Source organism: Malus sylvestris, chromosome 8 (genome assembly GCF_916048215.2).
Source record: "Malus sylvestris chromosome 8, drMalSylv7.2, whole genome shotgun sequence".
NCBI lineage: Eukaryota > Viridiplantae > Streptophyta > Magnoliopsida > Rosales > Rosaceae > Malus > Malus sylvestris.
The window spans coordinates 24,734,626-24,806,714 of NC_062267.1; the positions used below are offsets into that span (position 1 = coordinate 24,734,626).

A 72,089-nucleotide genomic window follows, 5' to 3' on the forward strand; every position below is an offset into this window, starting at 1 on the left:
AAAAATGTTACAATTAGTATATTTATATTTATGACTAAATTTTTTATCATATATTTTTAGTTTTAGTTTGTACCCATTTTTAATTTGCAATCCTTTTTTAATTTGTACCAATTTTCTTTTCAGTCTTAATTTATACCCATATATTAATTTCTTTTTGTGCCCAAATTTTTAAAGTTTTATTTGTATTTGTACCCATATTTTTTAAAATTTATTTGTACCCATTTTTTATTTTCCCAAATGTACCCATACTAATTATATGTACCCATTCATGTAATTTTTTCAAAATTTTAATCTTAAAATGTACTCATTTTTAAATAAACCAATTTGTTATATGTAAAATGTACCAATTTTTTTTATCTAAAATCTATTCAATTTTTTTCTAATCCATTTTTAAACTTATATTGTGACAGCCCGTCCCGAAAGATACTCCTTGATTATGTGAAATGTCTAGAATACCCTTGGATGTTAAGTACATTGTGTGATGTTGTGGTTTGAGTTTGGGTTTTAGACTAATTTAATTAGTTCCTAAGTTTTTGGAACTTAAAATTTATGGTTGTTGTTTGTTGTGATTGGCTGCAAACTGGACCACACACACACACCAACCCATTCCCTTACCCGTTGACCTTTCTCTCTCTTCCCTCTCTTGGTTTTCATCCATTATCCGTACGATTCTATGGTCAACTTCAAACCAGCCTTTGCAGGTGCGGATCAAGGCTGTGAAGGTGGCCTTTATGTTCCTTGTGAACTTAGGAACACATCCATACCAATTGTAGTACGCGAAACCCTCGAAAACCCGAGAACCCAAGAACCCCGATTTGGAGTACTGTTCATGCACTTGTAATCGTGAAGTTTTCAAGGAGTTTTAAGGATATAGGGAGCCTTAAAACATCTTCACGAAGCTCGGGAGTAATTTTGAAGTGATTTGGACGTCGGGAAGCCTAAGTTTAGCGAGTTGCAGGTTTGGCCGGAATATCGAAGGTTTCTCAGGCGACTTTCCATTGGTTTTAGGTCCCCAAAGTGGTATGAATATGTTCTTCTCATCTTAAGCTTCAATTTGGTTTAAATTTCGTGAATTTTGGATGAGAAATCAAGAAGATATGAAGTTTTAAAATTTTTCCAGTTTCCGACAATCGCAGCGGTGACCGGCGCCGGACTCCTGCGAACCAAGGAAGAAGGAGGAGAATATTCCGTCAAAGTTGACGAAATATTCTAACGCCTTCAGGTAATTCTAACGGCATATTCTAATTTTTGATGGGACATTCCCTAACGCCGTTAGGGAATCTGTTTGGTGTGCCAAGCACGTGGGTGCTCGGAAATTTTTTCTAAAAATATGGGATTGTTCCTCAGGTTGAATATGTCATGGTGGTATATTCAAATACCCCATTTGAGCATTGTATGAGAAGTTATTTCCTAGTTCTGTATATGTGCTTTAAATAACATTTATTCAGTTATTTCGCATATAGGTGAGACCTATCCTGAGGACGAGCGCCATCAATCGAGGCTCAGGGGCTACAACCCTTCGACATATCAATGAGTGGACTTTTGGTTTTTCCGTATACACCTATATACTTGAGATTTTTTCCAGAAAATGAATTTGAATGATTTATGTTTTGAAATGCCATGCAAAGTATCTGCCTATTCTATTATGCATTAATAGTTGCATACATTCATGTTTGGTGTTACAGACGCACAGGTAAGTGCCAGGTAAGTTCATAAAGTAAAGATATGAGATTGCTTTAGTTATGCGAGATATGATGTGATTATGTGAGATATGTTGAGAGCTCATAAACCTGCACCTCAGTGTTAGTGCTCCTGCCCAGAGTTAGGGCACAATCCTTCACGTAATGTTCACCTCCCGCACCATATGCTCACCTTGGATCCAAGTTAGGTGCACAGGCTTGTCGTACAGACCACTATAGGTGGTTCCGACTAGTAGGTGACTTGCGATCATTTGCACAGCCTTCACGTGATCGTAGCACTAGAGCATATTTATTTTACACCTAGCACTTTAGGTGGTTCCGACTTGTGTACAGGATTTGATATGATTGAGATTGGTTATGAGCTATAGACCCAGCCGTGCAGGTCACGTAGGTGGAGCCAGCTGATATGACATCTGGCATTGATACAGTTTAACTGAATTATTTATGGCATTTCTTTGAGATACTTTGGCATGGTATATTTCTATGATTTTCATCCTGACCATGATTTTGTTATAGCATATATTATTTATGGGGAATTATACAGGTTTTACGGCGAGGGGTTAGAATTTTTAAGAAATGAAATGATTTTGAAAAGCTTTGTTTTTGCCCACTCACACTTTCTATTTTGCGCCTTTCCAGGTTTTAGGTAGAAGTGCTTTGGTGGATCACGAGGATTTCATCGGTGGTTTTGACAGAACATCATAAATGTAGGATCAACTTTGGGTGTCATTTATTTAGTACTTGTCCAGTCAGACTGCACTTAAGCTATTTATGCTCTGATGGTGTATTTCACACTTAATCTCACATTTACACCTTATCTTACTTAGTACTCTAGTTGATTTGGTTTTTATTTATTCGTATTTCTCTATATCTTTATTGTTTCCGCACTGTGCATATGGTTACGTCACTCCCACGTGACAGCCAACATGTCTCGATTTAGGTCAGGGTGTGTCAGTTTGGTATCAGAGACTAGGTCTGCAGTTCTGCATATCTTGTGAATCTTCTAATTATTTTGACGTCTTCTGTCAGAACTATGCCGCCTCGTAGAGATCCACATCTTTCTGTTGAGCCTAGTTTCCCCGATATCGATCGGTTAGGGGAAGCTTTTGCTAATGCTATTCAGTTTTCTCTTCGTCTTTCCCAAAGGACACATCTTAAGATTGTTCATAATTTGAAGTTGAATCATTTCATGGGAAATGAAGGGTATAAAGGAGCAGAGAAATGGATTAATCATCTTGAGAAGATTCTCTGTTTGATGCAGAGATAGGGAAATTTTCCAGAAGATAGGTAGGTTGAGACGACTACCTGGTTTCTAGGTAAGCAGCCTGCATCTTGGTGGAGACAGGAGTCTTATCAGTTGTCATTAGAGGAAGTTGCTGATTGGGAAGTTTTTAAGCAGTTATTTTATAAGAGATTCATTCCTCCAGAGTATATAGATAGCAAGAAACAAGAGTTTACAAATATGAAGCAGGGGAAGATGACAGCTAATGAGTACTACAGGAGGTTTACTGACTTATCTCGCTATCATCCGAAGGTTGCTGCTAATCCGGTTGAGATGCTTCGTCGCTTCAGATTAGGTACTAAAAAGAAGTGACGTTCTATGGCGACCATAGCTTCCTGTGCTACTTATCAAGAGTTTTATGAGGTTTTGCTGCGAATTGAAGATTCAGAGAATATGCCCAGCGATAATGAGGAGAGAGAAAATGATGGGAATTTGAGGAGATGATAAAGGTAAATGTCAGTCTTCTCAAGGACCTCGCAAGACTCAGAGCTTTAAGAGGAGTGGAACTAGTTCCAGTTCTTCCAGCGGAGGTTTTAGTGCCACTGGTCAGAGGAGAGGTGGTAGATTTTCAGGAGGTCCTAGATTCAAGAGGCAGAGAGATTATGGAAGAGAAAGTGCTCCTTTGTGACCAGATGTAATAATAGGCATTTTGGGGAGTGTAGGAAAGGCAGCAATTGATGTTTTACTTGTGGGCAGATGGGACATAGAGCTATGAATTGTCCCCAGAATCAGCAGAGGCCCCAGCAGCCTTCTACGCCATTACCAGCACCGATCCATCAAGTTCCAGGGTCGGGTAGTTATGGTTAGATGGGTCGAGGTGGTGCTTACCATTATCAGGGCGATGCCGCTCGTTATGCTCTATGACCATATTAGTATTCGCATGATCTTTATTACCAGAATAGGTATTCTCAGTATCCTTCCATTCCAGCTGGTGGATCTTAGTGGTATCAGGGAGAACAACCCCAGCAAGTTGAGATTGCTTCCAGTAGTGCAGGATCTTCAAGGCAATCTGGTCAGCAAAGTTAAGGGCAAGGTGTGTAGGGGTGAGGTAATCAAGCTAATATAGGTCGTGGGGGACGACAACAAGCCCATGGACGTATTAACAATATCTGTCACGCTCCGATCCCAACATACTTGAGAATCGACACGTGACAAGGAAAATAATGTTCGTTGAATACGGTATAAGTTACGAAATGAAATACTTTAACTATGCACCAAAATAATATGAAGGTGGCTAAGTTCTCCATAAGATTTTTTTACAAATATGTACATTCCAAAAGGAAGCACAACCCTCGGCAGACTAAGAACAAGATCGAAGTGCTCAAAAGAAAGTCCCAAAAGATAAAGTACAAGAGTGAATCAAAGGTAACCAAACACTTCAAGTCTCTAATAACCGCACTGCTACCCCCACATTCGGACTTCTCGGAGTCGACTCAAACCTGTTTCCTGTATGATCAGTGCCTACACAATCGGAATGGTGCATCGGGCAAACATCAACCCGGATAAGCTGTGAAGCTCGTGTGAGTGACAATAATACAAAGTATGTGATACAATAATAAAACCAGCCATTAATCACAATTTATAAACCTTGAATATAAATCATGCATGAGACATAAATACCAGACATTTGAAAATTCCGAATGAGTCACCCAGACATTCAACGGTTCGTCTGAAACAATCACAACATCTCATAACCATATTCTTATACAACACAGTAAAAAGTAGGGTTATAGCGACCTAGTTCGACCGAAGCCTACACCTTTGAAGCTATCTCAATCCAAACTCAATGAAACCCTAGGTGGATACAATCTCGGAACATCACTCAACGGAAACGCGGAGTAGAAGGGTTTCCGGACCATCTTTCAACGGAATCTGATTGATACGATTCTGGACCATCACTTAACGAAATCGCAGAGTATGAGGGATTCCGGACCATCTCTCAACGGAATCTGAGTGGATACAATTTTGGACCATCACTCAACGGAATCGCAGAGTATAAGGGATTCCAGACCATATCTCAACGGAATCCAAGTGGATACAACGGAATTGCGGAAGACTAACAACCATAATGTACAACGGCTCAAAGAAATGAGACAAGCACAAGTTACTTAATTTACAAAAACTCACCCAAGGGAAAATAAGGCACAAACACTAAATTTAGAACAGATCAACGAAGTGGGAAATGAAACAATATCGAAGCAACAAATCCCCATCACAATAGGTTAACGGCCCACCACTAGCCTTCACATTTCATCACATCATGCCAATAAAAAAACTTTGAATGAGTCACCCAGACATTCAACGGTTCTTCTGAAATAATCACAACATCTCATAACCATATTCTCATACAACATAATGAAAAGTAAGGTTAGAGCGACCTAGTTCGGCCGAAGCCTACACCTTTAAAGCTATCTCAATCCAAACTCAATGAAACCCTAGGTGGATACGATCCCAGAACATCACTCAACGGAAATGCGGAGTAGAAAGGTTTCCGGACCATCTTTCAACGGCATCTGAGTGGATACGATTCTGGACCATCACTCAACGGAATCGTAGAGTATGAAGGATTCCAGACCATCTCTCAATGGAATCCGAGTGGATGCAATTCTAGACCATCACTCAACGGAATCACAGAGTATGAGGGATTCCGAACCATCTCTTAACGAGATCCGAGTGGATACGATTTCGGACCATCACTTAACGGAATCGCAGAGTAAGAGGGATTCCGAACCATCTCTCAATAGAATTCGAGTGAATATGATTCCAAACCATTACTCAACGGAATTGTAGAGCATGAGGGATTTCAGACCATCTCTCAACGGGATCCGAGTGAATACGATTCCAGACCATCACTCAACGGAATCGCAGAAAACTAACAACCATAATGTACAACGGCTCAAAGAAATGAGACAAACACAAGTTCCTTAATTTACAAAAACTCACCCAAGGGAAAATAAGGCACAAATACTAAATTTAGAACGGATTAACAAAGCGGGAAATGAAACAATATCGAAGCAACAAATCCCCATCACAATGGGTTAATGGCCCACCACTAGCCTTCACATTTCATCACATCATGCCAATCAAACAAATCAAACCATATTTCAATATACATACGTCAAATCTCATTTCATAACTTAAATCAATGGCTAAGCATTAAAAATAACAATTCAATATAAAACATATTTGTAAAACCAAGTCATATCCAAACAGGATAACAATTACAAAAACAAGGTAATCACCAATATCACATGTATTAAAGTCACTTACCTGGAGTTCATGCTAATGCACCCTAGCACGAAAGTCAAGGCATCACGTTCTATGACCGCCTAAACAAGGTACAAGTCCACATTTAGATTTCCTTCAATAATTAATAAGGAATCAAATTGTTATTCTAAGGTAGGGTCCATGATCTTATGTCACTTATTCTATAAGATTCAATCACTAGATTTCCACTTGTAAGTCCCTAAGGTCCTTAAACAATATCTACCATAGCATACTAAAATTTGGTGTCAATTCAAGGGTAAGATTATCAATTGTTAGAATAATCAAGTGGTGGACCTTATCGATAATATACTTAACCAACAACATTTTCATAAATCGAATGTCACACATCGGGAAATTTGACCTTTTTAAAAATTTATCAAATTTTACAAGAATGAAGATCTCAACAAGTAAAGTAAGTTGTTCCTAGGGTGTGTGTTCTTCAATTCGGCTTCTTTGGTATTCCAATGCCCCAACCACCAATTGGGTCTTGTTCCTAGGTCCAAGGGAAGTTGATTAAGGGTGATGGTGAATGGTGATACTCTCCAGAACGACAATTCGTCATCGAGAAGCCCCGGGTTCTCCTGCGGATTAGGCCTTAAAACCCTTGATTTTTGGTGGAGATGGAAGATGGAAGGTGGTGGAAGATGTGGCAGGTGAGGGATGGTTGAAGATTACTTGAAAATATGGTGGAAGATGGCTGAGTTTGGGCCGGCTGAAGATGTGGTGTTGTGGTGCACAGTTAGCCGAATGGAAGGAAAAAAAAATTCCCCCTTTTTCTTTTTCCATCTAATTTTTTGTCCATTTCCACTTATAATAGCCTGTCCTTTAATCCCAAAAAGTGTTTGGGCCTTTTGCCCATAAGTGGAAATTAAAATAATTCCCACAATCTATAGTTTCACAACTTCAAACGTCCATAACTTTACCGTTATAATTCGGACTCGCAAATGGCTTTGGCCTATGCGTTCGTGGGTTCTTGATCTATTTAAAAACACTAGTTGTAACTTCGAAATGTCAACGAAAGATAAAGATTGATCATGAAACTTCCAACTCGATAACTAATCAATTACTAAACTTAAAATTAACTAATAAAGATAACGTAATCACGAAATACGAATTTAAAATACGAGATACGTAATGAATGGTGAAATTCCGGGGATGAGATTTCACAATCTCTCTACAGGATGCTCAGAATCATCCAGACTTGATCATGGGTACGTTAAACATTCTTGGTCACTTTGCTAGAGTTCTAATTGATTGTGGTGCTATGCATTCTATTATTTCTGATACATTTGATCAAGTGACGCAACCTCATCCTACGCCTCTAGGGTATGATTTAGAGTTTGCTATGCCTAGAGGGGAGAGATGTTATGTTGATTGTGTATATCCAAGATGTCCCGTGATGGTGAAGGAGGTGGTTATGCCAGATAATCTTATCCCGTTAGATATTTATGATTTTGATGTGATTTTAGGCACATATTGGTTGCATTATAATCGTGCCAATATAGATTGCTACGGGAAAACAGTTACTTTCCATCGTCTTGGATTACCTGAAGTTATTTTTGTGGGTGAACATAGTGGGGTGAGGCACGGTGTTATTTCTACTGTAAGAGCAAAAATGTTGTTATTGAAAGGTTGCCAGGGATATTTAGCTCATGTAGTGCTGAATGATGTTGCTTCTAATAGTGTGGAGGATGTTTGAATAGTCAGGCATTTTCCTGATGTATTCCCTGATAATTTACAGGGATTGCCGCCAGATCAAGATGTGGAGTTCACTATTGATTTACTTCCAGGTACGGATCCTATATCTTTAACTCCGTATAGGATGGCTCCTGCTGAATTGAGGGAATTGAAAGTTCAGTTGCAGGAATTAATTGATAAAGGTTTTATTTAGCCTAGTACTTCACCTTGGGGAGCTCCAGTTTTGTTTATGAGGAAGAAAGACGGGACTTTGAGGCTATGTATTGATTATAGGCAATTGAATCGGGCAACAATTAAAAACTGTTATCCATTGCTACGTATAGATGATTTGTTTGATCAGTTTCGAGGTGCCTGTGTGTATTCTAAGATTGATTTAAGGTCTGGGTATTACCAGTTGAAGATCAACAGTGAGGATGTCCCTAAGACTGCTTTATGGTCATTATGAGTTTCTTATGATGTCATTCGGATTAACAAAAGCACCAGTAGCTTTTATGGATTTGATGAATCGAGTATTTCAGCCATATATAGACAGGTTTGTCATTGTTTTCATTGATGACATCCTGGTATACTCTAAGTCTAAATCAGAGCATGTTCGACATCTTACTTTGGTGTTGAAGAAATTAAGGGAACATCAGTTATATGCTAAGTTTAGCAAATGTCAATTTTGGTTGAATCAAGTGGCATTTTTGGGACATGTCATTTCTGCTCAAGGTATTCAGGTGGATTCTCATAAAGTGGCAGCTGTGGAGAATTGGGAACAACCTCTAACCGTCACCGAGGTACGGAGTTTTCTTGGCCTAGCAGGTTATTATAGACGGTTTGTTAAGGATTTTTCAGTCATTGCTTTGCCATTAACGAGGTTGACTAGAAAAGAAGTTAAGTTTGAGTGGGATGATAATTGTGAGCAAAGTTTTCAGCAGTTGAAGTATTATCTCACTCATGCACCTATTTTGGCACTCCCAGATAATAATGGTAATTTTGAGGTCTACATTGATGCTTTCTTAAATGGTCTAGGTTGTGTGTTGATGCAACATGGTAAGGTGATTGCTTATGCTTGGAGACAATTGAAGCCTCATGAGAAAAATTATCCTACTCATGATTTGGAGTTAGCAATTATCATCTTTACTTTGAAGATTTGGGGACATTATCTTTATGGCGAGAAATGTAAGATCTTTACGGAGCATAAAAGTCTCCAGTATCTTTTTACTCAGAAGGATCTTAATCTTCGATAAGGAAGGTGGATTAAGTTGCTTAGTGATTATGATTGCACAAATGAGTATCTCCCTGGTCGTGCGAATGTAGTGGCTTATGCACTTAGCAGAAAGACTTCAGTTAGACTTAATGCCATTTATGCTTGTCATGTTCCTCTTATTGCGGATTTAAGGTCCACTGGAGTGAAGTTAGGAGTGGAAGATCTAGAGGAAGCCCTACTTGCTAATTTTCAAGTTAGGCCAATTTTAATTGATCGTGTACTTAAAGCCCAGATGGATAATGAGGAGACCCAGGAAATAATTCAAGCGAGGAATCAGGGGAAAAAGAAAAACTTCAGAATTCGAGAAACTGATGGCATGCTTATGCAGGAGAGTAGGATGTACGTACCGAATAATATGGAATTAAAGAAGGCAATTCTTGATGAAGCACATATTTCAGCTTATGCAATGCATCCAGGAGGTACTAAAATGTATCATACCATTCGACCATTTTATTATTGGCCAAGTATGAAAAGAAAATTTGTTGAATATGTGAGCAGGTGTGTCATTTATCAGCAAGTCAAAGCAGAAAGAAAGAAGCCTTTTGGATTGATGCAGCCACTTCCCGTTCCAAAGTGGAAATGGGAAAATATTACTACGGATTTTGTGTACAAGCTTCCTCATACACAGAATAGTTATGATGGCATTTGGGTGATAGTTGATCGGCTTACTAAGTCAGCACATTTTATTCCTGTGAGAGAGAAGTAACCTTTAAGCCGATTAGCTGAGTTTTTCATATCGAAGATTGTGAAGTACCATGGGATTCCAGTTAGTATTATCTCGAATCGTGAACCTAGATTTACTTCTAAATTCTGGACGGCATTCCAGGAAGCTCTTGGTTCGAGATTATTTTATAGTATAGCATATCATCCTCAAACAGATGGACAATTAGAAAGGACTATTCAGACGTTGGAAGATATGCTGAGATATTCAGTATTGCAGTTTGGTGACGTTTGGCATAAGTGGTTGGATTTAATGGAATTTGCCTACAACAACAACTTTCATTCAAGTATTGGTATGTCACCATTTAAGGCATTTTATGGCAAATCTTGTTGTACACCTTTGTGTTGGTCAGAGATTGGCGAGAGAGTTTTAGTGGGCCCTGAGATCGTGGATTAGACTACGCAGAATATTCAGGTGATTAAGTTTAACCTGAAAGTGGCACAGGATTGACAGAAGAGTCTAGCAGACAGACATGTCATTGACCGGGTGTATAATGTAGGTGATTGGGTATTTCTGAAGCTATCACCATGGAGAGGTGTAGTACAGTTTGGAAAGAAAGCCAAGCCGAGTCCTAGGTACATTGGACCGTATATGATCATCGAGCGAGTTGGTGAGGTTGCTTACAGGCTTGAGTTGCCTCCGGAGTTGTCCAAAGTGCACGATGTGTTCCATGTCTTTATGCTTTGTCATTATGTTTCAGATCCGTCACATGTGATACCTTCTCAACCTCTGGAAATTAATCCAGACTTGTCTTATGATGAGGAGCCAGTGACTATTTTAGATTGGAAGGATAAGGTTCTAAGGAATAAGACAGTACGTTTAGTGAAAGTTTTGTGGAGAAATTACTCGGTGGAGGAAGCCACCTGGGAGACAAAAGACCGAATGAGAGATATGTATCCAAGGTTGTTTTATGATTATTAGTGGATTATATTTATTGCGTGAATTTCGGGGATGAAATTTCTTAAGGGGGGTAGGTTGTGACAGCCCGTCCCGAAAGATATTCCTTGATTATGTGAAATGTCTAGAATACCTTTGGATGTCGAGTACATTGTGTGATGTTGTGGTTTGAGTTTGGGTTTTAGACTAATTTAATTAGTTCCTAAGTTTTTGGAACTTAAAATTTATGGTTATTGTTTGTTGTGATTGGCTGTAAACTGGACCACACACACACACCAACACATTCCCTTACCCGTTGACCTTTCTCTCTCTTCCCTCTCTCAGTTTTCATCCATTGTCCGTATAATTGTACGGTCAACTTCAAACCAGCCTTTGCAGGCGCGGATCAAGGCTGTGAAGGTGGTCTTTATGTTCTTTGTGAACTCAGGAACACATCCATACCAATTGTAGTACGTGAAACCCGAGAACCCAAGAACCTCGATTTGGAGTAATGTTCATGCACTCGTAATCGTGAAGTTTTCAAGGAGTTTTAAGGTTATAGGGAGCCTTAAAACATCTTCACGAAGCTCGAGGAGTAATTTTGAAGTGATTTGGACGTCGGGAAGCTTGGGTTTAGCTAGTTGCAGGTTTGGCCGGAATATCGAAGGTTTTTCAAGTGACTTTCCGTTGGTTTTAAGTCCCCAAAGTGGTATGAATATGTTCTTCTCATCTTAAGCTTCAATTTGGTTTAAATTTCGTGAATTTTGGATAAGAAATAAAGAAGATATGAAGTTTTAAATTTTTTCCAGTTTTCGACGATTGCAGCGGTAACCGGTGATGGACTCCGGAGAACCAAGGAAGAAGTAGGAGAATATTTCGTCAAAGTTGACGGAATATTCTAACGCCGTCAGGTAATTCTAACTGCATATTCTGATTTCTCATATAGGTGAGACCTATCCTGAGGACGAGCGCCATCAATCGAGGCTCGGGGGCTACGACCCTTCGACATATCAGTAAGTGGGCTTTTGGTTTTTCCGTATATACTTATATACTTGAGATTTTCCCAGAAAATGAATTTGAATGATTATATATTTTGAAATGCCAAGCAAAGTATCTGTCTATTTTATTATGCATTAGTAGTTGCATACATTCATGATTTGTGCTGCGGACGCACAGGTAAGTGCTAGGTAAGTTCATAAATTAAAGATATGAGATTGCTTCAGTTATGCGAGATATGATGTGATTATGTGAGATATGTTGAGAGCTCATAAACTTGCACCCCGATGTTAGTGCTCCTGCTCGGAGTTAGGGCACAATCCTTCACGTGATGTTCACTTCCCACACCATATGCTCACCTTGGATCCAAGTTAGGTGCACAGGCTTGTCGTACAGACCACTATAGGTGGTTCCGATTCGTAGGTGACCCGCAATCATTCGCACAGCCTTCACGTGATCGTAGCACTAGAGCATATTTATTTTACACTTAGTCTTGTCGTACAGACCACTTTAGGTGGTTCTGACTCATGTGTAGGATTTGATATGATTGAGATTGGTTATGAGCTATAGACCTAGCCGTGCAGGTCACATAGGTGGAGCCGGTTGATATGACATATGGCATTGATACAATTTAACTGAATTATTTATGGCATTTCTTTGAGATACTTTGGCATGGTATATTTCTATGATTTTCATCTTGGACATGATTTCGTTATAGCATATATTATTTATGGGGAATTATACAGGTTTTACGACGAGTAGTTAGAACTTTTAAGAAATGAAATGATTTTGAAAAGCTTTGTTTTTGCCCACTCACACTTTTTGTTTTGCGCCCTTCCAGGTTTTTGGTAGAAGTGATTTGGTGGATCACGAGGATTTCGTTGGTGGTTCTGACAGAACATCATAAATGTAGGATTACCTTTGGGTGTCGTCTATTTAGTACTTGTCCAGTCGAATTGCACTTAGGCTATTTTTGTTCTGATGGTGTATTTCACATTTAATCTCACCTTTGCACCTTATCTTATTTAGTACTCTAGTTGATTTGGTTTTTTATTCATTCGTATTTCTCTATATCTGTATTGCTTCCACACTATGCATATAGTTACGTCACTCCCACGTGACGGGCAGCACGCCCTGATTTAGGTCGAGGTGTGTCATATATGGGTACATTCTTTTTTATTTGATTTTAAAATGTATCAATGTCTAGTTTAATCAAAGAAATTTACTAATGTTATCAAGCCTAATTTTTTTTTTTTTTTTTTTTTTGTGATTTTGAAGAATGTACCCTTGTTTTGATACAATAATTTTTTGGTTAATTTTGATGAATGTACCCATCTGTACACACACACACACACACACACACACATACACACACAATAGTATATTTATATTTTAATATTTTTAATCCGACAAATTATGGTTTTATATTTAGAATCTCATTTATATAAACAACTAAAAAATTTAGTTTTTAATTTTAAAAATATAGTAACGTACATAGAAATAAATTATCACATTAATTTCAAGGACTTCAATCAAAAATTGAAAACCAACAAGATTTCAATCAAAGAATATTTATAGATAGGGACCGGACCGTATCCAAAGTCTCCATAATTTTTATTATAAAATAATAAAAATTAATAATTTGATTTTTAATTTTTGAGTTTCTCCCGAAAAATGCTCTTTAGACTAGAGCATGCTAACCCACCCCTCGTCTCCACCCTCCATCAAATCTCCACCTCCCCTTCACTCTCCGTTTCCTCTCCACCGCCCTCCACTATCCGACCCGCCCCAAACTGGTCAACATCCGCGCCCGAGCTCGCCAGCTCCAAACTCGCCACCTCTGGACCTACGCCCTAACCTTTAGCTGCATCGCCGAATTTGTATGTCATTGTCCTCAACAACTTCCAAGACTAGCTCGTCCCCAACATCAAGTTCTGGGTCAGCGACCTTGTCCTCGAAGGCAGCGTTGTCTAGTCATCTTCCTCGCCGGAGATGGAGTTCGTCGTCACTGATTTCAGATCATGACTTCAGCTTGACATCTTGTAGGCCGGTCTCAAGGTCTGTTAATTTTGGGCTAGCCTAGATACCAGCTTGGGCTGGGTGCCAGGCAATCCCGTGGGCTGGAGAGACTTCTCTAGGTGCCAGGCCATTTTTTTGGCTGTGTGCCTGCCTATCCCACCCCCGTTGGAAGTGCTCTAACCCTTTATTTTGTTGTTGTTGTTTTTTTTTTAATATTAACTAGCATTTACCTACACACTCACATTTTTTTAGAAAATGAGAATGAGAGATGGAGAGAGAACGTGGGCACGCCCGGGGGGGGTGGGGGGGTGGGGGGGGGGCGGGGTGGGGTGGAGGTTTTTGTTTTTGGTTTTTTTATTTTTAATATTGGAGGTACGTCACGCCCACGTGACGGCCAGCACGCCTTGATTCTAGGATCGAGGTGTGTCAGTTGCTCTGATACCAAACTGACACACCTCGATCCTAGAATCAAGGCGTGCTGGCCATCAGGTGGGCGTGACGTAACCAAAAGTGCGATGCGGAAGCAAAAGATAAAAGAAATACGAAGGAATAAAAATCAACTACTAGCAATAAAATCCAACTAGCATGCTAGAGTGAGTTTAAGTGTGAAACACACATATTCAGAGCATTAGTACTAAGTGCAGTCAAGTAGGACCATTACTAAATTACAACACTTGAAGGTGATTCCTACATTTATGTAGTCTGTCAGAATGCCGTGGGAATCCTCGTGAGCCACCAACACTGCTAACTAGAACCTGGAGGGGCGCAAAACAAGATTGAGTGGGTCAGTAAAACAAACCTTTTCGGAAATATTTCATTTAACAACACTTCTAACCCCTCATTGTAAAACCTGTATGCTTTCCCAGAAAAATAGTATATACATAATCATATATCACAGCAAAACTCAAATCACAAGTCTTTAACACTTTTCAAGAATATGCCATGCTATAATTCAAAACATGATAAGGATGCATCAATATAACAGGTGAAATAATGAATCAACCGGAGACCCTGCAACTATCCTGTACGGTTAATTATATAGCTCAATATCCAACCCAACCGGAGTCACCACTGTGACCTGTACGACACTACTCTGCACATAAATCGGAACTACCTGAAGTAGTCTGTACGACAAGACTGGTGTAAGAATTTCTCTCATCAACAGCTGTATAATAATCTAAAGTCACCTACAAGTCGGAACCACCTCTAATGGTCTGTATGACAAGCACCTACTTGGATCTAAGGTGAACGTGTGGTGTGGGGTGAATAATATAAGCACTAACACCAGGGGTGCAGGTTATGAGCTCTCAACACAATTCACATCATCAATAAACCATATGAACAACATAAAACTCACATGATACTCACTTGTGCGTCCACAGCACCATTTCACATATATGCATCAAATACTAATTCATATATTTCATATAATATGCATGCATGGCATTTTAAAACATACTTTCATTTATATTCAATTTTTGGGAAAAATCAGTAGTATATAGGTATAAACAGAAAATAACTGTCCACTCACTAGTAAGTTGAAGGGTCGTAACCCCCATGACGCCCTTGAATGCGTTCGTCCTCGTGATAGGTCTCACCTATATGCGAAACAACTATAAAAACGTTATTTAAAGCACATAACCAACAATATGTAATAACTTCTCATACGATGCTCAAATTGGGTATATGAATATACCACAGTGATCTACTCGACGTCACAGACGTCGAGGTATTTTTAGAAAAAAATTTCAATGCCGCACGTGCCCCCACGTGCTGGGATAGGCACGGGCCTACACGCCCCCACGCGCATCATCTCCTTCCTCCAATCGCCGGATTGGTTTTGCCAGCGACAGAAGAGTCGCTGGTTTCTGGGAAATTTTCAAACTCCTTGTTCTCCGTCTATTCTCAACCATTTTTTACGAAATTTATACCAAAATTAAGCCCTAAGCATGTAGAATCACAATGAACTAATTTAAGGCTAAAAAACACACGAAATCTCACCAGAGAAAATCCAAGAAAACCAGCCAACTTTGAACCCTACGATCCCGACGTCCAAAACCTTCAAACTAAGTACTCCGAGCTTCCTTGGGACCTCACTAAGCTCCCTGTAAGCTTAGAATTCCCTGACAACCAACATTTCACGTGTGCATGAACAGTGACATTAAACTGGGTTACGGTTTCGACGTGATATCGAGGGTTTCCAGTTATAAAAATAGTACCAATCGATTCGGGAGGTTGCAAGGATGAAGGAACTCACCTTTTTGACGTCGATCCGTGAAAATTTGAGGGTTTTTTATTCTTGTCTGTACGAGTTCGAGAGGGAGAGAGAGGAAGAGTGAACTGAGAAGGATGAGAGAGAGAGAGCACGGGGTAGAAGAGAGGGTACGTGTCCCGTGTGTGGTCCAACCAAATCAAACCAAAATCCAAAATCCTTTAAGTCCCTAACCACACAAAAATGCATACAATTTTAATCTACTTAATTTATTTTCCAATAATTTAGGAGAGTATGCATTAATCAATTGACATGTCACACGTACCTTAATAGCCTTTAAGGGCAATTCCGTCATTTCACATCCACGATAAATAAATTTCGGGACAGGCTGTGACACCTAAAGTGGTCTGTACGACAAGACTATGCACCTACCTTGGATCCAAGGTGAACGTAAGGTGCGGGAGGAGTACATCACGTGAAGGACTATGCCTTGGCCACTGGCAGGAGCACTAACACCGGGGTGTAGGTTTATGAGCTCTCAATTCATCTCAACATAACATGTACGATTCATGGGCAACCCGTACGACAGTGTAGGAGTTGCTTAAAACATTATATAGTCATGCCATAACTCCATTTCAACTAATACCATAAACTCACCTAAACTTACCTGAATGTCCTGTGTTCACCTTTGCACTTCAAGCGTTCACAATAATTATGTGCAGGTAATATACATATAGATAATCCATGATGCAATCTAATACTCAACCATGTTATAGCATTTTCAATTATGTACATATATATATATATATATATATATATATATATATATAATGGCATAAAAATGCATAAGCTGTAACGCCTTACTCCTGAACTATTTATTTTCGGGAAATTATCGGTGATAAGCCCAACTAGACACTAGTTTAATTAACTATCATTAAATACGTTTCCGCACTTCTAATCCTTGATTCTTCTCACATTGATTTATGACTAACATTTAACTACTAATTCATATGTTAAATCTCACATTTTCCACCAATGTCCCTCACATTACTCAATCCCCTAAACAAGGCTATTGTCTCAATTATTGTATGGCTGCATCTAACGTCTCGTTAAATTGCCTACGTACCCTAAATAGGGATCAAGCCATTCGTAGTTCACAATAATTACTTCAAAACATTCACAGTAATCGTAAGCAATAATCAATTTATAAACGTTTATGGAATTATCAATCATATATATATATATATATACACGATAGAAAGGAAAAGACTCACTCACCTAGATTTTATGCTACAACTCCCTAGCACACACATAGAGACGTCACGAACAATCGGCTCATGTGACCAATTATCAAATCACATCTCATAATTCTTATCGATAAAATACATCATTTACATAAAACACACCCCTACGATTTGATCCGGAAGATCCACATCACGGATTTCCAATCCGTTACTTCCAAAGATCCACATTATGCTTCTAGAACAACATCCTAAAATTTCATTACGATCCAACGGTCGGATCTCTGCCAATTGCCAAAAACCATGTGGCGGTCAACATTTTATTTTATGAACTTACAAATCCAATTCGAAAAGATTCGTGTATCAGATTCATGATCCGTAAATTTCTATGGTCCTTAAATATTATGTACTATAATGTATTAAAGTTTGGTGATGATCCAACGGTCGGATCGTCAATTCACATTTTACCAAGTCGCGTATCGTAAGGGATTTAGGTTCAAACGATCAACCTATGTTATACAATTACCAAAACTGAACTCAAGGCATCTAATTTAACCTAAGAGTAGCATTGACGGTCCTTTGGCCATGTGCCGCCATGGGTGGCGGTCGGCCGCCTCAATTTGTCGGAAAATCCAACTATTTCCAAAAATTACCAAAATTTACATGAATGAAGATCTCAATGAGTAGAGTAAGTTTCATACCTGTGACCAAGGCCATTTTGGCCAAGAAACACCTCAATTTTACATAAATCAGTCGGAAACCCTAAAGAGGGTGTGCTTCGATTGGACCTCCATGCTCACTCCGACGCCTCCACAAGTGTTTGGGCTTTGTTCCTGAGGTTGAGGGGAGTCTATGGGTGGTGGTAATTGGTTGGGTTAACTTCAATTTTTACGGATTGTTGTCATACACCCATACGGCCCCCATCGGTTTTTCCTTCGAAATACCACCAAATTCTTCTAATTTTTGGGATGAAAATGGAAGGGAGAGGGTTAGGGTAGTATTTCCAGGTAGTGATGCAACACAATTCACCAAGAATTGGCCGGAAACTGCACGGATTTGGCCTTGATACTCGGTCGGGTCGCACGGGTCAATGAGAAGACCCGATTTCTCCCTCCTTCTCACCTTCCCTCCTTTCCCTCCTTTCTCTTCTCTCTAGTTGGTCAGTCCCCTCTCTTCCTCTCCTCTGGTTGGGCAGCAACCCTCCTTTCTGCTCTCTCCCGTTCCCCATTCTTCTTTATTCCTCCCCTAATTCTTACCAAAATTACTCTTAAAATAATGTAATGGTACTTAAAAAATTATAAAATAATAAATGGTAATATCAATATCCCAATCCGCTCCTACTTGCGTCTACGCGGCCGTATTGTCGAGTACTACAGAAATACGCTAAAGGAATATTTCATACGTCTCACTATAAGTTGGTCAACATAAGTCAATACCCTCGCCTCTCAAGGCATTTTCGTAAATTCACACCTTTAAAATTAATAAAATTCTAGAACTAGGGACGCGTTGTCACAAAATATCCTACTAAATAAATAATTATTGCTCAATGGTCATAAAACTGCTTTCAAATGAGTTATAAAAGTTTTCCTTAATGCTCACAGAAATATTTTGCAAAAAATAAAAAATTTGTATTTTTGACCAAAAATGTGGGTTAACACTCATGGTTTTTAGTCGGTTTTGCAAATTCGTACATAAATCGTCGTTCAAATGATTTATTTTCACCATTGCCTCACCGTGAAGTTTTGAAAATTAAAGTAAGACTTTCCGTTGATAGTCTTGAGGCTGGAACCTCATTTTAACAATGTTTTGAGCCTCACTACTATGATTTTCACTTAATTTCTTAGTTTTCGGTTTAAATATTATACTAAAATATAAATTATTACTAGGTAAATCATAAAACCTCTTCCAAATGTCTTATAAAGTTTTCTTTAATGCTCACGGAAAATACTTCGCGAAAATAAAAAATTTGCATTTTTTCCAAAAAAATGTGGGTGTTAGGCGGCCATAACGCACAGAAAGCAAGGCGGGCTCCACTCACTGAAAATGCGACGATCTTTTGGTATGAAAAACGAGGCATGATCCATTGTGTAAACTGACTCTGCTCGGGGCATGGAAAGGAGACACAAAACGAGGCAGTCCTGCGCACGAAAAATGAGGATATAAATGTAAAGGCCTAATCGGATAAATGGTCCTTGTGGTGACAAGGTAATCAGAAGATAGCCCCCGTGATAAAAAAAATTAGGATTTAAACCCTCGTGGTGTAATCCATTAGTAAATTTAGTCAAAAAGTGATTTTTCCGTTAAATATCCATTAAATGCAAGGATAAAAATGTACTTTAACATGTGTACACCTTCTTCTTCGTCGTCTCTATGCTCTGTTTGTAATTTGCATTTTCGGTCTTCCATTTCAGGATGCTGTATTTTGCATTATCAACACCTTTTTCCCCAGAACAAAATATCCTGCAAACCCACAACTATCAACACAAAACCCACTTCAGAATTTCAATCAAAACCTATAATTTAAACAAAAATCAACTAAAGTACCATTTTGTAAGTGGGTCTGAAGAGCCCTTCAATAAAAGCTACCATAAACAAGTCAAAGAGCCATGGAGTCACGCCGAGGGCGGCCCAGAAATACGACAGGGCGCCCAAAACCAGAACAGTACCGGGGGCCGTGAGCGTCAAGTCATCGAATTTGGGGACTAGTACTTCTATATATGACGTCGCCGCACTTCATCACCATGCATAGCAGCCCCAATCCCACACCCAAAAACATGTCGTGGACGGCGTGGATTAACTTGCCATTGTCGGACGTGAACACCAACAACATTTTAGAGTTTGAAATTGTGATCCTTGATGAACTATGTAGCTGGGATTCGACTGAGGGTTTGATTTTGAGTTTTTTTGTTGAGAAATGGGTAGATGGGTTTTGATTGGTGAGGACGGAGCTTGGCCACTCCGATGAAGGGATCCATGTGCTGGTCCAATTGAAGAAACCCATGTGCTTGCTGATATGCAAGATGCAATATACAACATCCCGAAATGGAAGAAAGTGAAATTACAAAGAGAGGGAAGAGGAAGGTATACGGGTCATATTACATTTTTATCCTGTATTTAACGGAAAATTAACGGAAAATTAGTTTTGGACTAAATTTACTAACAGAGTATCACCACGAGGATTTAAATCCTAATTTTTTAACCACATAGCTTATCTTCCAATTACCTTATCACCACGATGACTGTTTATCCGATTAGGCCAAATATAAATGTAAAGGCATCCAAATCTACATAAAGTAACGGAGGAAGAAAAGAAAATTCAATGAAAAAAGAAAAAAAGCAGAAAATAAATAAATAAAATAGAAAAAGAAACGATCGGTACTTGGCTACCAATTGTCCACAAGAGGTAGCAACTTCTTTTAGTGTCATTTGCTAGCTTCTTACCGATCCTCCCTTTTCATTTTTTTTAATTAATGTTTCTTTTATTTCTCTTACCATAACAACAAATTATCATACTCATGATCTTCAAAATATATTTTTCCGCGCAAAATCTATTATAATTCATATTTAAACACTTGTAATTAGCAATTTAAAACCTAATTTTAAAAAATATTTGAATTTAATAGTGGTTACTCAAATAAAGTAACCTATGAAGAAAAAGCTAAAAGAAAAAAAAAAGACAAAAAGAAAAAAAATAAAATGGAATAGGAAAAGATCGGTACCACGCTACCGATCCTCGTCAAGTTGTACTTAAATCATCGTTCAATCTATTTATTTCACCTTCGCCTCTATGTGAAGTTTTGGAAATTAAGGTAACACTTTCCCTTGGGGTTCTTGAGGGTAGAACCCCATTTGACAATGTTTTGGGGCTCATTACTATATTTTTCACTTATTTGTTTAGTTTTCGGCTTAAATATTCTACTAAATAGACTTTTATTGTTCAATAAATCATAAAACTGCTTCCAAATGCATTATAAAGTTTTCTTTAATGCTCATGGAAAATATTTCATAAAAATAAAAATTTGCATTCATGACAAAAAAAACATGGCTCACAATTTTTAGTCGGTATTGTAAATTCATACATAAATCGTCACTCATACTATTTAGGGGTGTGCTATCCACACACCCCATTTTACTTCTCACACACCCCTTGATAATTTATGTCCGTTGATCTTCTTCAATTTATCCGATCTGACGGCCGAAAATTAAAAAGGTGTGTGAGAAGTAAAATAGAGTGTGTGAATATCACACCCCTACTATTTATTTTCATCTTCGCTTCATGGAAATTTTGAAACTTAATATAAGACTTTCCGTGAATATTCTTGAGGGTGGAACCCATTTTAACAATGTTTTGGGCCTCATTACTACATTTTTCATTTATTTTATTAGTTTTAGGCTTAAATATTATAGTAAATATACATTTGTTGTTCGGTAAACCGTAAATATGCTTCCAAATGCCTTGTAAAAGTTTTCCTTAATGCTCACGGAAAATATTTCTTGAAAATAAAAAAATTTCATTTTTGACAAAAAAACTTATGTTAACACTTACGTTTTTGCCACGTAATACTACGGTCTAGTGGTATTCATTTTCAAGTGAGAGGTCTTAAGTTCGATTATCGCCAAAGGTGAAGTTGAACCACATTGTTATGGCAAGCCCATTGTAAGGCTTAGCACACTCCTCCACTTAGTGTAGATACTATCGTTTGTTAAAAAATAAAAAATAAACACTCACTGTTTTTAGCCAATTTTGCAAATTTGGACATAAATCATCATTCAATCTATTTATTTGCATCTTCGCTTCACCGTGAAGTTTTGAAAATTAAGGTAAGACATTCCGTGTGTAACATCCCACATCGCCCAGGGGAGTGGATCCTGTAAGTCTTATATGTATATTCTCATCTCTACCTAGCACGAGGCCTTTTGGGAGCTCACTGGCTTCGGGTTCCATCGGAACTCTGAAGTTAAGCAAGTTCGCGCGAGAGCAAACCCATAATGGGCGACCCACTGGGAAGTTCTCGTGTGAGTTCCCAGAAACAAAATCGTGAGGGCGTGGTCAAGGCCCAAATCGGACAATATCGTGCTACGGCGGAGTTGAGCCCGGGATGTGGTGGGGGCCTAGGCCGGGATGTGACATATATATGTTTTTCTTTAGTACAATATATATTTTCACCAAGCAGTGAGAATTTTGGTTAAGCCACACAAAAGTTCGTTATAATAGATTAGTATCAAACTTGCAAAATACTAAATTTAAACCTACGACCTCTCCATATACACGTAATTACAAGCGGAGGTATATTTCATTTATATGTTTTAGAAATCACTAATTTTCTTACCAAAATGTTTGAAATAAAATATGTTAGAATATAGAGTCCCCACACCTAGTCTTGGGTCCAATATAATTTAATACCCGATAAATTAATAACTTCGATAGTTAATATTTTTGGCCGATCCCAACTTAGGAATAACAAGCTAAATTGATACTTTGGTAAATTTATAAGATAATACATTAAAAAAATAATCATACACATCCCACGTGATATATAAATTAATAATTTCATAATTTATTTACCAAAAGTCAATACCCTAAATTGACCAAAAGTCAACCGTCGGTCAAAGATCAACTGTAGGGTCCACAACCCTACGTAACTTAATTCAAAAGATCTGCATCTTAGATTTCCGATCCGTAACTTCCAAAGATCTACATTGTGCTTCTAAAACATCATACTAAAGTTTCATTACAATTCAACGGTTGAATCTCCGCCAATTGTCAATTCAAGTGGCAGTCAACGTTTTATTTCTCTCTTACAAATCCAATTCAGGAAGATCCACACGTTAGATTCCCAATATGTAAGTTTCTAATATCCTCGAATACTACATACTATAATTTATTAAAGTTTGGTGATGATCCAACTGTCAGATCGTCAATTCACATAATGTTCAAGTAGTTGTCTTTATCAAAACTATACTCAAACGATGAGATTTCATCAATCAAACTTCACCTATGGAATTGGGGTGTTAAACTTAGCTTAGAAAGGTCAGGGGGTGACTCAGCTCAAGCGCCGCCGCACACGGTGGTCGGCCATCCCGATTCGCCAAAAAATTCAACTATTTCAAAAAATTCTCAAATTTTATAAAAATGAAGATCTCAAAGAGTAGAGCAAATTTTATACCTGTGACCGTCCAATTTGGCCAGGAAAGGCTCCAATATCACTCAAACCCACCGAAACCCTAAAATGGGTGAACTTCGATTCTCCTTCTTTGGTGTTCCAACGTCTCTACCACTGGTTGGGTCTTGTTCTTGGGTCCAAGGGAAGTTAATTAAGGGTAGTTTTAGGTGGTGGAACTTGCCGGAATGGAGGAATTGTTGTCGAGCACCTCCGGTGCTCCAGTGAAATTCCTCGCGGGCTAGGACCTAAAAACCCTTAAATTTGGATGGAGATGGTAGAGGGAAGGTGGTGAAGTAGATTATAGGTGATGGATGTGCGAAATTCAACTGAAAAATGGTAGAAATTGGCCGGAATTTTGGCCGGATCATACCTGGGTTCATAATGTGCACGGGAAAAGGGGGATCCTTCCTCTTGATTGGCTGCCCTCCTATTCATCTAATTGGTCCCTGGCCCTTTTGTCTGATTGGTCCACTCCTTCCTCCCTAATTTCTAATTGGTTACAATTCCCACATGGTGGGAGTTTATTTTCCTTTAAATCTATAATTTAGTGAAACAACTTCAAATGTCCATAAATATACCGTTATAATCTGGACTCGCGAACGGCTTTCGCCTATGCGTTCGTACCAACGAGTATTACACAAATGCGCCAAAAGAATCAATCATATGTTCCTCTAGACGATGGTCAATAGAAGTCAAAATCCTTGCCTCTAGGGCATTTTCATCAATTCCCTTGATTAAAATAAATAAAAAGGAAATTTTAGGGACGGGTTGTCACAATCTACCCACCTTAAAAAATTTCGTCCCCGAATCTTGAAATCATTTGCTAAACATAATGTACTCCAAAAGATAGGAAAAGGTCTATATACGTATATAATAACATAAAGTTATTGTACTAAAATTAAAACTAAACATAGACTATTTTTCACCTACGCACTCGTTGCATTACGTACCCCGAAAATGAACATGTAGTATCTTTGGGTTGAGCCCAGAAAATAAATAACTAACTAAATAAGTAAATACAAATGCTAACATAGAATGACTTACTTGTCTATTTGCTTAACGAACCCAACGAATAAGTCATTGATATTACGGTCTGCAGCCCACAATACCAACAACTTACTGTTGTCACAATAAGCAAGTAACAAATTCCTGAGGGTGCAATATTACCATATTGCCTCTCATTGGGAAATATACATACATCGTTCATCCAAGTCTCAATCGTGCTCACGCACTACCCTCACGGGTAACATTAACAATAATCATAATTTTTCAATATCATAATCTCGATCATCCAAATACCTGTTCGCAATACTCATTTTCCAAACATGTTCAGTGCATAAAATCTCTATGCTAAGGCTTAGACAATACCATAGCCAAACCAGAAATGTAACCATAGTTACACATAACTCTAACCAAGGTAAGTGCTTGCCATGACTGGCTACAACTGTAAAATATTGAAAAGCAATATGTCCTTCAATGTCCGGATAGTTCGTTCAGACTAACCATTAGCCTGAGGGTGAAATGCGATACGTGACAAAGCTTAATACATATGACCCTCAAGAAAGCTTCCCAAGACTTGGAAATGAAACATGTGTCACGGTGATATATAGTAGCGACATACACACCATATAACCCAGCAATGCAGTTCATAACACTATAGTGAGCAAGTTCATATTGAATTTTCCCTCGAGTTTAGCAAAACTACACCAATAAAAACAATCAAGAATTTGAAAGTCAAATAAGTCCGACAAATCTAGAATACCAGGAAATTGAAATTAACGTATAACATCTCACTACAACGGTAGCTTCTGGAACATTTAATCACCAATGGTTAAGATTCGTTTAGCAGAGTATTTGTTGGGTGATTGAGAATTTAACGTTCACGACTAAATGTCAAAGTCCTAGCAACTCCTCTAGACGATTTGCTTGTTTCAAAAATAATATATAGTGTAGTAGGGTAGACACGGACCCAAAATTGACTAGAATACCTTCTAGCACAAAGAGGTGAATATGGAATCCACATCAGAATATACGCTGGTCTAAACGCCCAAGAAATCTAACAATTTCATGAATGAGGAATTTTAAGTGATCAAAAATGCAGTCCCTCTAGAACAATAAAAATGGATTGACTTATCAAGTCTATCTATAAACATTGAAGCATCATCATCATTTACACATGTACAAGAGGTCCCTAAAATTTCATTTTTATTTATTTTAATCGAGGGAATTGACGAAATTTTAGGAACGGATTGTCACATTTAAGATAAGAAACCATTGTTGTTTGTATGATGTGTGTTGTATTACTACAACTTTTGTCTATTTAAATAGAAGTTTTGCTTGATTAAATGTTCATAAAATGGAATAATATAATATATTGAAATGTGATCTACTTTTGAAAAAATTTAGTAAATTTACAAATTTTATTTTGTTAAACAAATACATAAAATTATTGGTTCATAACACAAAAAACTAAAATCGATGTACAAAATATTATATTGCGTATATTAGAAGATTTTATTTGCGTATATTAAAAGATTGTAACGGCCCCAGGAAAAAAAAATTGGAACTTGCATAAGAGGCATGCCAAACAACCATGACATCAGCTTCTCACATAACTTGGGATTCTTAAAAAGATTTTTGAAACGTTTGTGAAAAAATGAGGGGACTCGGAAATTAAACTCTGACGAGCCTAATAACGTGAACTTGTAACAAAATAAAATTGCATTAAAGTGATTGGTAGTACGAGTGCCAGCCACAATAAACCAAAACTATAGTTTCACTTTTCATCAAATACTAGCTGCAAACTTCAGTTTTATTTTAATTACCATAATTCACTAAAAAATTTCATACAACCACCAAAACAAACTACAGCATTCGTGTATGTGTTTTTGACATCTTTGCAACTAGCTAACATGTAGTTCCCTAAAAATTAAATGGCCCCTTCTATCGAAAGAAAGAACTAAATCATAGTAACAATAAGGGGAGACCGGCGTCGATCTAATTAACTAAAACCTGGGTAAACCAGGTTTCAGTTCCCAACACTATTGTCCAAATCTGCCGCTATAAACTTTGAAGGGCAGAGACCTTCCGATGCCCGCCGTTGAAGATATATATATGTATATATATAATACGAATGTCCTGAAAGATGATACAAAACAAGGCAAAGAAGGAAGGCAGTATCACCAGACATCTCTAAGGTATCTTCCATCCATCTGAAGTTGTTTCACTCTAGCTTCTGCCTTCGTTGAGTCCACCCTTTCCTGAAATTTTTTTTGCCAGTGATAACCAGTAAACAAACATGATCTAACTCGACAGCAAGCGATCAACGAGCTCTAGCACCATCTTAAATATTGTTTTTATTCTCTCTTTTGTTTTGGAAAATACCAACTTGGAAGAAATTGGATGACTAACAGTTTAATTGGTGAAAGCTTTGCTCCCTCCTAAAATTCTATAGCCGTGTGTTGTAGCTATTTTATCCGTTTAGGGGATTCATGTGTGTACATTCTGTAGCTATTTTATCCGTTTACGGTATTTATGTGTGAGTGTGAGTGTGTGCGCGCGCGTGTGTGAGAGAGAGATTGGCACCTGCTCCTGGACAACGGTATGCAAAGTCCGATGAACATCTCTAGCCATTCCTTTGGCGTCACCACATACATAAAAGTATCCCCCTTGAGATACTAAGTCCCACGTGTATGCTGCCTGAATATGGATAAATTGGTGCAACTGTTAGGTTTTCTCTCTAATTAAGAGAGACCGCTATCTATCGCTTTATTTAGAAAATAATAATAAAAATTTAAGAGAGACCACTTTGTGCTTCCCACAAATACTTACTTTCTCCATCAGTTTATGTTGAACATACTCCTTTGTCGGTCCCTCACGTGAGAATGCAACAATTAGTTCAGACAACACACCTTCTTCCACATAGTTATTTAACTCATCTTGATAAATGAAATCCTACAAAAACAAAGATCCAGTATATATTTATCCATCCACCACAAGCACAACGTATTCCAAAATATTAACAAGTCCAAAAAGGCAACGTAACAATATTTACCATTCTGCGGTTTCTGCAACCAAAGAAGAGAAGTGCAGGCCCTAATTGAGCACCCTCCCTTTTCAGGGCCATCCTTTCCTAAAAAAAGAGAAATTATACTTTAATTCTCCTTTTTTTTCAACAAATAAATTATGAAAACTCAGACTTGTAATGCAATTTTAAACCTGTAGAAATCCTCGGAAAGGTGCGAAGCCCGTACCAGGCCCCACCATGATAATAGGGACTGAAGGATCAGCGGGTAGCTTGAAATTGGATTGCCTAATAAAAATAGGAGCCCAGCTACTGTTATGGCTTTTCTCTAGAGGAACTGCATTCTGATTTTATTCAAAACAGTTCGTTGTTAGATACAAGCAAAGCCTCAGTTGTGCTGTAAGAGTATGGAAGGTTTTGGGATTTCAAAAACCAAAACAATTAGTGATAAGAAGCAGACAAAGGGCTGCATAGTCACAACTGAAACTACCTTCATCCAGAACGAACACACTCCTTTGTGAATTCTGCCAGTTGGCGTTGGACCATAAACTAAAGCACAGGTTACATGAACACGATGGGGAGCAAATCTGTTGGAAGCAACAATACTAGTCAAGTTTCTAAATATCTAATCAATTTATAGAAAAAATATCACCTTAGCAAAGATGGTGACGGGAAATCACCTAGGTGAAGATGATATGGAATAGTAACGAGGCTGTAAGCGAGGGGCTACGGCAGCAAAAAACACACCAAGTGGAGGCTTCGCTGATGGGAACTCAGCCATTACCTCAACAAGACTTCTCTGACTTCCAACAATCCATTTTGAGTACTCATCCTGAATGGTGGAAGCATGTGATGAATATAGATGAAATATAAAAACAATATGAAAACAGAACCAAACATTCTAAGACGGTTTGCATGATTGTCAACCTTCCCCTGAGGTGATGATAAAAATTTAAGTCTTTCTGCTTCACTCGGTTCAACGGCATGTGCAGCCAAAGCAAGTAGAGCAGCCTGACAGTATAAATCATTTGAAAGAAATCAATAGTAATATAAACAAGAATAAAACCAACATAAGAAAAAAAGTTAAGAGAAAGGCGATAACAGCAAAAAACATGAAGATCACCTTCCGAGGTGGGTTCAATAGATCAGCATAACGTGCCAATGCGGTGCGGACTGTGCACGGACCAGGAAATGGAGGCGGTAATGAGCTTCCAAGAGACGTCCCATCATCATTATCAGTATGTATGGAGAATAGCAAATCTAAAGGTTGGCCCAACATCCTTGCAGCTTCTTCAACTGTTTCATCACAATTATCTGCATAAACACCCACATGGTCTCCAGTTTCATATCTGAAAAACAAAGTAAACAGTTTTAACCATCAGGTTGATAATGCCAGCATTAAAAGAGAAAAAAACATCATTTCGATCTATAAAAAAAGTGAACTCAAGCAGGAACCCCTTGCTTTTGGGCTCAGACACCAATTAATTTCAGTCACCACAAATTAACTACACAAATGGCAGATTTCTTTCTTTACTGTAATGCAGGAAAAGACAAATGTAAAATCCGTTATCAACGACATACTAACATGAATAATAGCTAAATAAGGAACACAGTATGCATTGGAAAATCATTTTACAAAGAGTTACCCGCACTAAGCCTCTGCTTTTCGTTTGGCAAGTGTGGTGGATAATACTCATGAATATAATTGGTTAATGTAATGATACACCTACAACTGACGAATGTTATTATTCTTACGAATATTTGGAAAGAATACTTTACTAAACGCAAACTCACAAACTATACAAAAGATGCACAAAAATTCCATTTATATTGTGAAAAAAATATCAGCATATCTCCACAAACCATTTCTATTTTACATTTGACAGAGATGAAAGCATCAATATCCACCTATCACCAGTCTATAAAAGATTTAAAATAAAATTAAAAAGAAGTGGGTACATATATGAACTTACGTAATACCAGTTCCAGAGATATCAAACTCCAGATGGATGCAAGAGCGGTCAGACTCAGGTTTGTGAAGCTCTCTTTGAACAGCAACATTAACTCTTTAGGAAAGAAATACAGCAAAAATATTAGTGAAAGAAAATAAAACTGGATAGAAAAAAGGGGAAAATAAAAGACTCAGCCTACTAAAATGTAATAATTGCTAGAGAAACAAGGAATGCACAATCTATAAGTACCTGCAAGGATGGTGAATATCGAGAGACACATTCCCATTAGCCATATTCGACTGACTGTCCTCATAAGAGGTAATAACACTAGGGTCATGAATAACAACTCTATATTCTGGAATTACAGCTGTATATGGAGTAGCTGCAGAATTTGTATCATCTTCATCTCGGAGGAATAGATCCAACTCAGGCCACAATGATTCCCTCCTAAAGAAGAACCCAAACATTACGGTTAACGCAAGCAAAAAAATGTAGTCATACTAATACTTCCCAAAAATAAGATGCTATCTTAAAAGGAGCAATTGAGAAAAGAATGACAACAGGACTACAGCATACCAAGCAGAAAAATCGTCCTCAATGCATTGATCATCATCACCTAAGCCAACGGGAACAACACGCTTTGCACCTGCATTAACCACAAAGTTGCAAATTCAATGAAAAGTTCTCAGATTTGGCGATTGAAATAACCTACACAGAAAACAATACAACAACAACAACAACAACAAAGCCTTTTCCCACTAAGTGGGGTCGGCTATATGAATCCTAGAACGTCATTGCGCTCGGTTTTGTGTCATGTCCTCCGTTAGATCCAAGTACTCAAGTCTTTTCTTAGGGTCTCTTCCAAAGTTTTCCTAGGTCTTCCTCTACCCCTTCGGCCCTGAACCTCTGTCCCGTAGTCACAGTTTCGAACCGGAGTGTCAGTAAGTCTTCTTTGCACATGTCCAAACCACCGGAACCGATTTTCTCTCATATTTCTTTCAATTTTGGCTACTCCTACTTTACCTCGGATATTCTCATTCCCAATCTTATCCTTTCTCGTGTGCCCATACATCCCACGAAGCATCCTCATCTCCGCTACACCCATTTTGTGTACGTGTTGATGCTTCACCGCCCAACATTCTGTGCCATACAACATCGCTGGCCTTATTGCCGTCCTATAAAATAAAATTTTCCCTTGAGCTTCAGTGGCCTACGACGGTCACACAACACGCCGGATGCACTCTTACACTTCATCCATCCAGCTTGTATTCTATGGTTGAGATCTCCATCTAATTCTCTGTTCTCTTGCAAGATAGATCCTAGGTAGCGAAAACGATCACTTTTTGTGATCTTCGCTAGATTGCTCCGATCATTAGTGAGGATAAGTATATAAATGGATAGAGATAGGAGAGCAAACACAAGATGTACGTGGTTCACCCAGATTGGCTATGTCCACGGAATAGAGGAGTTCTCATTAATTGTGAAGGGTTTACACAAGTACATAGGTTCAAACTCTCCTTTAGTGAGTACAAGTGAATGATTTAGTACAAATGACATTAGGAAATATTGTGGGAGAATGATCTCGTAATCACGAAACTTCTAAGTACCGGAGTGTGGTATCGTCTTGACTTTCCTTATCTGTCTCATAGGTAGATGTAGCATCTTCTCTGGAAGTACTCTTTCTCCATCCAAGGGTGGTATCTGTAACTGGTAGAGATGCACAAGGTAATGTATCAATGTCACTTGAAGCTTACTTGTAGTTTCAGGCTTGGTCAAGCGCGATACAAACCATGTAATAAGAGTCCCCCAAGTCACCGAGCTAGGGGATCTGCTGAAAGAGGTGACAGACAAGGTAAGCAATCAGAGCTCCGACTGATTGTTCACATTCTCCCTATCTTGCAGGCAGCATGAAGGATAAAGAGAAGAAAAATGAGAAGAGATGATATGAGATACTTTTGCTTTTGAAGAAGTAGCTTTCCAAAGGCTTATTCTTGAACTGGGCTGGAGGGTTTTCTGGTTTCCTCCAGAGTATAAGGCCGACTGAAGAATTTGAGGGTCAACAAGTCCATCAAATCTAGAGTACGTTCGACCCTGCTGATATGGGATACTTTTGCTTTTGACAGAGTAGTGGATGTATCGGCACGTGTGCTGTTACGCTTGTCTCCACATGCTTCCTTGTATCCTTCTCACTTGCCCTATCTGTTCCTCAGGCAAATGCGGTATCTTCCCTGGAAGCATAAGATGTTGAAGATGAGTACTCGAGAGCAATGTCAGGTAAGTAATCAGGTAAAGGGTTCCAGGCAATCAGTTCCTGGCTGGAAGCTTGATTCCAAGTGCTGACTGATTGCTCTCTTTCTCCTTGTCTTGCAGGTAAGAACAAGGCCAAAGGAAAAGACGGGGAAAAAGCATGATATGGGATACTCTTGCTTTTAACCCTGATGATATGAGATATTCTTGCTCTAGTATAGCTTGTTTACAGAGGTATTATCGGAGGGAAAGAAAGCTGAATATTTCGAAAGGCTTCGTTGGGAGTGCCCTCTCAGATAAGAGGAAAGGTTGAGCATTTTTGCAGGTCTGCCTGTCCGTTGGGGATGGAGGTCGACATATATAGGAGTCTCCCTAACATCAAGTAATAATGCTATTCCTTTACCCTGCTTGGTCATAGCACGGTAGTGGGAGCTGCCAGCTTCACAAGTTTTAACTCTGTCCGAGCACTTTGAAAAAGTGGTCTGTGGTATCTGGAAAGCTGATGTTGCGTGTGAAGATTACAGACAAGCTTTATCCAAGGAGATCCAGCTCTTGAAGTTGGGAAAGTGGTGCCTCTTCGATTTTCGAACAAGCAATCCTGTCGGGGATCCGGCTCTCGAGATTCGGAGAACGATGCCTCTTCGATTTTTGAGAAAGCAATCCTGCTGGGGGTCTGGCTCCCGAGATTCGGAGAGCAATGTCTTCGATTTTTGAGAAAGTAATCATGTTGGGAGTCTGGCTCTCGAGATTCGGAGGGCGGTGCCTCTTCGATTTTGGAGCAAGCAATCTTGTTGGGAGTGTTTTCTCGAATGTGAGTAAAGGTTGGGCATGTTTGCTAGTCTACCTTGCCACGAAGCACAGAGGTGGACACACAGGGACTTTCCAATTATCCAGCAGTGGTACTGTTCCTTTACCCTCTCTTCGATTTTTGAGAAAGTAATCATGTTAGGAGTCTGGCTCTCGAGATTCGGAGGACGGTGCCTCTTCGATTTTGGAGCAAGCAATCTTGTTGGGAGTGTTTTCTCGAATGTGAGTAAAGGTTGGGCATGTTTGCTAGTCTACCTTGCCACGAAGCACAGAGGTTGACACACAGGGACTTTCCAATTATCCAGCAGTGGTACTGTTCCTTTACCCTCTATTCGATTTTTGAGAAAGTAATCGTGTTGGGAGTTTGGCTCTCGAGATTCGGAGGGCGGTGCCTCTTCGATTTTGGAGCAAGCAATCTTGTTGGGAGTGTTTTCTCGAATGTGAGTAAAGGTTGGGCATGTTTGCTAGTCTACCTTGCCACGAAGCACAGAGGTTGACACACCGGGACTTTCCAATTATCCAGCAGTGGTACTGTTCCTTTACCCTTGTGGGTAATAATATGGTAGCTAGACCTTCAAAATTTATGGGTCTAAACTTTGTTAGTGTTGTTTCTTTACTATTCTTTTACCCTTCTTGGTCAGAGCGATGTAGTGGGAGCTGCAAGCTTCACGTGTCTCAACTTTGTCAGAGAACTTTGGCAAAGTTATATGTGGTACCCATGAGCTACTGTTGCGTGTGGGAAGTGGGTGATTGAACAGTACGATTCATGTGCTTTCTACTTCGCCAGAAATCTTCGACAGAATGCCCATAATTTCCGCAAAGCTGAGTGTGCGTGTGACAAGTGCTGACAAGGCTGGAAAAGTAGGTGCCTCTTCGATTTCTGAGATCGGCCCTCGTGGTCTCTGAGCAGCCCAGCTTTTGAGAAAGCAAGCCTCTTCGATTTCTGAGATCGGCCTTCGTGGTCTTTGAGCAGCCCAGCTTTTGAGAAAGCAAACGCCTCTTCGATTTCTGAGATCGACCCTCGTGGTCTCTGAGCAGCCCAACTTTTGAGAAAGCAAACGCCTCTTCGATTTCTGAGCAGGCGCCTCTTCGATTTCTGAAGCTTCGTCGAGTGCAGATTTTTATAGGGGCTGACATTAAGTTCCAAAGCACACTTGAATATCCACCAGTAGAAGCTTCATTCTTGCACTTCTAAGATCTTGATTTGTCCGACCTCTTCTCTCTTCAACACCTTTGAAAATGTCTGGCCCCTCCGATCGTCGTTTTGACTTGAACCTTGTTGAAGAGGCAACCCCGCCTTCTCCAGACAACATATGGCGCCCATCCTTCGTCTCCCCTACTGGTCCTCTTACCGTTGGGGATTCCGTGATGAAGAATGATATGACCGCTGCGGTAGTGGCCAGGAACCTTCTCACTCCCAAAGATAACAGACTACTTTCCAAACGGTCTGATGAGTTGGCTGTTAAGGATTCTCTGGCTCTTAGTGTTCAGTGTGCAGGTTCTGTGTCTAATATGGCCCAACGCCTATTTGCTCGAACCCGCCAAGTTGAATCATTGGCGGCTGAAGTGATGAGTCTCAAACAGGAGATTAGAGGACTCAAGCATGAGAATAAACAGTTGCACCGGCTCGCACATGACTATGCTACAAACATGAAGAGGAAACTTGACCAGATGAAGGAATCTGATAGTCAGGTTTTACTTGATCATCAGAGATTTGTGGGTTTGTTCCAAAGGCATTTATTGCCTTCGTCTTCTGGGGCTGTACCGCGTAATGAAGCTCTAAATGATCAACCTCTGATGCCTCCTCCTTCTAGGGTTCTGTCCAGTACTGAGGCTCCGAATGATCCCCCTCCGGTGCCTTCTCTTTCAGGGGCTCTACCGACTGCTGAGACTTCTCCTAAGCAACCTTTGTGAAGGCTCCCTCTTGTTTGTTTATTTTGACTCAAGTATATGTACATATTTGTAACTTATCGGGGATATCAATAAATAAGCTTTCTTTCATTTCAACGTATTGTGTTAAATACACCAAAGCCTTCTTCGCTAAGTTCTTTGAATTTTCTTTTGTTGAAGCTTGTATGTTGAAGCTTGTATGTTGAAGCTTTGTGAGTGGAGCATGTAGAAACATACCTACTTGGTTCACAGCTAGTGATATAATACTTCGGACTTGTTTGGGACTGCCAATGGGAAGATATGAACATGTAGAAACTTTTATCAAAAATCCAAGTGCTTCCTAGAAAATCACTTGGAAGTGATACCTAAGCTTTTCCACATGCAATCCCAAACAGGCCCTTAATCACAACCAAATACCATACACAAACACATAACTGAATAATACAAAATGAAAAGTGCCAGTCTTAAAACAGAATGCCTAAATTGAAAATTCCCACTGTGATCTTACACTATGTATGTGATTAATCATACTGAAATGCAAGTGACAAGGTACACAAGTTTTCATTCAATAGCAATGCAAGAGAGAAAGCAAATTTAGTTATACCTTCTTCACTAAGTTGATCATCAACCACTTTTCCTATCTGATTCAATAAGGATGTCATCAGAAGACGCAATACTACAAAGAATTAATGGAAAAAGACATAGTATTGATTTTACCTTATTGAAATGTTCATATTGTCGGTTACCCAGACCAAAAACACCATATTTTAGATGTTGAAGCCAGCTACCCCTATCTTTTCCCTGAAATAAAACCATGAGATCTCAATTTATTAAATGACAATGAAAATGTCATGGTTGTGTACAAACAATCAAGCTACCAACCTCCGTAAACCATTTGTAAAATCTTGCTGCATTATCAGTTGGCTCCCCATCTCCATAACTACAAAGTAAGGTCAAGTATATTGAACGCACTATTAGCAAGACCATTAAGAATCTAGAAATAACTTAAGTATAGGTAAATGTGTATCTTACGTGGCCAACATAAAAAATGCCAAAGTCTCTTTCTTCAGTTTTTCTTCATATGTATCATCATCCTCAGCATAGTCATCCTATTCAACCATAAGCAAATATAACTTATCGTATACTCCATATTATGCAGTTCGTCTAGCAATGATGCAATACAAAAAATTAGTTCCCATCTTACATACCAGGTCGACAACCTTCACAGCAGCTTTCTCATATCTAGCATTGATCTCCTCAGCCAAAGCCTATGTTCACATAAAAAACATAACAGTTAGAAAGTAAAAAAATTCCTACAAGAACACTATAAACTATTCTGTTATCTATGTTGTAAATTCAGAATCCGTACAGATAACTTTTGGTTATGTGCACTTCTGTACAATTGAGAAAACTATATTAACATATTACCACATTCATGATCCATGGTTTGACTCCCAAATGGCGTCAGAAACCACTCTCTTAGTACAATGAAGGTGTCATGAATTCATCAACTGTATATTTCACTAAGTTGCTCAAATCAAGAACACCTGAAGTGTAAAACTGACGTGCACTATAGCCATGAACATTTCAACCTGCCTTTTTCTCCTATGGGTTCAATCTCTAGGGAGCTAAAGGTCAACACATTAACAAGTGCACCATTTCATTTCCATTTCTTGCCATGAAAAGCCAAAAGTTCAAATTACCATGGTACTTTTGAAATCATCTACAGAAACTAGCGATCTTGCCCCTAGAGCAAAAATCCAAAGCTGACTCTTCGTCGTAGGCTCGCAGAAGCACGCAAATATATAGAGTTCGAACCAGATCCTAAATAAAAATCTTAACCCGAATCGTTACTTTATGACAAACCACTATTATGTCCACTACTCAGCTGTCCCAATTCAACAACATTTCCCTGAAATCCAATCTTACCATCAAACTGCTATGAAAAACAAACCAACCCAAAATCTAAAATCCCAACAAATCCCAACAAAGCTCACCCCCTTTGATCACAACCACAAACTATTTGCAAATCATTCGACACGAAAATCTTGGTGTTTAACACCAAGCACATAAATTAAACCAAAATAGTTTACCTTAGCGAAACCCTCAGCTGTACCAGTCTGAGTTCCATAGAAGATCGTGACCCTAGTCTTCCCCGCTGCAACCTCAAACTCGTCTTCCTCCTCCTTCACCTCAAGCGGCTTGGGCACCACCAGCTGCTTCACCTCCCGGCTCCGATCCGACGATCTCCTCCACACCAGCAACAAAACCCCAATTATCAGCGCAATTGAAGTCGTCGCAATCACCACCACGGTGTCCGACACCGAACCACCGAACGAAACCCCTAGCGCCGACTCCAACGCGCGTACCAAATCCAAATTCGAACTCATCCTGAAATCTCTCTCAGTCAAAGCTCGGAACCCGAATCCCTTGCTCTCACTCAGTTCGCCGTGAACTGAATCGCTGGTAGTGGTGAAGGAGCTACGGAGTCCTCTCGGGTTCGATCACTTCAATGGCAGCGCAGCGAGGTTGGTAAACGAGATTGAGAGAGATTTGACCACAAATTATTCAGCCGGTTTTATATAGTTTTTAGATATAAAAGAAAATAAAAAAAAACAAAGAAAAAGAGGGCTTTCCAAACTTTAATTAGGAAGCAGGAAACTTTCAATGGCGTTGATTTTTGCGAAACTTTAATTAGGAAGCAGTAAACTTTCAATGACGTTGATTTTTGCGCTTTTTTTTTTTTTTTTTTTTGAGAGCTATCGGACTTTTTGGAGTTGACAAAATCGGAAACCCCTTGAAAACTTTCTATTTTTTTACTTTTGGATCCTTTGTGTACTTTCTAGTTTCTACTAGTTTCTTCTTTTTTTTTTGTTGGTTACTTTATACTAGTTTCTAGTTTTTTCCTTCTTTTTTTTCTTTCAAAAAAAAGTTTTTCTCTTTTTTTATTTATTATTTTTCATTTTGTTCGAATTTTTACTTTTTTTATTTTGAATTATTACCTATTAATTTTATACGGTTTAAAGCCACAATTTTGATTCACAATTTGAAAGTAATATGTTCTTCATTTTAATATAGGCTTTTTTTAGTCAAAGTGGTCATTGAAATTGTCATAAATTTTTACTTTGAATTCTAATATTTGAAATTGATAAAAGTGATTCTTAAGTTTGTCCATTGTCAATCATTTTGGTTATTCCGTAAAAATATTTGTTAAAAAGAACCAAAATGAGCCAAAATAATTTGACAAAAATTAAGAGTACTTTTGTAATTTCCCCTTTATTTGACGGAGAATTTTTTACAAAATGACCAAAATGATTGACGTTAGATAAACTTAGGGATCATTTCTATCGATTTTAAATCTCAGATATCAAATTGAAGAGAGGTCAATCTCAGAAACCTTTTTGGATAGAAAGCATTTTAATATACTTGGTAACTTTTACAAGCATAATTTGTAATGTGTTTGGTAAATAAAATGAAGTGTAACTTAAAAGTAACGGGAGTTAAATTTTTATTATTAACGAAAAGATAAAAACTATTATATTAACTCATCTGTATATATAAAGTGAGAAAACAAAAAAAGTGAAACATTCAAAATGACAAGAAATGCCCCTCTCTAATTAAGAATTTCAAAACAAAACAATTTAATTAACATGGGTAAAATGATAAAACTATATCATTTTGAAAATTACAAAGAGAGCACCCACGACATGAGTAGTTACTTGATAACATTAATACTAATATATTTGACAAAAATTATAATAATACATAAACATAATAAATAAAAAAGTTAGAGTGGGATTAAATTATAAATGTGATTTTGCTTCTTTTGACACTACTTCTTTGGAAGTGTCGAAAACATATTATGACTTAGGTGCCTCTAGTTTTTTGGCTTTTAGTGTACCCCTCATTTGCTTTAGGACATTTTTTCTGATGTGGCCAAACATTTTATACATTTTATACATTGAAAGGAAGAAGAAGATAAAATTAATAACTTAAACAATATAATACACATACGTAAGCACAATTAAAAATAGGGCAAAGGAAGAAGAAGATAAAATTAATAACGTAAACAATATAATACACATATGTAAGCACAATTAAAAATAGGGCAGTGATATTCACACATTTTTTTACTTTACACACATCTTTTAATTTTTGACGGTCGAATCGACTGAATTAAAGAAGAATAATGATTAAATTGATAAGAGTGCGTAAGAGGTAAAAATGAGAGCGTGAATATAACTATCCATTTTATTTTAAAGAACCCAAACTAAGTATGATCATCGTTTATTCTCCATTTCTTAGCAATTAACTATTTAACTCATAACGTTATTGCTTTACTAAGGAATAAAATGTTTTAAAGAGAGAATTAAAAAGGCTTCTTTTCAATCCAAACTAAAAATTTGGCGAAGCACACAATGCTAGCATAATAAAAGCTTGACTTTTATGCCAATATATTAGTTGTTTATATAGATTTTGCATGCATCATTGTGAAATTAAATTTTTTTTTTAATAATTGTGAAATTAATGAAAATAAACTTGTAGCTAACGGGATGCCACGTGTTTGAGATCCAACCTCTATTTGCATGCCCTTACAACCGGTATTGGGATGTGAGACGTGGAAAATCGTGAACCGGATTAGGTCGGACCAGTAATCAGACCGGTTTGGAAAAGTTTGACCTTGTTCCGGTCAAATTTTGTTCAAAATTTTGTTGGCTCGGACCGATTCAGTTCAAAAGTCCAGCATAAAGCCCAAGGTTTTAGCTTTAGGCGCAAAATCAAAACAGTAAGTGAAGCCCAATTCCCAAATTGTTTACTTGGTGTAGAACTTCAATGAATTTGACCGTTTGCTGGTATTGAATTTATTTTACTTTATGCTGTTTGTTTTGACTTATGAGGTTTGTAACTGAAGGGTCTCTTTACTTTTTTTTAACGGCCAGTTGAACGTTGAAAGACAATGAGGAGTGAGTCCTCTAAATGATTTCTCAAATAAGCTCATTTGAGGAATTCCTCAACAGAAAGGCAAACTCTCTATCTGCAATGAATTGCAATGAATTATTAGACAAAAATGGACCATCCCAAGCTAATAAGGCTCTCCGCTTTGCTGGGGTCAAGGGGAACATCTATCGTACACATTCTTACAATTACTTTGCAAAAAGGTTGTTTCCACGACTCGAATCTGTTTGTACCATACTTGACCAATCCCGAAACTACTAAGTACCGATCAACATATACCATTAAGGACCCAAAAGAGTTTCCTTCCAACCAGAAGGCCAATCATAGAGTGACACATGTTGACATCATAAACCAATCATAGCACGACACATGTCAATATCAGAAGCCAATCACAACACGACACGTGTCAATGTCAAAACAAATCTAGAAACTCTCTTTTATAAAAGGAGATCATTCTCCCACAATATTTCCTAATGTCATTTGTACTAAATCATTCACTAGTACTCACTACAGGAGAGCTTGAACCTATGTACTTGTGTAAACCCTTCACAACTAATGAGAACTCCTCTACTCTGTGGACGTAGCCAATCTGGATGAACCACGTACATCTTGTGTTTGCTTCCCTGTTTCTATCCATTTGCATACTTATTCACACTAGTGACCGAAGCAATCTAGCGAAGGTCACAAACTTGACACTTTCTGTTGTACCAAAGTCCCCACTGATTTTGTGCATCAGCATTTAGCGCCGTCTGTGGGAACGACACTTATTCCACTCTCTTCAGCTTTGTCAAGCTGGTTTCCACCATTCATACACTCTCTTTTGACCAAGCAACCCTCTCCAACATGAGGAGCGAAGGAAGCCACAACACACGGAATGACACCTCTCTTGCACCTATTACGAAGCAACGAAATAAGGAAGGAAATAGGGTTGCTCTTCAAGCTAAAGTCGATGAGCTAGAAGCTCAGAACAACAAGATAGCAATGAAGAATGAGGTCCTCCAAGAGTAGTATGAGAAGCTCTTTGAGACGCTCCACGAAACTAGGCGTACTCAAACATGTGAGCGCGTTGCCCCTGTAGACATCAACCATCATCTGGATGCCCCTCAACACGGAGGGTCACATTCCTTCGACATGGGTATCCCTGATGAAGAGCGAGTTAATCATCAAAACATTGATCAACATAAGACTTCTCTCAACCCAGCTGCTTCGACCCGAAACATGAGAAATAGAGGAAGACACCTCCTTGCAAAAGGGTTGGAAGGATCCAAAGCTGTTTATCGTAACTGTCGAGACTTCTTAAAGCAACGTCGAGAGAATCCCTTCCACATATGCTCGAAGGTCAATGACCTAAGGGTTTCTGAAAGACTCGGTCCCCTCCCATAACCCAAGCCAGCTGCCAATCTAGAGAAGGAATGACAAGTCCTAGAGGAACATGAAGGTATATGGGACTCTGAGGTATTCCAACAAACTCATCCTCAAATCACACGCTCTTGCTCAAACTTTCCTACTTCCAAGAGGCGATGGAGACTTACGAAAGAAAATCTTAGTGGTACATGACTCCACTCAGGACCCCTTTGTCCTACAGCTCCTTGAGGAAGTAAACAAGTTGAAGGCCGAACATCTGGCCGAGATACCTGATTGGAACCAACCCAAGCCTGGCCCTCTCACAAGGAGGATCCTCGACACCCCCTTCAAGGGAAGATAAAACAAAAGCTTGGTTTACAACTCTATACTAGAAGGGAGGACCCAATTGAACACCTTAACCTCTTTGAGTCCACCATGGCATATCAGATGTACACCGATGAATAGCGATGTCTTCTCTTCCCCTCCACCCTCTCTGACGAAGCTCTAAACTGATATTGCAGTCTTCCACCTAAGATAGTAGACTCATTTGAGGAATTGAGGAAACTGTTTGTCTCTCAACACATCTTTCAAATCGATCGCTTGCATTCTGCAAATGACTTGTACACTATTCGCCAGAAGCCAGACGAGTCACTACGAGAGTATGCTGGTCGTTTCAGTCATGAGTATTCTCACTGTGCTGAGTCAGATGACAAGATCGCCCTCAAGGCTTACGTGATTGTTTTTTCAAGTACATGATCAATGCCAACACTTGGAAGACTTACTCTGAGATGATGGCACAGTCTTACAACCATGCCTCCACCGAGGCAATGACATATTAAGGGAAACCCCCCACAACCACCCCTTATCAACAAATAGGGATTGGAAACCAGATCGAACCAAATGAGAAAACCTCGACCTTCCAAACGGCAGTGGTGCCTCCATCTGCCTTACTTAATACTTTTCCAAGTCAACAGACATATCAATCTTACGGTAAAAGGAAAGATTTCCATCCTCACCAGTCTCATTTTAGTAAAAAGTGTAAGGGACACTACCGCGATAACCAAGGGTATCGCCATGATAATCCCAGACCTCAGGCAGTCAACACAGTGGGTCAAACACATGTCCGGACAACCCTTACCCCGAGGTATGAGGCATACATACCTTTGAACGCCACATGCGTGGCCATTTACCTTAGCATAGCATATCTGATACCGAAACCAAAGTTGAGGCACCCAAATTACAAGCCCACGAAGAACACAGGCACGTTTTGCTGCTACCACGAGCACAATGGCTATGACGACGATAAATGTATCACCTTTCATGATCATATTAAAGCTTTGGCACGTGAAGGAAAAATTGATCAATTCCTCATTCACCCTCCAAGGGGTAACCGTAACCAACGTCAGGTGAATGTGATATATTCCATAAGTGGTGGCACACCCATATCTAAATCTTCCAACAGGGCCATGAAAAATAGTGAACGAGCTTTAAGGTCTGGCCACCACGTGTTTCACATGGAAGACATCAGGGGAGGTAAGTATCAAAAGCCTAACTGAGATCCAATATGTTTCTACCCTGAGGAAAAAAGAAGTATCATCTACCTTCACAACGACCCACTGATCATGGAAGCTCACATAGCCAACTTTGAAGTACGACGAATCCTGGTAGACACGGGGGCTTCGATCAATATCATGTTTGCTGAAGCTTTCAGGGCACTTAATGTAGCTGAACAATTGCTCGATTGCTCGATTTCCCCTTTAATAAGCTTTTCCGGTGATATCGTGCAACATTTGGGGAGCATACATTTACCTTTCAGCATTGGTACAGGCCTTTACATAGCTATCATTACCACTAACTTCCTAGTGGTTGATTGCCCAACGGCATACAATGTCATCTTCGGATGCATAAGCATCAATGATCTCAAGGCCATGGTATCCACACATATGTTGTTGATGAAATTTCCAACCCCCTATGGCAATGGTTACATCAGATGAGATCAACTTAGTGCACGATCATGTTACAACACTTTGGTCAAGCAACAACACTTGCATGTGCCCAAGGAAACCCTTTCTATACATGACCAAGTCATAAAGACCAGCCAAGACGAAGCCAACTTGGATTTTCACGGTGGCAACAGTCAACCCGACGATCCTCGAGATGACTCTTTCACCCAGCAAGCACAATCCACTGAAGAGTTGGAGAAGGTCTCTATCTCAAAAGATTATCCAGATCGTATGGTGAAGATTGACACCACCTTGTCACCACCCATTCGGTTGTCATTGATTTCTTTTTTGCAAGAGAACACTGAAGTCTTCGCCTGGTCATACGAGGACATGCCAGGCATCTCTCCCGATATCATCTGTCATCACTTAAGTATTGAACCCAAGACCAAGCCAGTGAGACAGAAGTGAAGATCCTATGACACTGAACGGTACGAGGCAAGGAAGGCAGAAGTTGAAAAACTCAAAGGCATAGGCTTCATCCGCGAAGTCAATTATCTAACGTGGGTAGCAAATGTTATCCTTGTTAAGAAAAATCCGACCAAGGAAAGTCTCCTACACCAAAAGGTCTTGTGGAGAGTGTGTGTCGATTACACCGACCTAAACAAATGATGCCCAAAGGATAACTTTCCTTTTCCTCTCATAGACAGACTTATAGACTCTACGGCAGGGTGTGAACTCTTGAGCTTTATGGATGCTTACTCAGGATACAACCAAATCCTCATGAACCCTCCGGACCAAGAACATACAGCCTTCACTATTGACAGGTGACTATATTGCTATAAAGTCATGCTTTTCGGCTTAAAGAATGTATAAGCGACTTATCAGATACTGGTCAATTCAATGTTCATTGAACAGATTGGGAAGAGCATGGAAGTTTACGTTGATGATATGCTAGTCAAGAGCAAACATGCTGACCAACACATCACCAACCTATCTGAAACTTTCACCATTCTAAAGAGGTATCAAATGAGGTTGAACCCCAACAAATGTGCATTCGGCATAGGCTCTGGCAAATTCTTAGGCTTCATGATAAGCCAACGAGGCATTGAGGCTAATCCCTAAAAGACCAAAGCAATCATCGACATGAAGGAACCGGTAACTTCAAAAGACATCCAAAACCTTACTGGCAAGGTGGCAGCCTTATCTAGGTTCATCTCTAAGGCCACAGACAGATGTGCTCCTTTCTTCAAAGCACTTAAGGGAAGTAAGAAGTACATTATATGGACCGATGAATGTGTTGAGGCATTCAAGAACCTCAAAGACTACATGAGTAAAGCCCATATTCTCTCCAAACCTGAGGTTGGTGACACTTTCATTATCTATCTGTCGGTATCGGCTTCAGCTGTAAGTTTCATTCTCATTCGAAATGATGGTAATGTCGAACGGTCTGTCTACTACGCTAGCAAGGGCTTATAAGATTCAGAGATACGATACTCCAACATTGAGAAATTGGCTCTAGCATTAGTCATGTCTGCTCGAAAACTTTGCCCTTACTTCCAAGCACACTTCATTATCGTGCTTACCAATCATCATCTTCGACAGATACTCCAAAGTCCTGAAATTTCCAGGCGAATAATCAAATCGGCGATATCATTGGGTGAGTTTGACATCTCTTACCAACCAAAACCAGCTGAGAAGGGCCAAGCAGTGACAGACTTCATCGCCGACTTCACGTATCTTGTTGACATTGTTTCTACTCCTAAAGAAGTGGTTTCATTACCCTCGGAAGCTCAGAAAATAGAACCAATAGCCTCAGCATGGAGTCTATATGTTGATGGCTCATGGTTGTGGAGCATAACTAGTCCTTATGACCCCTGACAAAGTGGTGATAGAGTATGCTCTTCGTTTCAAATTCAAGGCGTCGAACAATGAGGCCGAATATGAAGCCCTCCTAGCAGGCTTACGTTTGGCCAAACACTTTGGGGTTAAACGAATTGATATCTTCAGTGACTCCCAATTGGTGGTTAACCAAGTCACCAATAACTTTGACGCTAAGGATAGCTCCATGGCAACATATCTGGCACAAACACAATTGTTGCTCAAGCATTTCCACTACCAGATCAGCCAAATTCCTCCAGCGGTAAACAGTCATGCAGATGCTTTGGCTCACCTCACTTCAGCGGTGGAAGACAAGATTGGGAGAAAATTTAGGTCGAATTGTTGGCAGCACCAAGCACCATGGCTGTGGAAATGTGCAACTTACAACAAGGGGATAGTTGGATTACCCTGATTTATAGATTCTTTGCTCATGGTACTCTTCAAAATGACAAAGTCCAAGCTAAGCAGATTCGATACAAGGCTACCCGTTACTTAATCATTAATGACCAACTCTACAAGCGGGGTTTTAACCTACCATACCTAAGATACCTTACGCCCGCAGAGGTGGAAATTGTCATTCGGGAAATACATGAAGGAGTTTGCGGAGATCATGCTGGATCTCGATCCCTAGCACACAAGGCTTTTCGCCAAAGATATTACTGGCCAACACTCCACTAAGATGCCATTAGAATATCCCGCTCATGTGATAAGTGTCAACGCTACGCAACTATTCCTCACTCCCCTCCCGAGCCGCTCACTCCTATGATCAGCCCTTGGCCTTTCACCCAATGGGGACTTGATTTGATCAGCCCAATGCTTGCAGAGAAGGGCAAAGTTCGCTATGCAATCGTTGCAGTTGACTACTTCAGGATGTTCTGCTCTAAGTTCAACATCAACTTATGTTTTGCCTCCCCAGCTCATCCTTAGTCTAATGGACAAGTTGAAGCCATCAACAAAATAATCAAGAGAACTTTGAAAACCAGCTTGGATAAGGCTAAAGGTTGTTGGCCAGAATTTGTACCTCAAGTTCTTTGGTCATACCGCACTTCGTATCGGACATCAACAGGAGAAACCCCATTCTCACTTGCCTTTGGTACAGAGACAGTTGTCTCAGTTGAGCTTGAGCAAGTAACGTTCCGAGTCCAGAACTACGTGCAAAGCGAAAATGACAAACAACTTACCCTCAACTTAGATCTAGTTGAGGAACACAGAAACCAGGCTTACTTGAGGAATGTCGCTTACAAGCAGCGCATCTCCAACTACTATGACTCAAGGGTCAAACCTCGTTCTTTCAAAGTCAGGGACTGGGTATTGAAGAAAAGATTACTATACGACAAAGTCCTGAGTGAAGGAACACTTAGTCTAAACTGGGATGGACCGTTTGAAGTGTTGACATCAGTCGCCCTGGCTCCTACAAGCTTAGAAGCTCATTGGCCATCCATGGAACGCCGATCACTTGAAGTACTATTACAAGTAAACTCACATTGTACAAGTGTTCAGCTTCAGCCATTCGACATCCTATGCAACGAAGATTATGTGGCATGAATTCAATAAAGAGGTGATTTAGACAACTCGGTCCTAATCCTCATACATTCCTAGCAATGAAACACTCGGGTTCAAAGTTTCAACATGAAACAAAGTCTAAGTATATATCAATAAGACTATACAAATAAACGAACAGTTTCACAGTATATTCGTTCAATCATACATTACAACACATTCATATATAAGCCAACTGTGCTTTGAAAGGGTTCAACATACTTTGTGTCATTCGACACTTGCTACAATGTGCCTAGACATCTTGCCCTTATTCTCACAAACCAAGTGATGAAATATACAACCCATACCCTCCTTTATGCCACAAACCAGGTGATGAAATGTACAACCCGTACTCTTCTTCATGCCACCAACCAGGTGATGAAATGTACAACCCGTACTCTAATATCATTTGGCAACTTGCCACTCATGCCACCAACCAGATGAAGAAGGAATTCATCTTCATGCCACCAACCAGGTGATGAAATGTACAACCCGTACTTTCCTTCATGCCACCAACCAAGTGATGAAATGTACAACCCATACTCTAATATCATTTGACAACTTGCCATTCATGCTACCAACTAGGTGATGAAATGTACAACCCGTACTCTCCTTCATGCCACCAACTAGGTGATGAAATGTACAACCCGTACTCTAATATCATTTGGCAACTTGCCACTCATGCCACCAACCAGGTGAAGAATGAACTCATCTTCATGCCACCAACCAAGTGATGAAATGTATAACCTGTACTCTCTTTCATGCCACCAACTAGGTGATGAAATGTACAACCCGTACTCTAATATCATTTGACAACTTGCCATTCATGCCACCAACCAAGTGAAGAAGGAACTCATCCTCATGCCACCAACCAGGTGATGAAATGTGATGAAAGGTGATGAAAGGTGATGAAGGAACTCACATTCGTACCACCAACCAAGTGATGAAAGCAACTCACTATTCATTCCACTTACCAGAAGACGAGTTGTACAACTTGTACATGTGAACTCCTAGCATTCACAAATAATCAAAAACCCTCAAGCTTGACAACTTAACTAGGGGATCACTTATGCCCAACAAGAGTTATAGTCACCAACAAAGTCTTATTGCAAGCCAACAACAACTTCAGTGCATGGCATACGAAGATCAAGTTATTTAGCCCTCTTGCATCTGCTTCAGATATTTCCCCTTTGTAACAATGCAAACACTACAACTCGTAGAAAGCTTCACACACTATTGATTAAGACAGTGAAGCAAAACCAATTTATAGTGCCAACAAAAGCTTCATCAAAAGAGTTCAACCACAATTCTCAAAAGCTTCACACTCTTGACCAAGACAGTGTGAAGCAAAACCCATTTATGGTGCCAACAAGAGCTTCATCAAAGGAGTTCAACCATAATTCTCAAAAGCTTCACACACTCTTGATCAAGACAGTGTGAAGCAAAACCAATTTATGGTGCCAACAAGAACAAAAGCTTCATCAATGAAGGGTAACCACAATTCTCAAAAGCTTCACACACTCTTGATCAAGACAGTGTGAAGCAAAACCAATTTATGGTGCCAATAAAAGCTTCATCAAAGGAGTTCAACCATAATTCTCAAAAGCTTCACACACTCTTAATCAAGACAGTGTGAAGCAAAACCAATTTATGGTGCCAACAAGAGCTTTGTTTATACCATATTTAGGGCCTCGTATATTTGGGACTTGGGCCTTGTATTTGGGCCTCACACTAAAAGCCCATACTTTGTAAAAGAGGAAGAGCCCCTTATTCTATAAAAGGGGACTCCTACCTTCATTCTAAGAAAGGAAAATAGCCAAGCCATCCTACAAGGCTCAAAACTCTCATACATTTAGAGAGAGAGTCCTCATACAATTCAAGAGGCTCTCCTTCCTTCTCCCCCACCCTCCTTTCTCCGGGGGACTTCCCCCAAACACTTGTATCCATACACATACAGAGAAACAATATCAACTATCAGTGTGGACGTAGCCCAAACCTTGGGGTGAACCACGATAACTCTTGTGTCATTTACATTTTATGCAGATTCACGGTCGGATTTACGTTGTTCCAAGACATCCAGTTTTGTGCATCAACATTTGGCGCCGTCTGTGGGAATCGATACGAAAAGTTGTGTCGGTTCTCTTTCATTTTTTCACCTCCACCGTGAATCTACAAAATCTGGAAAAACCCAACAACACTGCAGCACCAAAGTCACAGCCACTTGGAAGCATACACGTTTGGTTCCTTCCCATTACCAATATCCAGAGATCTGATCTGATTTCTCCATCTTTATAATTGCTACTGTTTCTTAAGCTTTAGCTTTCTCTCTAACATGAAAGACCAGGCAATGAAGAGGTTTGAAGGAGATCATCACCATCACAATGGGTCTGCCAACCAATCCCATCCCGCCACGTCGCCATCGTCAAAATTCGGAGATCCAAAAAAAAAAAATATTTCGTGGCTGGAAAATAGAAGCAGCGACGTGTCCCCTACGCTCAAGGATTCGTGAAAACAGACATTTACAAAAAAAAAAACCTCCATTCTTTCCCTCATCTCTCTCACCTGATCTGTCCATCATTCCCCTGCTCCGTCTGCATCCTTCCCGCCGATTCATGGCGGCGACGCAGGTGAGTCTTCTCCTCCAGAAATAGCTCAAGGATCTTTGCAAGAACCCGATCTTTACGTCGTTCAGAAGGCTCCAAAGTCGGACGATTCGCTGCTCCCTGTGCCAGACATTTGCCATGCCCCTGATCCGGACACTAGACCCGAATTCTGCGCGGGCCAGCCCAAGCCATGGCGACCCGATGATTTCGTAAACGGGGGCAGAAGCGGAGCGGGAAGGGCAGCGTACTGTGTCGCATCGAGCGGTGTGGCCGTGTGGCCCAATGCAAGCGAGCTGGTGCCGGAGACGTTGGGGGGACTTGTGCAGGAGTTCTCGAAAGCGGCGGCGGAGCTCAGTCATTACTCAGTTCAACTTCAATCGACTGTTTGGACGCCAGAAACCTGTCCACCACATTCTGGGCGGAGGCAAATCTGCTAATGTCTTGTTGTGGAGGAACAAAAAAAAAAAAACGGGCTAGTGTTTTAATTGCTGCGACTATTGTCTGGGTGCTATTCGAATGGCTCAATTCTCATTTCTTGACTCTTGTGGGGTATGCTTTGATTCTTGGCATGCTTACTCAGTTTCTGTGGTCAAATTTTTCTGGCATGATTAACAGATCCCCAATGGCAGATGACAGCACAAAAAAGCAAAAGAAAAAGGCAGTGGGAAACAAAGTGAAAAGAAAAAGGAAAAGGAAAAGATGCTTTTACATAAAAATGGTATCTTTTTGCTTTTACAAACAGGAGTTGTCGGTTTTTCAAATAGGGAAAGGAACAACGTCATCAAGTGGAAGCCAGATCTCTGGCAACGCAGAGACAGAGAGGTGCGGTGGAAAAGGAAAAGCAGAAAGTAAAAGTAAAGAATAAACATCACACCAGAAAGATGTGATTTACTTTTCTTGTTTTTGTGTGATATAATTTAGTTTTCCTATCTTTCAAAGACATTTGTATAAACCCCATCAGAGGGTAATATGTATAAACCCCATCAGAGGGTAAAAAAAAAAAAAAAAAAAAAAAAAAAAAGGAAAAGCCCAAAACAAATGGGCTGACATGTTGTGGAGGGCAAAGGCCCATAGGCCTGAAATAGCACCAACCGGGTCATCAAAAGTACGCCCAGTACTCCGCAATTATTCGGCAACCCGCCGTTATTACCACCAACCAGGTGATCAAAAGTACACCCAGTACTCCACAATTATTCGGCAACTCGCCGCTATTACCACCAACTAGGTGATCAAAAGTACGCCCAGTACTTCAAGTCATACATGAGCATTACTCATGTCAATCATACATAAACATTCATGAGCATCACTCATCCAATCATACATAAACATTCATGAGCATCACTCATGTTAACATTCATGAGCATCACTCATGTTAACATCCATGAGCATCACTCATGTCAATCAAACATAAACATTCATGAGCATCACTCATGTCAATCAGCTTCAAAGACTTCATTTACAGAGCTCTAGCTTCAAAAGCTTCATTTACAAGAGCTCTAGCTTCAAAAGCTTCATTTACAGAGCTCTAGCTTCAACAGCTTCATTTACAAGAGCTCTAGCTTCAAAGACTTCATTTACAGAGCTATAGCTTCAAAGCTTCACTTGCAAAGCTTCACTTACAAAGCTTCAGTGCATGGTCTACAAAGACCGCCTCCGAACAACCGCCACTTCGGCCCATACATGGATTCAATTTGAAGTCTCCAGCCAACAGACTCTATTGACCGAAGACTTGGGGGACTACACCATACACCATATATTGGGATATTGGGCCTCAACTGGGCCTCATGAAAAATACTTGGGGGACTTAACCCATTACTTATGTATTAAGGAGCGAACCCTTATTTTATAAAAGGGACTCCCTCACTTTCATTGAAAGATCACCCATGACTTATGTATTGAGGAGCGAGCCCTTATTCTATAAAAGGGACTCCTTCACTTTTAGAGAGCACTCATGAAAAATACTTGGGGGACTCTAGCCCATCACTTATGTATTGAGGAGTGAGCCCTTATTCTATAAAAGGGAATCCCTCACTTTCATTAGAGAGCACCCATTATTCATGTACTGAGGAGTGAACCCTTATTCTATAAAAGGGACTTCCTCACCTTCAAACGCCACAAGCCAAGCCAACCAAGGCAACATAAGCTACAAGCAAAGCGGCCTCACAACATGTGCTACTTCTAGTTGAGCATCATTTCAGATTGGGCACCGCCTCATATCGAGCATCAGTTACTTCGGCCCACACATGGACTGAATTTCAAGTCTCCAGCCAAAAGACTCTCTTGACTGAAGACTTGGGGGACTACTGTTTATACCATATTTAGGGCCTCGTATATTTGGGACTTGGGCCTTGTATTTGGGCCTCACACTAAAAGCCCATACTTTGTAAAAGAGGAAGAGCCCCTTATTCTATAAAAGGGGACTCCTACCTTCATTCTAAGAAAGGAAAATAGCCAAGCCATCCTACAAGGCTCAAAACTCTCATACATTTAGAGAGAGAGTCCTCATACAATTCAAGAGGCTCTCCTTCCTTCTCCCCCACCCTCCTTTCTCCGGGGGACTTCCCCCAAACACTTGTATCCATACACATACAGAGAAACAATATCAACTATCAGTGTGGACGTAGCCCAAACCTTGGGGTGAACCACGATAACTCTTGTGTCATTTACATTTTATGCAGATTCACGGTCGGATTTACGTTGTTCCAAGACATCCAGTTTTGTACTGTTTATACCATATTTAGGGCCTCGTATATTTGGGACTTGGGCCTTGTATTTGGGCCTCACACTAAAAGCCCATACTTTGTAAAAGAGGAAGAGCCCCTTATTCTATAAAAGGGGACTCCTACCTTCATTCTAAGAAAGGAAAATAGCCAAGCCATCCTACAAGGCTCAAAACTCTCATACATTTAGAGAGAGAGTCCTCATACAATTCAAGAGGCTCTCCTTCCTTCTCCCCCACCCTCCTTTCTCCGGGGGACTTCCCCCAAACACTTGTATCCATACACATACAGAGAAACAATATCAACTATCAGTGTGGACGTAGCCCAAACCTTGGGGTGAACCACGATAACTCTTGTGTCATTTACATTTTATGCAGATTCACGGTCGGATTTACGTTGTTCCAAGACATCCAGTTTTGTGCATCAACAAGCTTCATCAATGGAGAGCAACCACAATTCTCAAAAGCTTCACACGCTCTTGATTAAAACAGTGTGAAGCAAAACCAATTTATGGTGCCAACAAAAGCTTCATCAATGGAGGGCAACTATAATTCTCAAACCTTCGAAGCAAATTCAAGACTGTTCGAAACAAATTCAATTTATATGGTTCATCCAAACCTTCGACTACTACAAGGTGTGGCTTGCATCACAATCTCTTGCTCAACAGTGTGGAAGCAAATTTTGTATATGTTGTCTCCCCCACATTTTCAAATTTCTAGTTTCCCAAAAAAAAAAGGGAAATTCAACAAAGCTTCATCAATAGAGGACAACTACAAATTCTCAAAAGCTTCACACTATCTTGATCAAGATAGTGTGAAGCAAAATCAATTTGTGGTACCCAACAAAGCTTCACCACAAAAACTTCACCAACAAAAGCTTCATCAATGGAGGACAACTACAAATTCTCAAAAGCTTCACACTATCTTGATCAAGATAGTGTGAAGCAAAATCAATTCATGGTACCTAACAAAAGCTTTAACTCCAAAGCTTCACCTACAAAGCTTCAACTCAAAAGCTTCACCTACAAAAGCTTCACCCATAATAGCTTCACCTACAAAAGCTTCACCCATAAAAGCTTCACCCACAAAAGCTTCACCCACAAAAGCTTCACCCACCACAAAAGCTTCACCCACCTACAAAAGCTTCACCCACAATAGATTCACCTACAAAAGCTTCACCCATAAAAGCTTCACCCACCACAAAAGCTTCACCTACAAAAGCTTCACCCATAAAAGTTTCACCAACAAAAGCTTCACCCACAAAAGCTTCACCCATAAAAGTTTCACCAACAAAAGCTTCACCCATAAAAGCTTCACCCATAAAAGCTTCCCCCATCACAAAAGCTTCACCCACAAAAGCTTCCCCCATCACAAAAGCTTCCTCCACAAATGCTTCACCCACAAAAGCTTCACCCACAAAAGCTTCCCCCACCACAAAAGCTTCACTCACCACAAAAGCTTCACCCACAAAAACTTCACCTACAAAGCTTCAACGCAAAAGCTTCACACTATCTTGATTAAGATAATGTGAAGCAAAATCAATTCATGGTACCCAACAAAGCTTTAACATCAAAGCTTCACCTACAAAGCTTCACCTATAAAGCTTAAAATATATATATATATATATATTTTTTTTTCTTTCTAATATTCGAAAATTCAAAAAAATTCGAAAATTCGAAAATTATAAAAAATAAAAAATAAAAAATTGCCTAGGCCTCCTCTTCTTTGGGCCTAACAATTTTCATAACAAATATATATGAAGGAGGAGTTTTGGGCTACCACTTAGAAAGGAAATGCCTCATTCGTCAACTCCCTTGACCGGAGACTTGGGGGACTCCTACCATATGCTACTACACCTTGATACTCGGAAGTTTCACGACCACTCAGTGACTTGGATTTTTTCAAGTCTCCAACCGAAAAGTTTTCCTCACTCGGGAAATTAAGGGAGCACTACCTCAACCTACATGTTTCACTCACAAAGCTTCAACAAAAGGAAAAATTCAAAGAACTTAGTGAAAAAGGCCTTGGTGTATTTAACATAATACGTTGAAATGAAGCAAAACTTGTTTATTGATATCTCCGATAAGTTACAAATATGTACATATACATGAATCAAAATAAACAAACAAGAGGGAGCCTTCACAAAGGTTGCTCAAAAGAAGTCTCAGCAGTTGGCAGAGCCCCAGAAAGAGGAGACACCAGAGGGTGATTATTTGGAGCCTCAGTACTAGGCAGAACCCCAGAAGGAGAAGGCACCGAAGGTTGATCATTTGGAGCTTCATTAAGCGGTACAGCCCCAGAAGACGAAGGCAATAAATGCTTTTGGAACAAACCTAGAAAACTCTGATGATCAAGTAAAATCTGACCATCAGATTACAGCAGCTGGTCGAGCTTCCTCTTCATGTTTGTAGCATAGTCATGTGCTAGCCTGTGCAACTGTTTATTCTCATGCTTGAGCCTTCTGATCTCCTGTTTGAGACTTATCACTTTAGCCGCCAATGATTCAACTTGGCGGGTTCGAGCAAATAGGCGTTGGACCATATTAGACATAGAACCTGCACACTGAACACTGAGAGCCAGAGAATCCTTAACAGCCAACTCATCAGACCGTTTGGAAAGTAGTCTGTTCTCTTTGGGAGTGAGAAGGATCCTGGCCACCACCACAGCGGTCATATCATTCTTCATCATATAGTCTTCAACGGTAAGAAGACCAGTAGGGGATAAGAAGGATCGGCGCCATATGTTGTCTTGAGAAAGCATAGCTGCCTCTTCACCAAAGTTCAAGTCAAAACAACAGTTGGATAGGCCAGACATTCTCAGAAATGATGAAGGAGAAATGAGGTGCAATAAATCTCTGAAGTAAGGGGAAAATTCCTACAAGCAATAACTTTTTTAATGTACTTCTTGCACACAATTGGTGCCTTTATAAAAGAAAAGGCAACAAGGCCGTTGGTTCAAAAATCGAAGAGGCACCACTCTTCGGATTCCAAAGAGGCACCACTTTCCACACGCAACATCAGCTCCTCGGGTACCACAGATAACTTTGCCAAAGATCTCTGACAAAGTTTAGACACATAAATTTTGAAGGTCCAGCTACCCTACTATTACCCACAAGGGTAAAGGAACAGCACCACTGCGTGATAACTAGAAAGTCCCTATGTGTGTCAACCTCCGTGCTCTGTGGCAAGGCAGACTGGCAAAAATGCCCAACCTTTACTCACATTCGAGAAAACACTCCCAACAAGATTGCTTGTTAAAAAATCGAAGAGGCACCGCTTTCCGAATCTTGAGAGCCAGACTCCCAACAAGATTACGTGCTCAAAAATTGAAGAGGCACCGCCCTCCTAATCTCGAGAGCCAGACTCCCAACAGGATTACTTTCTCAAAAATCGAAGAGACACTGCTCTCCGAATCTCAAGAGTCAGACTCCAAACAAGATTGCTTTCTCAAAAATCGAAGAGGCACCGTTCTCTAAATCTCGAGAGCCAGATCCCCGACATGATTGCTTGTTAAAAAACAGAAGAGGCACCGCTCTCCGAACTTCGAGAGCCAGATTTCCTTGGATAAAGCTTGTCTGCAATCTTCACACGCAACATCAGCTTTCTAGATACTACAGACCATTTTTCAAAGTGCTCTGACAAAGTTAAAACACGTGAAGCTTGCAGCTCCCACTACATTGCTATAACCAAGAAGGGTAAAGGAATAACACTACTACTTGTTGTTAAGGGGACTCTTATATATGTCGACCTCCATCCTCCACAGCCAGGCAAACTTGCAAATAAAAAAAATGTCAACTTTTCTTCACAACAGAGAGGGCACTCTCAGCAGAGTCTCTCAAAATACTCAACTTCTTTTCCCCCTGATCATACCTCTGCAAACAAGTCATACCAGAGAAAGAGTATCTCATATCAACAGGGTTAAAAGCAAGAGTATCCCATATCATGCTTTTTCCCTGTCTTTTCCTTTGGCCTTGTTCTTACTTGCAAGACAAGGAGAAAGAGAGCAACCAGTCAGCACTTGGAATCAAGCTTCCAGTCAGGAACTGACTGCCTAGAACCCCTTGCCTGATTACTTACCTGACATTACTCTCGAGTACTCATCTTCAACATCTTATGCTTCTAGAGAAGATACCATATCTGCTTGAGGAACAGATAGGGCAAATGAGAAGGATACAAGGAAGCATGTGGAGACAAGCGTCACAGAACACATGCCGATACATCCACTACTTTGTCAACAGCAAAAGTATCCCATATCATCAGGGTCGAATGTACTCTAGATTTGGTGGACTTGTTTTGACCCTCAAATTCTTGAGTCGACCTTATACTCTGGAGGAAACCAGAAAACCCTCCAGCCCAGTTCAAGAATAAGCCTGTGGAAAGTTACTTCTTCAAAAGTAAAAGTATCTCATATCATATCTTCTCCATTTGCTTCTCCTTATCCTTGTTACTGTTTACGAAACAAGGAGAAGGAGAACAATCAACCGGAAGCCTAAGTCGAACCTTCGATCCAGGTTGTTTGCTTGGAAGTCTGATTGCTTATCTTGTCTATTATCTCATTCGGCAAATCTCCTAGCTCGGCGACTTGGGGGACTCCTACTATAGGATTTGTATCGCACTTGACCAAGTACGAAACTACAAGTAAGTTTCAAGTGAAATTGATACATTACCTTGTGCATCTTTATCAGTTAAAGAGACAACCCCAGGATGGAGGAAAAGTACTTCCAGAGAAGATGCCACATCTACATATGAGACAGATTAGGCAAATGAAGACGATACCACACTTCAGTACTTAGAAGTGTCGTGATTACTCAACTGCTTGGATCTTGCAAGTCCCCAATCGAGGAACTTCCTTCACTTGGGAACTTAGGGGAGCATTGTTTGTACCATACTTGACCAATCCCGAAACTACTAAACACCGGTCAACTTTATACCGTCAAGGACCCAGAAGAGTTTCCCTCCAACCAGAAGGCCAATCACAGAGCGACACGTGTCGACATCAGAAGCCAATCATAGCGCGACACGTGTCAACATCAGAAGCCAATCACAACACGACACGTGTCAATGTCAAAGGAAAGCTAGAAACTCTCTTCTATAAAAGGAGATCATTCTCCCACAATATTTCTTAATGTCATTTGTACTAAATCATTCACTAGTACTCATTAAAGGAGAGCTTGAACCTATGCACTTGTGTAAACCCTTCACAATTAATGAGAACTCCTCTACTCTGTGGACGTAGCCAATCTGGGTGAACCACGTACATCTTGTGTTTGCTTCCCTGTCTCTATCCATTTGCATACTTATCCATACTAGTGACCGGAGCAATCTAGCGAAGGTCACAAACTTGACACTTTCTGTTGTACTAAAGTTCCCACTGATTTTGTGCATCAACAAAATCCCTGACCTTTCGGTCACAAAGGACCAACCTTTATGTGCGTTAATTTTGTTTGCTATTTTGCAGATTGTGTTGGATTCTATTGGGGTCCCAATCTGGCAAATGGCTATTGTACCGCTTAACGACACAGATGATGAGTTTGTTTTCACTAAATCGTTGCTCAGCTAGGGTCAGTGGACGTCTTTTGAGTGTGACATGGAATCATGATGCTAATATGTTGTATACTCAGGGACTAGTGTTGGGATGCTAAATTTGGCCACGAAATCTACAGGATTACAGTTGGAGGTGGAGGTTCGCCGCCTAGTAGTGGATCCCCAGAACTCTGCGTGTGGCCGTTACTTTCTCTGAAGGGTGGGAACCTTGTAGGTGCAGACTGCAGCAGACAGTATTGCCATGGCATAATTGTGATCAAGGCATTTTAATTTCGTTTGGAAAAGTAGGTTAAAAACAACTTTTAAAATTGTAGTATTTGTTGTGGACTATTTTACTGATGGGAGAGATCGAGGGTGCGGTAGCAGAGAAAAAAGAGAGTTGGGTAATTTCTGTAATGCTTTCATCACTTTTGCCTTTATTTATAGTAACTTAGTAGGCTTCCTTGCTTGGCAAGTAATACAAACATAAGTAACTTAAAAATGATATTGTGACTTCTTCTTTTCTCTTTAACTTCTCTGCATAACATATGTAGAAGTTAAAAGTTATCAATTGAAAGCAAAGCAATTTTCTTTCTTCTTTTGCTGATTTAACCAAGCATTAATTCTCAAGCAATATTCCAATTCCTTTGGAGCTCACTTTTGAGCTGTGCAAGTTGATTTTCAGGCAGGACCACACTCACTAATCGACCGACATTATTAGTACTCGCTGGAAGCACCAAAACCAGTCCTTCATCACCAACCCCACTAATACCATAACTTGCATAAACTGGTTTTTGTCCCTTCAATTCAATCCCATAAATCTCTGCCTCTTCCAAGTTCATGAATGTAAGCTTTGCTCCTGTTGGAACCCATTGTCCCACATCGGCCAAGAGGGAAAAGAGAAAGCACTTTAAATATAATTACTCCACTCTAACTAACATCGAGACCTTTTGTGATAAAACCTCACACCTGAGGATTGTGCAGGTGATTAAGTGGGGACAGTATCGGTGTTGTTAGAGTGGGTCCTCGGCCCGTCGACCTGAAAATTTCCACAGCTCCGTAAGCTATGAAGTCCGAATTACTCCCGCCCTCCTCCCTCCCTGCCGTCTCCTCAATTGCACCATTCTCTTCTGCCCTTTTGTTCACATCATGATGCAAGAATTACTCCCGCCCTCCTCCCTCCCTGCCGTCTCCTCAATTGCACCATTCTCTTCTGCCCTTTTGTTCACATCATGATGCAGCACGAAGCAATGAAAGGGTTACCAGCGTAATCCCTTGTAGAACAAAGTTATTGGAGTCCACCAGTTGATAGAAATCCCAAAGGATAATTTGATTAATTGCTTGAAAGATGTCTAAATGATTACAAAGCCATGGCTTAAATAAGCCTTTTACAACCTCTTGGAAAACTCAAAAGACTTAGGAAATTAAAATGAAAATAACTGACATATAATAAAGCCCTTGAAACCCCAAAAGACTCCATTTATTAGATGGCTCAAGCCACTTTTGTGGGAGAATTGAACACCTCTTCTACGATCGCACCAGAAATGAAAGTAGTGTTCAAGAAAAGTTCAAAACATCAACTTTTGAGATATGACCATAGCAAATAATCTATTAACACGTGAATTACCAATTCTCCAATCACTTTTCTTTATTGCTCGCCGCTTCCTTCTTTTAGTTTTATTGCACGTGAAATAATCGGATTTCTGTCCTACATCACATCAGCTCTACCAAATCTGACACTTCAGCTTATGCAACCAAGAAATCTACTGCAACCGTGCTCCACACTATGTCATTACTCAGAACTCCAAATTCCCTTTTATACACATTTTTCGTACAAATTGTCACCCTTTTTATCTGCTCTGAGCCGTCCATAATCTTGGACAAGGATTTCCATATAATAGCAGAGAGAACTTCAAAAGCCGAGGAGACTTTGGCTGATTGGTTGCTTGGAGGACAAGAAATGTTGGAGACCAAATGATCAAGCTTCTCAGCAAAAACATGAAACATGTGTTTTCTCGTCCTGTACTTGTTGGGTGTCACCCAGAAATCACCAACTGGATCTACCCTTTACACAAAAAAAGGTGTTTTGGGTACTGAAGAAAGTGATGGGGATTCAGGTTTTCCAGGAGGTAGCACGTGGAGGAGCTTCCGCGGCACTTGACCTGCGTTGATCTTCCCCCACATGTTCATGAAGGCTGAGGCAGAAAATGCATCTCCAAGGACGTTGGCCCAGCTGAGTCCCACTGCCATTCCTCCACATTTAAACCAAGTGAACTGCTTGCAAATTACCAAATGGAAAAACAACCATGTTAATATATGCAAGAGAACTAATTCCAACCGATTGTCATATGTCATTTTCTCGCACTTACTCATCACATGTCACGTACGCAACAAGATAATTATGAAAAGAAGATACGTGTAACTCGTGTCATTGTAGTTATTAATTATATTACTTATACGATGTTGTGATTGTAGAAAGATGACACAATGTCACTGGAATCTACGGAGTGTTATGATCTTTTTTTCCTGTGTTCTATTACTTTCTACCAATTGCGAGCGAAAGGAGGCTACTGTAATTGTGTATTGGATGAATAAGAGATTCTCTCCCTCTAGATGCCAACTCAATCAATTGATCCTTCGCACTTCACAGTGAAATAGAATTAAAATATCTAGAAATTTAGAAAATACACTTGACTACAATACTTATATGTATCTAATACAATCACTATTTCAACAGTCAGATGTGGTCTTCTAATGTGTGTATATTCACAAGAATTATATCTGACCGTCAGATGATAGTTATAGTGATGAATACATATAAGTATTGTAGTAAATTCTTTTTTTTTTATTGGATTAACAAAGAGAATGCTATTCAAACAAAAATGAAACTTAAAAAATAAGCAATTAATTGAAGTGGTGAGCTAAAATAAGAAGAAGAAGAAATATAGAGTCAAAGCAAACTTTCAACTTCCCAATTGGTAAACTTGTGAAGTTTTCTTCAAAGATGGCTGTGCCTTGTCTTTCCCAAAAAAGATGGTTTGCTATATAAAATAAAACAAGTACATATATAGGTATCACCTGTAAAAAGACCAAAGGAGAGTAACCAAGATCAGGACCAAGGGCTTGATTATAAGCAAGACCATCTAAGAGAGAAGAGTCCTCCATGGCCCTGGCAAACCATTCATCAACCATTTCTTCATAATGCGCTTCTACAATTCTTAAACCGCTGTCGTTACACTTGATGAACGGCCTGCCAGTTTCGGATCTCCGGATCCTCCTGGAGGCAGTGAAGTAGAGCTGCAGGAGCCGGAACATAGGTTTCTTCAAGTCATAAATTTTAAGCCCCTCAACTGCCTCACTCTTGAAGAAGTAGACCCCTTTGATGTAGTGAAGCTTCATGGCCAAGTCCATGTTGGTGAGCTCATGGACCGTGTTTTCATCACCTTTCCTTGTAGCTGGAACAACCGTTGACAGCCTCAAGCTGGTTGATGACACCATTTTGCAAGAACAAAGTGGACTAGTCTAATGAAACTAGCTCCTTGAGAATGAACTATAGCTAGCTAGGGAGAATATATATGTACCCGTTTTTAATGTCAACTAAATTTGCAGCTAGATATGCTTTACCGTATTTTACTGTATAAATTTCATGCATATTCGGAACCGTTTGATTTTTTAATCATTATTTGAAGATCATCCCTACCAAGAACTTATTCGAATCGATGATTGTTTAGTCATTAAAGTATATCAAATAAATAAATAAATAGTTTATCACGAATATGTTACTTCATACTTTCATAATGATTTGTTCCATACATTTGAATGCATAAAAAAAAAGTCCGATTAAAATAATTTTTTGTAAAGAGGTCGCACTTGGTGCGATGGCAAGTGCCTTCGCCCATAAGCGGTAGGTCTCGGGTTCGAGACTTGGGAGCAGCCTCTCCATAAATGGGAGTAAGGCTAGCCGACATTCACCTCTCCCAGACCCTGCGTAAAGCGGGAGCCTTGTGCACTGGGTACGACCTTTTTTTAAAATAATTTTTTGTAGAGTTGGTCTTCATATGAGGATTAAAAAATTGAACGGCTCCACTGTATAAAACTGATACAGTGAAAATGCATTATTTATAGCAAGTGAGATTTGCGCATTCCCTAATGAGGAATGCAAGTATTGTCATTCTTTAATTCACTCAAGGAAACGATTTTTCCGCACTATTTACTTTTCTCTTACATTCTTGTTTATTTTTATCTCTTAATAATAAACTTTTGATTATTCAATCTAAATACTAGAAATACACCAGCTATACAAATAGAGAAAAAACAGTTTGTGAAAATCAACTCCCTCTTTAATTATATTGTTTTTATATTTATTATATGACTCCTACGGGACGAAATTTTCCATTTTCCACCTTTGAACTTGAAACTGGTATCACTTCGATTTCATCTCGTGTCCCATATTACCCCAATTTGTTAAGTTTGTCAAAAAATCGTTAACTTAGCTGATGCGCTTATATATGCATCAATTTACCATCAACTTCCTAAAATTCTAATCAATCGTTGATTTTTGGTTTAAGCAGTTGATAATTGATACTCTTTTCTTTGGACCAGATTGTTAATGTAGGGTTCCATCATCAAAAGAAATATCGGTACCTAAGAGATATTTTTCAATGTGTCCGGAACACGGAGCGTTACACCACGGTATTATACAACTGGAAAGATTTTTTTTTTTCAAGTGTCACTCCAATTATATAATGGCATGTTGTATTATGTCATGTGTTCTAGATACACTGAAAAATCTCTCCATATATACGTAGCTCCTAAAAACAAACCATAAAATAAAAGAAAACCAAATACACAAAAAAGCACAAAGAAGTTGCCGCCTGATAAATGTAGTTGGAAGTTGGGAGTTGCCTCCTAATTAACCAAGTTAAGAAGCTGGAAGTTGGGACCTGGCGCCGTCTACAACTTGAGTTGTTTTTGTTTGTCGACGTGCTCACACAGTTAAGAATTTGCATGCCTCGTATAGGATGATACGTACACTGCAAGAAAAAGGACTTCTATATATGTCAATATAACATTACAATATGTTAGAGGATAGAGTATCAAATGAGAAGCTTCACACAATAAATTATAACTTATATTGAATGGTTCACTCTTAATTGTATGGAGATCTTTTGTCATTAAACTCAACACGTGTCGGGATGTGCATGTGGTTAAGTTAGGACAATATCGGTGTGATTAGTCGTGGACCACTAGCTGAACTCTATAATCTTAACATGGTATATATCACAACGAGCTTGGCCCATGTGTGAAGTCTAACGATCACACGTGCTCACGTCATCTAATTTGTGAGGTCCACATTTTTTTGCTTATAAATTTGGCTACACATGAAGGGACGTGTAATGATGTAAAGATAAAAAGAGTCCCAACGCATCAGAGAAATGAGAAATATTGCAAAGGCTTATAAAACATTGAGCTACTTCCATTATAGTCGATATTGGTACGAGCGTTTTGATACGGTAACCATATTGAACCTACCCTTAGACGAAACTACGAATGCTCGACTGCTAACGTGAAATTATTGGAATTTTAGAGATTTAAAAGTGTATCTTTATTTCATATTTAACCGTTGTCTTAATTATTTGATTGTTACAACCAACTTTTATTTTGATTTAAATCTCCAGCAAAATAATTTAATAAATTCAATAAATATTTTTTTTTTTGAGTATATGTCTAGTGCAAGCGCGATTTCATATCAAAACTATAGAAATTATCAAGAGAAACATAATTGTTGTACAAGAATTGGTATTTATTCAAAGTGTGAGAGCATCTCCAATATGTCGGAATTTGATCATGAATTTAAAGGCCGGCTATTTAGTTCATACTGGTATAGAAAGAGATATACTTGGTCGGTTAGTCCTTATTTGAAAAGGATTGTTTTGGAGTATGAGAACTGGTTTTTAACACTTGATATTCAGCAAGGAAATTAGTCAGCTTCATACATGGATCTCTACATGTATGATACTATTCTTATTTGAGTCACAAGGTTTAGAGTCGTCATAGAGTCCTTATTGTGTTCTTGTAGTGCCTTTAGGGAGCGTTTGTTGCACCGGACTATCTCAGACTGGACTAATTTTAGGGATTAAGCTGGATTGGCTTGGCATGGACTAAGTAGTATAAGAATAATGAAGCGTTTGATGTAGTGTTGGACTAAGTCACAGACTAAATTATTTTAGAGCTAAAATACTTTTTTGTCATTTTCTTATTCATTTTATTAATATTTACACACTTTTTTTATTTGATTCTCTCTCCCCATCCCTCTACTTTTCTTCTCTGGTTTGCATTTTCTTCTTCACAAGCTCATATTTGCTTCCACTAATAATCAAACCCAGAAACTTCCTCTTCTTTTCATTTGCTTTCTCTTCAATTAAAACTCATATTTCTCTTTTTTAATTTACTTTCTCTTCATATCAAACCCAGAAAAATCCCAATTTTTTTTTCAATTTGCAAAGGCTCGAATCGTCGGATCTGCAAATTGACGACAAACTTGCAGACACATCCTCCTGGCAGAGCGCTTGGCGGCCTCAAGGAGGATGCGACGGTTAGTGGCGCGAGATCTGGAGTTGCAGCTTGCGGGTAGGGCCTATGCGAGAGCTGGAGCTACCGAATCGGTTGATTGCAGGTCGAGAAAAAAGAAAAGCTTAATTGCAGCGGTTGGGGATCTGTGGAAGACGAAGAGGAAGACGACTGAGGAAGTCGAAGCATCAGCACGGTGACGAAGCGAAGCGATGGTCTTAGCAATCCCATCCTTTTTGTCCGGCCTCGCTAAGCCCAACTAGCGAAGAGTTTAGTCGGAACGAGTGCGAGCTAGTCCTATTAAACTTAGTCCTGGCTTGCACCAAACATGGCTTAATATTCTAAGTAAGCTAGTCCAATCCAATGAGGCCTAGTGAGTGCAAACAAACACGCCCTTATAGTACTGTTATATTAGGGGTGTGTTGCCACTTAGTACTATGATCTAGTAGTATTTCTCTTCACTTGTAAGTGAGAGGTTTTAGATTCGATTCTCGTCAAATGAGAGTTTGAACCATATTATTGTTACTCTATTGTGAGGCTAAACTCATCCCCTCCCCTTAGTGTAGATAGTATCACTTGTTCAAAAGAAAAAAAAAAAAAAAAAAGTGTGTTCAGTTTTATTGGGTTCAGTTTTTTGTCAAAATAAAAAACCAACCAAAATTACTGTTCGGTTTTTTGTTTTGGTTTTCTCATTTTCTAAATAGAAAACCGAAATGATTCAATTCATTTTTTTGGTCCAAGTCGATTTTGATTTAGGTTTTTTTTCTAAACAACAAAAATAAAATTTGAAAATTGAAAATGCGTAATCTTGGAAAGAAAACGAACGAAAAAAAAAATATGGAGATTTGATTAAGACCAGAAAAACCCGCACCGCAATATTAGCAACTTACAATGGCCAAAAGTAGCTTCTTATACACATCCCCAGTGAAATCAGTGAAACTAATCTTCTTATATATAAAGCCAACACAAAAGGTGAATAGTGTTTTTGGTGTCATCAAGCCTCAACAAAAATTATTTGGACAAAAATGTCCCCAAGACAAAAAAATTTCAAAGGCATCCCAAAATAATGCATCAAATAAGGCAGGGGCATTTTCATCATTTTAACAATGTTTTTTTTTAATTATTATTATTTTTATTTTTAAATTAGTACCTCATAATAGGCTAGCAATAATGTGATTCAATTTCACTATTTTAAAACACATTCAAAACATCTTAAGAGACGTGTAATGTCGTTTTTTTTTTTAAATTCTTTCGCACGCAGATAATAATGTGATTAAATTAGTTGTCAAATGATTGTTTTTTATTTTAACAAACGATATTATGTACACTAAGGAGGAGGAGGAGGTGAGCTTAGCATCACAATGAGCTAGCAATAATGTGATTCAATCAATTGCCTATTAAATATTATGGGATGTGATATCCACACACCTCATTTTACTTCTCACACACCCCTTAATAATTTATGTTCATTGATCTTCTTCAATTCATCCGATCTGACGGTTGAAAATTAAAAAAATATGTGAGAAGTAAAATGGGGTGTGTGGATATCACACCCCAATATTATTTTCTCTATTCTTAATGTAAATTCTATAGAGACTGATTTTATTATGTGAATTCAACTGCTTTAATTAGTTTATGAGGGGTTTCTTCTAGCATGATTTAAGATTATTCATTTACTTCAAATATTTGACTTTCCTTTTGTCGCATATAAATACATTTAAAACGTGAAATCGCACGTAGCACACCGTGATTCAAAAAATACCTTTTGCACACGTGTGAGCACGTGCATGAAGGCTAGCAGTCAAAAAGCTAGAAAACCCAAATTTAAGAGAAATCAATCAAATTTACAAACTACATCAATCGATTTTCAAATTAAGAAATCAGTCAAATTCAATGACTACCTTAATCGATTTTCAAATTAAGAGAAAAAAATAATGAGTTTGGTCAATTTCGAGAATATTTGTAATAAAAAAATAAACCTTTTCCTTTTTGAGAAATGATGAGGGGACTCTTTTATAAGTGAGACTCTTTATGGACTCTGCAATCTTATGTTTTTAGCACAACATATTATAAATACGAAAATTAACATTAAACTATGAGGCGATAGAAAGTTTATAAAAAATCTCACTTTGATAGAGTCTCTCCACCATTTTTATTCTCTTTTATAAACAAATCATTGCCAATTGATTTCCAATCATCTTGTCGCCATTAATTGTTAAAACTACGTACAAATAAATGAGTCCCAGGTGACAACATCTTTTACTACATGAACATGGTTGTTGGGACTCTCAATTGATGAACACATGGCGAGAGTGTACTTCTATATATTTTGATGAATTTGAGAGCCAATTATGATAAGTGCAAGGACATAACTTTAAGTGTTAATGAAAAATTGACAACCTATTTCTTTTGTTAAATAAAAAGAGCATTTCTTTTTCCTTAGTTTCTCTATTAAAAAACTAATTCCAAAAAACATAACATATGGAGTGACACACCCTAACCACGAATGTCCACTAAGATTCCGAATCGAGCTGTGCTGGCCGACACCTGGAAGGTGATAAAGCCATAAAGTATAGAGATGTGGAAAATGTGAATAAATTTAAACTTAAAAGTACCTAAAGACAAGAGTGCATTGTGAGCGGGAATGAACTCATTTCACACGCGACTTCAAAGTATAAGTAAAGTACAGTAGTGTGGGTAATGATCATACCCTCAGAGGTAGCCACCTATACTGAGATTCGCCAAGAATCCTCGTTGATACAAACTTACAAGTTACAGCAGCTAAAACCTGGAGGGCCGAAAAACAGAAGGGTGAGTAGGCAAAAACAAAACGTTTGAAAACACATTTCTCTTTTCTGAACATAATAACCCCTCACCGTAAAACCCGTATAATTTTTCAGAAAATAATAATACATACATATATAGAAATAAGGCTTGAGAGCAATGAAAACCAAAGTATGTGTCATGTCAAGTATCTCAGTAATAAATATGTAAGCCAGGTGTTGTAAATCAATATAAAATGATATGTCAGCCGAAGTCACCTAACGTGACTTATACGGTTGAATCTATAGCTTATAAATCAATTCCTGCACACGAGTCGGAACCACCTATTGTGGTCCGTACGACAAGCTGGGTGTAAATAGATACGCTCAAGTGCTACGATCACATGAAGGCTGTGCGAAGTATCGCAAGTCACCTACGAGTCAGAACCACCTAATGTGGTATGTACGATAGGCTGGCACCTGTCTTGGATCTAAGGTGAGCGTGTGGTGCGGGAAGTGAACGATCATGTGAAGACTAGGCCCTGGCCTCGGGCGGAGCACTAACACTGAGTTACATGATAATGAGCATTAAATGCATCTAAACATAACCATACACACTGCAATTACTATCATCAATATGCACTCACCTTAAGCTTACCTGGGCATCCGCAACGTCATGCAATAATATGCATATTTATACTAATGCATATACTACAATGTAATGCAATTGACATGGCATTTAAAAACGTAAATCCATTTAAAACCATTTCTGGGAAAATGGAAAACATATATACATATATATAGAAAACCAAAAGCCCACTCACCTGGAGTCCGCGCGATAACTCCGTAACACAAACATCGAGTCGTCACGAACGATCGGCGCCTAGAACAATTATCAAATCACATCTTATAATCCTTATCAATAGAACACATAAAACACATCCCCAAGAACGTTCTAGAATGATTTGAGACCAATTGACCAAAAGTCAACAGTCGGTCAAAGATCAACGGTAGGGTTTACAACCCTACGTAACTCGATCTAGAAGATCTGCACCTCAGATTTCTAATCCATAACTTCCAAATATCCACATTATGCTTCTAAAACATCATACTAAAGTTTCATTACGATCCCACGGTTGGATCTTCGCCAATTACAATTTCAAGTGGCGGTTAACGTTTTATTTTATGAATTTACAAATCCAATTCGGGAAGATCCGTACGTCGGATCCCCAATCCGTAGTTCCAATGGTCCTCAAATATTACGTACTATAATGTATTAAAGTTTGGCGACGATCTAACTGTCGGATCATCGATTACTATTCTAATCAAGTGGCAGACCTTAATGGAACTAGGTTCAAACGATAGAAATTTGTCAATCAGACTTCCCAATTGGAATCAAGGTATTAAAATTTAGCCTAGGAAGGTCAAGGGACGTCTCGGCCCACATGCCGCCACACGCACCACCACAAGTGGCAGTTGGTCGCCCCGACTCACCGAAAAAATCAACTATTTCCAAAAATTACCAAATTTTATAGACAAGTAGATCTCAGTAAGGAGAACAATTTTCATACCTATGAAGGAGTCCAATTTGGCCTGGAAACACCTGAAATCCACCTCGATCTGCCGGGAACCCTTGAAATGAGTGTTCATGATTCGACTCCAAACAAGCTCTGACACCTCAACCATTGCTTGGGCTTTGTTCCTGGGGTCAAGGGGAGTCTATTGGTGGTGGTGGTCAACGGGATTAGCTTCAAATTTTGGTGATTCGAACCTAAAATCACCGCACCCAACCGTGCCAGTTCTCCCAATTTCAAGGCCAAATCCCTTGATTTTTTGGGTGAAATAGGAAGGGAGAAGGTCTTGAAGGGTTTTCCAAGTGGTGGTTTGATGAAATTCGCCTGAAAAATGGACGATTCATCGTAAAAAAATCTCCCAAAAAGGGGTCCTGTCACGGGTTAAGGGGAGGGTCCGATTCTCTCTTTCTTTTCTCCCTCATTTCCCGTCTTTTCCTTTCCTCTTGATTGGCCAGTTCCCTCCTTCATTCCTCTTATTTCTCTTCTCTCCTTCTCATCCCAGTCATCCATTTCTTCCTTCCCTTTTCTTTTCCTTTCATCCCAGCCACACACGTGGCATTTCACATGGCTTCAGATTTTCTGGAGCCTTCTAAAGAAGGTTAAAATTACCAAAATATCCCTGACTTTAAACATTAATATCTCCTTTGTTATAACTCCAAATTACGTTCCGGTTGCGTTCACGCGTTCGTAACGACGAATACTACGAGGATGCGTCAAGGAAATAGATCTTACATGACACGACAAGGCGGTCAAACAAAATCAACGCATTTGCCTCGAATGGCATTTTTGTACATTCACTTATCAAAATAAATAAAAAACTGTAAAATTGGAAACGGGTCGTTACATGGAGTGGTCCGTTATACTATTTTTTTTAAGCAATTTTTGACACCCGTTTTTTCGGGGCAAATTCTGTAATGTATTTTAATGCTCCGAACCGTCTATCTTTTAAAATATATCCACAATTCGTTCTTGCAAAAAATTAAAGAAATCCAAAACTAATAAGACATTCATTTTATAGTGAAGAAAATAGACGAATACGGTTCTATAAAGAAACCCTAACCCTTTAATCCAACCGTCATATACTTTCATATTTGGGTGATTTTGGTAGATATGATCTAGGGAAGATCTAAATATAGACGGTTCGGATGGTTAAAAAATATTACAAAATGAGCCCTACAAAAATGTGTGTTAAAAGTTGTTTAAAATAAGTGGTGCCACGACTACATTTATTCATGTAATAAAATGTTCCTAGAAAAAGTAACTGGGTGGATTTTGCTCCTGAATTATTAACCAGTTATGATAGAGTTATCGTCTATGTTTACCATATTTACTTACACTATATTTGGATGAAGAAATTTAATTTTTTTAAGGAATTTTAAAATGACGGAAATTGAAATGACGGTATTTCATTTTTTAGAATTTGTGATTTTTCTTATTTGGTTAACCTAAAAAAACAATGGAATTGAATATGATATTTGTTATTTTTAAACTCTCAATCATATAAATTGGGAAATGATACCTATTTACATGGAATTTAAACTTGAAAATTAGAGGTTCCCAATTCCAAGTTTTTTTTCCACGCGGAAATTCTAAATTTCTATGTGTATGAATCCAAACAAGAGAATTAATGCATATCAATTTATAATTTTAACTTTTATCCAAATTTTAAATTTATTTCCCTCGTCTAGTCTTACTGAAAATAAATGAGACTTGGAATTGTCCCATGTATAATGAAAAATAAGACCATAATTTTATTGGCCAAAACTTAGCGATTAGCAAAACTTTTTCAACCAAAAATAAAAGATCAAGTTTGGAGATTGTTAGGGCCTCACTCCTCAGTAGAAAAAAGAGCAAATAATGCTAGCATGATTTTACCCTTAAAAGGTGAATTATATCGAGCGAAAGATGAAGTTTAGAGATTGCTTAATGGGTTTAACACCCCAAATCATGTTAATGATATCGAGCAAAAGCTCTAGAATACATTAATGTACGACATACATTTGTGAACTTAATGAGTTGCACTGAAGAATTTGGTTATGCAAGATGGTACTTGTTGAGATGGATCTCTAATATTGTTGAGAGAATAACCATTTTGCATATGGGTTTGCTGACTGTACTACTTTCAAGCTTGGGGCCTCCATCTTCTAGAGATATCCGTAGGTACTTTGGTTGGCCTTTGGCAGCTAGGCTCTTCTGGCTAGGGTTTGCTCGAATTATTATTTTCCTCTCTGTTTCTAAATTTGACCCATTTGGTCACTATGTTTTAGAATTTTTTTTGGGGATTAATGGTCTCCGTTGTGGTAGGATTAGAAGATAGTCTCTATGGTAAAAAAAAAAAAAAAAAAAACTTAGGATTAAAGCCTCTATGGTGAAATCTGTTAGAATTTAGGCTCAAAATAAAAAATTTCGTGAACTCTCTGTTAATTATTAGCAAATGAAGCTCAAATATGAGACTAAAAAGATAAAGTTACCCTCACATGTAAGTCTCACGTGCTAATGATTAACGGAAAGTTCTGTTTTAGCCTAATATGTGTGACTCACGTTAGGGTTGGGCAAACGGATACAGGAACCGCGGGTAGGGGCGGGTAATTCAGGTTCGAGACGGGTACGGGGCGGGTCCAAAATTTCTAAACACAAAACGGGACGGGGCGGTTCGAGTATATGAAATTAGTGGGGCGGGCCGGATCTTAAATAAAAGAGAACGGGCCCCGGCCCGGCCCGTTTCTAGCATGGAATAGAACTGAGCTGAAGTCTGAGGCCTGTCTTCTCATCTCTCATCCCAACTCCTTTCATTTCACTTAGATTCTCAGACTTTGATCTCTCCTTCGAGCTCCACCTGTTCTCGAATCGTTCTTCAATCCCTGTGCATTTCCATTGATCCAAACACCCTTCACCGCTCCAGAGACCCACACAGAACCATATCACTGTTCTCGTACACCTCGAATTCAACCCCACCGATGACCCTCACGCTATCGATGCTGACGTACATCACCTCCGACGACTTCTTATGGACCTGATCGCGGCGGAGCATAAGCGATGTCGAGTCTGACGCCGGAACCCAGGTCCTGTTGATTTCAAGTGATACCCCAATCTCGCATCGGAGGTGGCGGAGCTTGAGGTGGTCGGGAACGCTCCCAGTCACGCAGGGGGTAACCTGGACGTAAAACAACCGGATTTCGAACCAGTCATCTCCTCCGTCTGACTCAGACCCATATTTGCAGCGCACAACTCTACTTCTCTTCAGTTTTAAGGTATTGCGTTTTAGGGATTTAGGATTGAAAATTAAATTAGGGTTTTCTAGATTTAGGGATTTTGTTGGGTTCTTGAACCTTGGCCTCTATTATGCTCCAATTTCAAATCTTTTATTGAATTGAATTTGAATCGACTGAGTTTGAAACTTTGTTGAATTAAATTGAATTTGAATCAATTATGTGTGTGAGTATGTGTGTGTGTGTGTGTATTCAAGAATTGATGTACTTAATATATATATATATATATATATATATATATATATTTATTTATTTATGGTGTGTATATTCAAGAATTGATGTGCAGTGCAACCTTAGTTTTAAAAAATAGCTCCTGTAATTTTCAAATCTGTTTATCTTGGATTGCTTGTGTTATGCTTAGACTGTTTCGATTCGATTGTTAAAATTTGGATTTGTTTATCTATTTTAGACTGCCCATGTCGTCAGGAAGATGCATTTGGCAAAGGCTAAAAGGTACTTGGAAGATGTTTTAGGCCACAAGCAAGCATTCCCTTCCGCCGCTTTTGTTGCGGTGTTGGTCAAACTGCTCAGGCGAAGAACTGTCAGTCCAATGGCTAGAGACATTGGCCGATTTAGTTTGCTAATTTCATTCCAGTGTTGTTGCAATGCACAGCAGCACTGCAGTATAAATTAAAAAAAAAAAAAAAAGAGTTGGACCCGTGGACCCGTCCCGAATCGGCCCATTTCAAATGGGCCAGGTTAGGTCCGGTTCCAAAACTCAAAATCTCTCTACCCGATTCGGCCCGCCTCGTTACTGTTTAAAACGGGTAAGGTCTGGCTCCTTCAAAATTGGACCCGGCCCCGCCCGTGCCCATCCCTAACTCACGTGTTAATAATTAACAGAGAATTGATAGAATTTTCAATTTTGAGCCTAAATCCTAACAAACTTCACTATAGAGGCTCAAATCCTAGTTTTTTTACCAAGGGCCTATCTTTGAACTACCCTATTACTAATAATCCAATTTGACCAATTTTTTTGAGGTTTTATTTGAGATTTAATCGATAATATAAAAAGTGATTTAAATCTTTATACGTCTTTTCAAAGTATTTAACTTTTTGATG

General features: G+C 39.2%; 1 protein-coding gene and 1 pseudogene across 1 annotated transcript; both read right to left on the reverse strand.

Moving 5' to 3' along the window:
• Window positions 1-26,222: 26,222 nt before the first annotated feature.
• LOC126632128 (NADPH--cytochrome P450 reductase-like) lies at window positions 26,223-36,932 on the reverse strand. Its single transcript, XM_050302369.1, has 18 exons — window positions 36,442-36,932; window positions 35,557-35,616; window positions 35,381-35,457; window positions 35,231-35,288; window positions 35,066-35,149; window positions 34,953-34,989; window positions 29,981-30,050; window positions 29,654-29,851; window positions 29,426-29,518; window positions 28,576-28,801; window positions 28,380-28,463; window positions 28,133-28,284; window positions 27,943-28,039; window positions 27,647-27,796; window positions 27,483-27,560; window positions 27,260-27,382; window positions 27,014-27,127; window positions 26,223-26,688 (listed from the first exon to the last, which is right to left on the reverse strand). Exons 1-18 carry the CDS (start codon window positions 36,736-36,738, stop codon window positions 26,608-26,610), a joined length of 2,079 nt encoding a protein of 692 aa, XP_050158326.1. The 5' UTR covers window positions 36,739-36,932; the 3' UTR covers window positions 26,223-26,607.
• A 21,225-nt stretch (window positions 36,933-58,157) lies between these two features.
• Window positions 58,158-60,350, reverse strand: LOC126631465 (protein ECERIFERUM 26-like; annotated as a pseudogene).
• Between the last annotated feature and the right edge of the window lie 11,739 nt (window positions 60,351-72,089).

Excerpts from the sequence above, each read along its gene's own strand:
- LOC126632128 (XM_050302369.1), bottom strand. The coding sequence starts at position 36,738 with ATGAGTTCGAATTTGGATTTGGTACGCGCGTTGGAGTCGGCGCTAGGG. Across the intron at positions 29,852-29,980 it reads GAGGACGATTTTTCTGCTTG|GAGGGAATCATTGTGGCCTG; the intron begins GTATGCTGTAGT and ends GTTCTTCTTTAG. Across the intron at positions 28,464-28,575 it reads TATTGAACCCACCTCGGAAG|GCTGCTCTACTTGCTTTGGC; the intron begins GTGATCTTCATG and ends TTATACTGTCAG.